This window comes from Neophocaena asiaeorientalis, unplaced genomic scaffold (genome assembly GCF_003031525.2).
Source record: "Neophocaena asiaeorientalis asiaeorientalis breed wild unplaced genomic scaffold, Neophocaena_asiaeorientalis_V1.1 scaffold648, whole genome shotgun sequence".
Classification (NCBI taxonomy): domain Eukaryota; kingdom Metazoa; phylum Chordata; class Mammalia; order Artiodactyla; family Phocoenidae; genus Neophocaena; species Neophocaena asiaeorientalis.
The window spans coordinates 5,244,615-5,314,882 of record NW_020172781.1 but is presented as its reverse complement, the minus strand read 5'-3'; the positions used below and the strand labels follow the sequence as shown (position 1 = coordinate 5,314,882).

The following is a 70,268-nucleotide window of genomic DNA, read 5'->3' as shown; positions in this document are numbered from 1 at the left end:
TTTGGCAGCTGCATCTCCAGACAATGAACTGTTCTTAAAGAGAATGGAGACACCTTTGTTGGAGAAACTATGGAGAACCTTAAGGAAGCAAAGAATAAAAACTCTGAAAGAAGCCAGTCACAAAAGACCACATATTGTGTGATTCCGTTTCTAGGAAATGTCCAGAATAGAGAAATTTATACAGACAGAAAATAGATCACCAGGGGCTGAGGGAGGATGGTGTGGGGAAATGGGGGTGACTGATAAAAGGGATGGGGTTTCTTTGATGGGGGGCGATAAAAACTTCTAAAATTGATTGTGGGGATGGTTTTACAACCCTAAGTATACTAAAAACTATGGAATTGTACACCTTTATATGGGTGAATTGTCTGCTCTGCGAATTATATCTCAGAAAAGCTTTTTTTTTTTCCTTTTTTAAGTTGCTTTGGCTCTAAACTTATACATCCAATTCCTCCAAACCCTCCACCATCTCCCTGATTAGAGCTGCACTTATTTCACAATAATTTTTAAAGAACATTTCCTCAATACCTGAATGAGACCCTTTGATGTCCCTCCAAAGCCCTCCTAGGAATTCTTATCTATTTGAAGGAGAGGACTGCATTATTAAAATCTTGGCTTTCTTGCCTACCAAGGCACCCATATCAGTTTCCATGTCTCCACGTTACTATGGCAACAGGAAGTTTTCAGGAGAGCTTTAGGGGTGTGTCCAAAGGGACGGTGATCTGCACCCAGGCGGTCTGCAGCCTTCTACCCAGCATCCCCCAGGTGCTGACTGCCTCGCTGACAGATGCTGCAGGAAGGGCAGCCTGGCATCAGTGAAGTAGGGAAATCTGAGGATGCAGGCAGTGGCACCTCAGGGTCCACACTCCATGCTGGCCTAGTGCACCCTGAGTCACCGTCACCAAGCGGGAAGAGGAGAGGGTGTTGGTCACATCTTTTAGAAGCTGTGATCTAAAGCAGCATCTTGAGTACCGGAGCCAGTCTCCATGTCAACACAACCATATTTTTAGGCAGGGGTAGGCAGCAACTCTGGCCAATGAGAGTAACATGGCCGGAAAGCTTTCATTCAACAACAGCTGGGGGAAAGGCAGTTGGTAACTGGGAGCCCACTGTTCTCACAGGTGGAGAAGGTCACACATGCAGAAGCCCAGGGGACCTGAAGTCCAGGCTGTCGGGTTGTTGGGCAGACCTCTTGGGACTGAGTAGGGGCAGGGGCAGTGGGAGTAGGGTAGGCAGCCTCCAAGATGACCCCCAGTGATCTTCCCCTCTTGGTGAACCTTAGGTAGTCCCCTCCCACATCGCACCAAGCTTGGTCTGTGTTGTGACCCAGAGAGCTAGGCAGAAGTGACAGTGTGTGACTTCCAGAGCTAGGTCATAAAAGACATCATGTTCTTCAACCCCAAACTTTGGGAGGACATGGCCACCATATTGTAAGGAGGCTCAAGCAGCCCTGTGGAGCAACATACACGGAGAGGAACTAGAGCCCCTGGCCACCGGCCAGCACCAACTTCCCAGCCCCATGAGTGAGCCACCTTGGAAGTAGATTCTCAGCCCAGTTAAGGCTTCAGTTGACTGCAGACCCAGAGTGGACATTGTGACTGCAATCTCAAGAGACACCCTGAGTCAGAACTATCCAGCAGAGCTGCTCGCAGATTCTTGATACACAAACTATGTAAAAAATAATAAATGTTCATCGTTGTCTTAAGCTGCTAAGTTTGGGGATTGTTTGTTACACAGCAATGGATAACATACAGAATGGATCCAGATGCCCCTAGGATAGCCAGAAATTGAGAAGAAAAGATGGCTTTTTAAGATATTTCCCTCCTGGCTCCTCATTCCCTTTCCAAAAGTACTTTTACATAAGAAAGGGATGTACTGGGACTTTCCTGGTCATCCAGTGGTAAAGAATCCGCCTTCCAACGCAGGGGACACGGGTTCCATCCCTGATCAGGGAACTAAGATCCCACACGCCCCTAGGCCACCAAGCCTGCACACCATAACTACTGAGCTCGCGCGCCTCAAATAGAGCCTGCATGCCGCACACTACAGAGCCCACTCGCCCTGGAACCTGCACGCCACAACTACAGAGCCCACATGCCCTGGAGCCTGCGTGCCACAACTAGAGAAGAGAAAACCCACAGGCCACAACTAGAGAGAAGCCCATGCACCACAATGAAAGATCCCGCATGCCTCAGTGAAGATCCCACGTGCCACAACTAAGACCTGACGCAGGCAAAAAAAAAAAGGTGATCTACTGGTGGATAAGGAATCTAGAGTTTTGGATTTGTGTCCTGGCTCAGTCCTTCCCCTCTATCAGCCTCAGTTTGCCCACCCGTAAAATTGAGGAGCTAAAGTGTAACTTGTCAGCTCTGCAATTGTAGGATCTCAAAGTGGTTAAAATCTGAGTTCTGAGTCAGGACGACTGGTTGTGAACCTTGGCTCTGCCACATGCTTGCTGTGTGACTTCAGGCTAATTCCCTAACTTCTCTGAGCCTCAGTTTCACCTTCTATAAAGTGGGTTTAAGGATATCTACTTCATGGCATCGTTACAAAAATCCAATAAAATAATAACATATAAACTACTTAGCACATGGTAAGTGCTTAATGAATCGTAGTTATCACTACCAATAATGAGATAGTGTGACAGCTACAATTATTTCCACTTATAGTTAAGATTCAGAGAATTTGAGTGGTTGCTTCTGGGTGGGGGTGAGGGCAGCAGGGTACAGGGATTGATAGACTTGAGGGAACTTTGGAGGTTCCCGTACTCTTCTGTATCTCCTAAGGAGTTTACATTACATAAGCATCTACATTTGTCAGAATCATCAACGGCAGACCTAAGATTTGTACATTTTATTGTATTTTTTTGTTAAGTAAACAAATCTTGAGCTCTAGATAATAATAAAAATGCTGAAGTATTAGGGGAATTTTGGAGGACTTTCTTGGTCTGGAGCAGGCCAAGGTAGGGGGTGTATTTTTAAAAGTTCCCCAGATGGGGACTTCCCTGGTGGCGCAGTGGTTAAGAATCCGCCTGCCAATGCAGGGGACACGGGTTCGAGCCCTGGTCCAGGAAGATCCCACATGCCGCGGAGCAACTAAGCCCATGTGCCACAACTACTGAGCCTGTGCTCTAGAGCCTGTGAGCCACAACTGCTGAAGCCCGTGCGCCTAGAGCCCGTGCTCCGCAGTAAGAGGAGCCACCGCACCGCAACAAAGAGTAGCCCCCACTCACCGCGACCAGAGAAAGCCCGCGTGCAGCAACGAAGACCCAACACAGCCAAAAATAAAAATAAATTTATTAAAAGAAAAAAGTTCCCCAGGTGATTCTTTGAGAAACTCTGCACGAGAGAAACTTCCACACATGTGCCCCAAAAATCATACAAGAATTTCACTACAGTGCTGTTTGTAATAGGGAAAGATTAGACGCAATCCAAATGCCCATCAACAGGTAAATGGGAAATTGCTATATATTATTTAGGAATACATACATATGAATAAAAGCAAGAGGCCATGCATGGGTATAATAAGCTTTAATTCAAGCTAGTGGTTACCCCTGGGAGGGGAATGCCATGGGGCTTTGATGGGGGAGGGGATGCCATGGGGCTTTGCAGGGTGCATTGCTAGTATGATATGGTATTTCTTAAACTGGGTGGCAGGCACACAGGTACTCGTATTATCCGTGCCTTCTGGGTGTCTGAAATATTTCTTAATTTAAAAATAGATGTGCAGAGAAAAATGTCTTGCATATTGGTGCATGGGGTTTTTTTGTTCTTGTTTTTTTGGGCCAGGCCGCGCAGCTTCTGTGATCTCAGTTCTCCGGCCAGGGATTGAAGCCACACCACAGCAGTGAAAGCCCGGAATCCTAACCACTAGGCGACCAGAGGACTCCCTGTGCACGGGTATATTTTTTTCTTGTTGTTTTTTTTTTAATACTTTTTTTTATTATTAATTTATTTATTTTTGGCTGTGTTGGGTCTTCGTTTCTGTGCGAGGGCTTTCTCTAGTTGCGGTGAGCGGGGGCCACTCTTCATCGCGGTGCGCGGGCATCTCACTATCGCGGTCTCTCGTTGCGGAGCACAGGCTCCAGATGCGCTTACCGGGGCACAAACCCGTGTCCCCTGCATCGGCAGGCGGACTCTCAACCACTGCGCCACCAGGGAATCCCTTGTTGTTGTTTCTTTGTGCCTTCTATTACATCTATGATAATCCCATCTTGCTTTTCAGAAATAAAGTCATTGGTTAGTTAAAAAGAAAAACAGGTTTTAATTTTTTGGAAGTAAGATATATATATGGCTTCCCCAAATGACTCGCTCTGAGAACACCACTTCTTTGCATGTCTGAGATCCATTCGATGGTGAAAATCAATTCAACACCGAATGACACGAGAAACATCCTAAATCCAGAGCATGAGCCATCAGCCCAGGGACACCTCCACGGGGTCTCCCAGGCTTTTTTGATGCCTCAGAAACTGGGCCTGACCTTATGCTGAGTATGTATAAGAAGAAGAATTGATCAGTAGTCAGGGAGGAGGGCTGCTGGGGCCTCTTCTTTGACAGCAGCATTAGGTTGGAAGAAGGGGAAAAAAATTCAGGCAAAGGAATAAGAGGAACCTGCAAGTGAGGAGAGAGAACCAGTGTAGGTGTATTTTCTTTTAAATGAAGGTGGGTCATTTGGAATTCGACTCTGCCAGGAGGAAGCACTTGACTGCTGTTTCTTAAAGACGCAGAAGGGGTTTTGTTTGGTTTGGTTTGGTTTTGCATAATGGACACATTTCCCAGGCGGCCACTTTCCAGGTTCTTTGTCAAGTGTCAAGGTAAGCTTTCAGAAAACTCCTCCATGGACCACGGGGAGGCAATTTCCACCCAATACAGAATGCTTAGGATGGAGAAAGCCCACTTTTCAGTATTGCTTCAGGGACCATATTTTGTGCACAGCTGAATGTAGACAAAATAGAGAAAGAAAAATTGAGTGGATCTCCTGACAGGGGGATTGAATGGAGGAAGTGATTACAGGTGAGGTGCTGCCCCCTGATGTCCACAGACAGTAGTGCAGCCATTTGCTGAGATGCTCTTTTGTGGTATTTCTTCCTGTGTTCCCTACCACCATCTCCTGCAAGTTTGAAAAGCCTGCAACAGGGATTACAATCTGGCAGCCCACTTTAGCCAGTGGGCAGACAGGCCAACTGTTTAAAAAATAAAGACATTTTGCTTTAAAATCTAGGCCTGACACTTCTTTGGAAAAACTGGAAAATCTGTCAACTTTTGGGCTGCACCCCAGCATGGTAAACGTAGGCTAGAGCTGAGAAGCTGCTGCCCACTTTGGACAAGTGTTCTCACATTCTCCACACTCCCCACCTCTCCCTAGTGTCTCACTTCCAGGCAGTATTTCTCATTATCAGCTCTCATATAGCTTCTAGGTTTGCTACCATGGTCTAAGCTCATTCAAGAGTTTACACTTGGCGTTCCAAGGAATGGAGAGAGGATGGTGCCTTTAAAAGCAGGTGATTACATCACCTTATGACTGGGAGGGGACGGAGGTCTACAAGCTCCATGACAGCCCACTCGGCGATGGTAAGTGCCCTGCTCAAGGTTATCCAGCCAGTAAGTAGAGGACCCTGCATTTGAACACACACGTCTGTCTGACCCCAGAGCCTCACTGCTTTCCACTCCATCAGCTGTCCCCCATAATTAGCTGGCAGAGAAGGCCCTCCTCTGGGGAAGGTGTTTACAAGGACATCACTGCTTGTGCCATCCCAAGTGAAATTCGGGGCATTCCAAGATAACAATGTTCATGGCCTTTGTTCAAAAGATAGAAACAAGAAGCCCCAGAAATAACCACCCTCCTGATTGTGTATCTTAAAAACTCCATGGTTTGTCCCGCTTTGGTTATCTCTTGTTCAAGCCAACAAAATTCCTCAGCATCTGCTAAGTGCTGTGCTCCATGCCAAGGGCTGGGAGTTGGGGGAAGTGGAGGCCAGTTAGCACATATAAACAGGGAGCCCAGAGGGCAAGGGCCAGAGCTGTTGGGTCCCTCACCTTGCAGTGTGCCCCCTTCGTGACAGCAACCTCTGGCCTGGGCCTGGACACTTCCCTTTGAGCTCTGGGTCAGTGGCTTCCCTAAACTGGAATCAGATTGAGACCCAGAAAAGGACAATGGGGTCTCTCCCCAGTGGTTGGAGTAACCTAGCTGCTTTGACAGTTTCTTCTGCAGATAACAAAGCAGCGATGACTTGGTGTCTTTTCTGGAAATAATTGCAAGAGCAGATACTTAGCAAGTGTTTGTGCCGGATGTCCTCACACAAAACCCTATGAGGAGGTGCTGTCAACACACTACCCCCGTCTTACAGAAAAGCAAAGGGGAGATGAGCGAGGTCAAGTCACCTGCTGAATGTAACTCAGCAAGTAGCGGAGCTGGGATTTGAACCCAGGACTATGTGGCTCCATCGGTGACACCCACAACCACTGCCCAGTACTGGCTCCCCAGGGGGACTGTGTATCACGGAGGAAGGAGGTCAAATCTTGAAGTGTCAGGCCTCCTGCAAATCCCAAACTTGAGAGCAAAAGCGAGGAAGCCTGTTTGTCCCCATTTTGCAGATGGAGGAACTGAGGCTTGGAGTCACTTGCCGAAGGTCACACAGAGCAGAGGTGACAGAGTCTGAATTTGAGCCCAGGTCTCCCTGACTCCAGAATCTGTACTGCTAACATCTTAATGCTTAGCATTTCTGGGCATGTCCTGAATGTTTAATTTCAATATTTGTGAATTAAGATAAGGTTTTTCAGCTCTCTGCTTCCAGGAAAAAAACGCTGTCTCTCTAGGAAGCAAGAGAAACAGCCAGGCTCTTCTCGAGAGGATGCAAAGTAAAAAGTCAGGAGCAAAAGAAAGAAGGTGAGAGACGGGGGAAGAGGGCAGCCCTGGTAGCACAGAGAGGAGGCTGGGAACGCCAGGCTGTGAAGTCAGACTACAGGCTGGACAGGTGTAAACCATCAGCACCCTCATTTGACACCAAGGGAAACTGAGGCCCAGGGGAGCAGCCCCAGGTGAAGCTGTGGGTTAAATCCACTCCACATGCCTCCACTAATGGAGATCGTTGGAAGACTTGTGTGTCCTCCAAGCAGCACGGAGCCTAAATAATATGTTTGCCGGAGTTGTTTTCTAGGAACTTGGAGTCAGCTGTGTGTAGTTCGAGCTGAGCCGGTTAAGACTGGATGGGACCACCCACCCTTCAACTGGGATGGGTGAGGGCCCCTTTGAACTTGCCGAGGCCTGTAGCTTAGTTACAACTGCATAGAATTATCACAGCTATTTCCGATCACTTTTCCCCACGCTCCCGACACCTGGAGCCGCCCTGCTGCTTTGCTATTCATCCCATAAACACCCTGAGCCCCTTGCTTTGGAGGAGGCAGATTTGAGATTTGTTCTCTCACCTCCTTTCTTGACTGCCTCGCAAGAAATTGTCAAACCCAAGCTCGTGTGCCCAGTGCACGGTGAGGCCAGCCAAGCCAGAATGTCGGAGGCTGGAGCAGAGGGAGGTTTACTGCAGAGCCGAGCAAGGAGGATGGGCGGCTCATGCTGAAAACATCCCAACTCCTGTTGGTTTTCAGGGAAGAGTTTTTAAAGGAAACCTTTGGGGGGAGGCCTGCAGGGTGCACGACTTTCTTCTGATGGGTGCACAGCGAGGTGGTCGAGGGACCCTGTGCTCAGTGTGAAGCCCCATCCTCTGCCGGGGTGGGGGGCTTAGTTCCTGTAGAACTCAGAGGTATGTATCAGGTTGTTATGTGTATCCCTTGAGGAGGAACTAGGACTCTGTTTATCGCACTATCGTTTCTTGACTGAGCCTCCCTTGTTTCTGCATTCCCTTCTTCCTCTAATTAGGGAACGTCTAGGAGGCTGAAACCTTTTTCCTACACGTAAGAAATGAGGGACACGGAAAGGCTTCTGTACCCAGGAGCGCTCTCTCTTTGCTGCACATCTCGGCATCTCAGCGTTTTGGCTTTTGTGTGTCAGGCAAGAACCTGGTTTGGGAGCAGATTTGGGGGACCATCCAGGAGGTAAGTCCAAACACACCTATTACCTGTGACTCGTCAGCCCCTCACTGGTACTGGGAGCCTGTGGACGAGTCCCAGCAGCTCCCAGTCTGATCGTGTCAGGGACCCTCCCCTGGATCTCCCCAGCGAGGTGCCACTGACCTTTGGTGCTTATTTTTGTTTTGCAACAAAGAGATGGTTTGGGGGCTTTGGAGTCTGGAAGACATCTTTGGGGTGATTAATCTCGTTAAAGAAACACACCTGTGCATGGATTGTCTTTGCAGTGATCACCCAGTCATGGGTTGGAGGCCCACCTGGTAGGATTATTGGAGCCGACATAAAAGACTCACAGCTACCAGGTACTCCATACCTGGGTGAAAGGCCTGGGGCTCTGGGTTTTGGTCTTGTTTGTTCTGGCCTGGTCTTATCTATGTCCGTCCGTCTGATTGCCCTGTTAAAGGGGGGCTATTGGGGACTGAGCTTCTTGGTGCCTGTAGCAAGGACCCTTAGAAAGATTTTGTTGCTGTAACCACCTGGAAGCAAAGCCCCTCCAAAATGAGAAATGTTAACTCAAGTCCCCTGTGCAGCCCTCTAGCTGCATTCTCCCAAATTGGGAGACTTTGAGTAACGAATCCATGGAAAAGAAAAAAAATGGTTTGTTTTGTTTGTTTAGTAACATTGCACGGCCACGATATCCTTTAGACTCTGGAGCAAAATGGTCTGAAAAAGAATCCTTAAATTACAACTCTACAACTAGATTTAGTTTGTAAATGGGAAGAAGAACGGGATGAGATGCATTATATACGGTCTCTGATGTTGTATCAGGATAAACCTATGCAGAGGAGATACAGGGTTATGGTCCAACAGGAAGGGGAGACAGAAACCGAGAAACCTCTTCTGCTTGATTCAAATGCACTTGCTGTGAAGTCAGTCAGACACTGACTGCTCCTCTATCCCCAGACGATGGTGTTCCTGCTTTTTCATTGCCAGAGTCTGAGCCACAGCCTCAGGCTCGAGTTCTGCCCCCTGGTCTCCGAGAGTCAACAGATAGGAATGGTCTCCCCCTCCCATACCTGCCAGGGAGCTACCCCAACTCGGGTGGGGCAATATCCCTTAAGCTAAGTCCCTACTGGGGGTGTGAATGCTGAGACTGGGTAGCCTATGAGATGGATATGGGTCCACTATCCCTTTTCAACTTCAGATTTATTTAATTGGGAGAACGATATGCCAGCTTACAGAGACGACCCAAAGAGAATGGAAGATCTTCTTTCACCGATCTTTGCAACCCCCAACCCCACCTGGGCAGATGTTCAAAATTCCCTGTGGTTAGGTCCAGTGGTTAGGGCGCTCCACGCTCCCACTGCAGAGGGCACAGGTTCCATCCCTGGTCGGGGAACTAGGACCCCACGTGCCGCGCAGCATGCCCCCCCGCTCAAGACAAAAGGTTCAGGCAAAGTTTATGAAGTACCCTCCTCACTTCAGAAGGACATAGGATGGTGCTGGATAAAGCCACGGGAGAGGCAGATCAGCTGCACACAGAAATCCCTGGTAACCCAGTACGAGCCATGGCAAGTGTACCAACAGCAGACCGCAGTTGGGAGGTGAATGCTGGGGATGGGCTAGAACTTGAACGTCATGGAGACTGCATTCTTGGAGGGTTGCCAAGCCAAAGAAGCCTCAGTGTAGTACAGGAGGTAAAAATGAAACCGAATGAGGATCTTCCAGAATTTCTAGACTGGATCTTTAAAGCCTACAGGCAATATACAGGTATAGACCCTGAGGCTCCACCGAATTTAAAGATGGCTAATATAACTCTTATTGGTCAGAGCACCCCTGATATACAGAGAAAATGACAAAAGGTGGAAGGGGCTTTAGGGATGCCTATGTCTCATCTTGTTTAAATTGCCTTCAGAATTTTTTACGGCAGGGACCAGGTTCAGGAGAAAAGGGAACGACGGAGAATAAAACTGGCCACTCCACTGGTGACTGCCTTGACACAGGGAAGAGCTGGGCCAAATGGATGACCCCCCCACCCAGGACTCAGCAAAAGGTAAGAGGCCCCAAGCTCCCACTTGAATGGTGCATCCGATAGTGGGACCCCACCAGCGTGCATATTGTAAACAGGAGGGACCCTGGAAAAGCGTCCCATCCTCAATAAGACTTAAAGGTAAACAGTTGGTGTGCCAGGTGATCAAGAATGACAGAGGTTGATTGACATATATACACTAATATGTATAAAATGGATAACTAATAAGAACCTGCTGTATAAAAAAATAAAATTCAAAAAAAAAAAAAATAGAATGACAGAGGTTCTTCTAAATCCCGTCAAGTCCATCAGTATCTCGCATGTGGAGCCCTGGATGACTGTGCCTGTGTGGGGAATCAGCCTTTGGATTTTCCGATTGATACGGGGACCACTTACTTTGTCTTAAACACCTGGCCTTCCAAACTTTCTTCTGAGACTGTTAGTGAGTGGGGTGTTGGGAGAAACCTTGAAAAAGCCCTTTCTCCAGTCACTAGACTGTCAGATGGGGAAAACCCATCTGAAGCACGGCTTTCTACGCATGCCTGAATGCCCCATCCCCTTCTGGGACAAGACTCACTAAATACCAGGGTTACCTTTGCATCTGGGCAAACAGACATTAACGTACCCCCTGAGCAGGCTCGCCCACTGCAGACTCTAGTGTTCCAACCCCAAAAGACAGCCTGTGACCATTCTGGAAGAGATACTGCAGAAGGGGAGCCAGGAGGTGAGAGGGGATGGGGGTCCTGGGAAGAGAGCAAAGACTGCTACGCCTAAGACATTCACCCAGTGATCCCTAACCCATACACCCTGCTCACTACTTTGTCTGGAGGCTTTTGTTGGTTTCCCATATTGGAGTCTGAGGATGGCTTTTCTTTTTTCTTTTTGCATACCCTTGAGCTCTGACCTCCAAGAGTTGTTTGCTTGCAGATGGGAAGGTCTAGATACAAGAGTTAAAAAAACAGTTACTCCTGGACACTACTTCCTGGGGGGCGGGGGGATGGTTTAAAAATTCCCCCACGACGTTTGGAGAAATCCTGGCAAAAGATTTGAGGGAGCTTCCGCTAAAGAAGGGATCCCTGCTCCAGTGTTGTGGGCGATCTTTTGATTACCAGTAAGACAAACACCTAGGAGCAGAATACAGTGTTGATTTTGAACTTCTTGATTGAAAGAGGCTATCATGGGTCCAAAAAAAAAGGCAGAGTTCTCAGCCCTCTGTTAAATACTTGGGTTCTGAACTCTCACAAGGATAGAGAGACTTGCTCCCCGATAGAATGGAAACTCTAGACCCCCGGGATTCCTGGGGGTGGACGGGTTCTGCCCCATGTGGATCCCCAACTTTGGACTCATAGCAGAACCCCTTTTAGGAAGCTCTTAGGGGAGACGAGGAACCTCTAGACTGGAATCTTGGAAGAATAAACATCTGGAAAACCAGCTCCATCCTCACTGGACTAGACCTTATGAGGAACATGATGGGGAAACAGAAACCATGCTTTTGCTGCAGAAGAAAAACTGCAACCAAGATCATCCAAACCTTGGCTGGTTCCAGACCCCCAACAGTGACTTCTCCAAGGGGGCAAGTGAACCCCTTCGTGGATCTTAAGTTTCTTTTCCAGAAAGAAGCTGCAAGAAAGAAATCAAGGTGAGTGGGATTGCTGCAGTGGTGGCTTTGGTAATTCTCAGAAGGCAACTTACATAACTTGTTAGATTACCAGAATGATTGTTCTCTTTTGTTATGCCTTCTCTTGGCTTCTAACCTCCCAGGCTTGGAAGGACAATTCAGTGATTACCTACTTTTGCCAGAGTTTGAGAAGTGCTAATCCCTTTAGCTGCAGGACTTGTCATCCAAAACCTTTTTTCTGTATTGGATCATTCTGTATTGGATCCCTTGACTGTGCCTGTCATTAATTTTTTGACTCTCCCTATCTTCACTGTGTCTTCAGATGTAACATATCAGATTAGGCTAATAGAATTTCCTGTCCCCCTTTTTTTCTTGACTAAGCTGAAATTTGGTCCTCTCCTCATGTCCTTGGATTTTTAAAGCCCTGGTGTCTACCCCTGGCAAGGTTCTACTTTGTCAGGATATTGTAGAAACTGTACTTAATTTTCCCAGGCTATGTCCCTTCCATATTTAATATCTAAGAATGTCAGATGTCTGACATTCTGTGTGCCCCCCTCAGGGTACATCTTCGTCTGTGGTTTCAGTTACCAATCTTGGGCCTATAAGTGCCTTGACAGCTGGTGTGTAGGTAGTAATTGTTTATTAAAATCAAAATGTTAACTTGAATCCAGGAATAAGAGAATATTTTCGAGTGAGTACCAAGCAGTTTGATTCCACAAGCTGCACCTCTTATCAGCAGGAAGTAGCCAGAATGGTTTTTGCCTTTATTCCTCAAGATTAAGGAATGATCAAAAATAGGGGGAACTGCAACCGTGAGTTAAATCCATTTCACCTGTTTCCACTAAGGTTGTTTAAAGACTTGCCTGTCCTCCAAGCAGCCCATAGCTAAACAATAAGGTATTTGCCCAAGTTGTTTTCTAGGAACTTGGAGTCAGCTGTGTCTCGTTCAGCTGAGCTGGTTGAGACTGGATAGGACTACCCACCATTCACCTGGGCGTGGGCGGGGGTCCATCCACCATTCACCTGGGCGTGGGCGGGGGTCTGTCGGTGACCTTTTGAACGTGCAGAGGCCTGTAGCTTATGCCTGTGCAGGGTAATTATAACACCTTTTTCCAATCACCTGCCCCCTGCTCCCCATGCCTCCCCCCTGCAGCTTTATTCTTCATCTCATAAATACCCGGAGCCCCTTGCCTTCAAGGAGAGGCAGATCAGAGATTTGTTCTCCTGTCTCCTTGCTTGGCTGTCTTGCGAATCAATCCTCTTCGTTGCAAACCTCAGTTTCTCAGCATTTTGGCTTGCTGTGCATCGGACAAGAGGAGCTTACTTTGGTGTCAGGCCTTCTGCAAATCCCAAACTTGAGGGCAAAAGTGAGGTAGGCTGTTTGCCCCCATTTTACAGGTGGGGAAACTGCGACTCGCTCAAGGGAACACACAGCCAAGGTGACAAAGTCTGAATTTAAGCCCAGGTTTCCCTGACTACAGAATCTGTACTGCTAATATATATATATTTTAACTCATGTACTGTAGCATTTCTGGGCACGTCCTGGATGTTTAATGTCAATATTTGTGAATTAGGGCTTCCCTGGTGGCGCAGTGGTTGAGAGTCCGCCTGCCGATGCAGGGGACACGGGTTCGTGCCCCGGTCTGGGAAGATCCCACATGCCGCGGAGCGGCTGGGCCCGTGAGCCATGGCCGCTGAGCCTGCGCGTCTGGAGCCTGTGCTCCACAACGGGAGAGGCCACAACAGTGAGAGGCCCAGGTACCGCAAAAAAAAAAAAAAAAAAAAATGTGAATTAAAATGGAGCTTTCAGTTCTCTGCTTCAAGGAGAAAACTTCTGTCGACTGAAAAACAAAACATACAACCTGAAAGTTGAATTGTTCAGGGACATTACTGACGACCACAGAGTCCTCTCAACTCTGAAGAACTGTTCCAAAGAGGTAAGGGAGGAGCCAGGATATGAGTTTTTGCGGGGGGTTGGGGGGGGTTGGGGGTGCTGTTGAACACTCAGAAGATTGCTGCTAATCACAAAAAGCATCTCAAGTGAATGAGTTTAGTGCCTTTCTATAAGAAGATGGAAGAATGTAGGCTCATTGAAATTGTTCCTTTGATATGCATCTTAATTATGTAGGGCCAGTATCCTGTTTCTTTCTATCTTGAGTTCCACCTAGGGCGCACAAACTCTCTGGGCAGCTGCAACGTAGGATGGCTTGAGGGATGGCCATAATCCATTGTCTACCAGAATGGCGGGCAGAGTTCTTTGCTTGCTGAAATGGCAGGCAACATTCTTTGCCCACACCGGGAAGCAAGAGAACCAGCCAGGCTCTTCTCAAGAGGATGTAAATTTAAAAGTCAGGAGGAAAAGAAGGTGAGAGACGGGGGAAGAGGGCAACCCTGGTAGCACAGAGAGGAGGCTGAGAACGCGGGGTGTTAAGTCAGACTAACAGGGTGGACAGCTGTAAACCGTCAGCATTCTCACTTTACACCTATGGAAACTGAGGCCCAGGGGACGGCGAGGGGGGCCCGCGGAAGGAAGAAACTTAAGGGAAAGACAATTGGAACTTCGAGTTTTCAGACCATACCCAGAGCGCCCCAAAATCGCATAGGCGGGGGTTTTCCGCACCTGGGGCTCCCGCTTGTCGCTCACGCCCCGCCTCTCCTATTGCTTATTGGTCCTTTCGGGCACGAGACCAATACAGGAGTCAGCCAATGGGAGTGGCCCACGGCGCGTCTTTCCCGGGAAAGCGGAGGCAGAGCGGGAACCCGGAAATGCGAGGCGCAGACAAATTGAGGAAGCCAATACGCTGCGAAGAGGATGGCGGGCCGGCCAATGGAGAGTCGCCGAGGGCGGGGCCACGGGCTGACGGCAAAGGTCTCCGGAGCCGGCGGCCTGTCGAGACTGCGAGTGCTGAGAAGGCGACAGCAGAGCAGGGCCGGGTAGTGGCGCGAGGTGAGGAGGGGGTGAACCGGGAAGGGGGCAGCGGGGCAGCGAGCCCTGGGTGGGGGATTCGGAAAGGGGCGGCTTCTCAGAATGACCTTAGTCCAGTGTCCTCGCCTTTTGGAGCCTGTTTCCCCCTTCCTAGCTAGGGAGGGCTGAGAGATTCGTGCCCCCAGAACGCACGTCCTTCTCGGAGAACTCCAGCCCCGGCGAGGAGCCCGCGCCGACCACCTGGACGAAGCAGTGACCCACACCCTCTTCCGTACCTCCCCATTAGAGCTCATACCACGCCTTTTCAGATGTTCTGTATCAACCAGCCAGGCTCCCCCAGAAACCTTATCAGTCAGTTCTGGGTCTTGGTCCAGTACCAGGAGCAGCTGGGATCGGGTGCTTGGGCCCTGGTTATGATAAAAGAGGTGAAGACCTGGGTACTCTGGACCCAGGTGCACTGGGAATTCGTTCCCGAATGCCGCTGTTTATTCCCTGCAGGTTGTCTGGGAATTGACTTGCTCTCTGTGTATCAGTTTCTCTCGTCTGTAAAGTGGAGCCTAGGGGCAGCTTTCCTCCGTGAGGTGGTGAGGGGTAAGTGAGATAAGGCGTTGCTAGCACTCAGCTCAATGCCCAGCACACCGTAGTTGCTTAATAAATGCCTATTGTTAGTATGATGGTGTTTGCAGACCCGATCCCTCCACTCCCACTGCCAGCCCCACGCACCTGCTCATTGTCACAGAAGGCAAGTGGTCACCCCCTCTGGCCCACAACCTGAGTTCCTCTTGAGATGCTCAGACTGCCCAAACTCTAGGCGGGATGTCCCCAGAGCGGGGAACAGAATTGTGGCTAATACCAGGGTGAGGGCAGGAAGAGCTGACTGCCCAGGTGGCAATAAATCAGGCCTTCAAACAGTTGTACTTACCAAAGAATGAGCCTCAGAACTACCTTAGCTGTTCTGGAGATGTGTGTTATGTGTCTAGGGCACCCAGTGTTTGGAGTCAGAGGCCACAGATTTATGCTTAAGTGGGGAGGCTTTTGAGCCATAACCCAAGGCCATTACTTGCTCACTGGGTGACTCTGGACAAGGGCCTTCACCTCTCTGAGCCGGTCTCCGCTGGAGAATGGGGCAGCCTCAGTTCCTGTTGAAGATTGCAGGAGGGTACGTGTGAGGTCCTTAGGGTTTAGCACAGGGTCTGGCACGCAGTAGGTGTTTAATAGCAGTTGGGTGGCAGCACTGTTTTTCAGTCACACCGCCCTGAAGGCGGCACCTTAATCCTTGCCTCACCCCCACCCCCTGGTCACAGTGAATTAAGAACCGTGGGGTCTCCAAGCCTCCCCTGAGGCCAGAAATGTGTCATCAAGGTATCGGTTCCCCTGCTTCACCTCCTACAACTCCTGGTTCCTTGCAGATCCTGCTCTCTCCCAGGCCACTGTGGACATGTGCAAGGGGCCCACCCCTGGGTCCAGATGACACTCATGTCGATGGCTTCAGTGATGGCGGTGACTGAACCGAAATGGGTCTCAGTCTGGGGCCGCTTCCTGTGGGTGATACTGCTGAGCATGGTGCTGGGCTCCCTGATGGCCCTGCTGCTGCCGCTGGGGGCCATGGAGGAGCAGTGTCTGGCTGTGCTCAAAGGCTTCTACCTGCTCAGGAGCAAGTTGGACAGGGCCCAGCCTGCTGTCACCAAGTGCACCAGCCCATCCACGGAGCTCAGTGTCACCTCCAGGGATGCAGCACCGCTGGTGGTCAAGACCAAGGCCTCTCCAGGTAAGACTGGCCATCTCGCCTCGATGCTCATTAATCCCATAGGTATTTAGAGGACCAGCTATGTCGTGTGTGCGGGGTACGGGGTCAGCCCTGAGCTCCTAGCCAGACAAGGTGATAGGTGGCTGAGATACATGTGGTGATACGGAAGCAGAGGGAGCCATAGGAGCACACAGGAAGGCTCCCTGGAGGAGGGGATGCCTGAGGAGAGACCCAGAGGAAAAAGGTTTGAGGGGAGAGTGTTCCAGGCAGAGACCACAAGGTAGGAGAGCCCTGGGCACTTGAGGAACTAAAAGAAGTCTAGGAGGTGTGGCTGGCACTGGGGGTGGGAGGGCCAGCAGAAAAGGGCCAGAGGTACCGCAGGGTCCAGTTGAAAACCAGGGCCTAAAGGGGCAGGGGTGGAGGCAGGGGGAAGAAGGGACCTGCAGTCACCAGAACGGCTGCGAGCTGGAGCAGAGGTAGGGGAGGGCCGCCTGACAGGAGCTGCGGCCGTAGGAAAACACAGCCACTCAACGACGGCAGGTCAGAGGAGGGGGCCGAGGAGCCCGGCTGCTGCCCCCACGGTAGAGAATGGCTCTGGGGCTGAGTGGACAGCGACCAGCACAGGGCCCCACTGGGCTGTAGGGAACAAAACTGTCTGCACATACAGATATGGGAAGGGCATGTACAACATGGCTGGATAGAGCCCCCTGAGGCCATGGAGGAGACCAGCTGTCAGGGGTGACACCGCCCCTGAACGTCCTCTGCCCCTCCCTGACCCACACCTCTTTGACTCTTTTCTAGCCAGCAAGTTAGAAGCCAAAGCAGCTTTGAACCAAGCCCTGGAAATGAAACGCCAGGGCAAGCGGGAGAAAGCCCACAAGCTCTTCCTGCACGCCCTCAACATGGACCCGGGCTTCGTGGACGCGCTCAATGAGTTCGGCATCTTCTCAGAAGAGGAGAGGGACATCATCCAGGCTGACTACCTGTACACCAGAGCACTGACCATCGCGCCCCACCACAAGAAGGCGCTGGTCAACCGCGACCGCACGCTGCCGCTGGTGGAGGAGATTGACCAGCGGTACTTCAGCATCATCGACAGCAAAGTGAAGAAGGTCATGTCCATCCCCAAGGGCAACTCGGCACTGCGCCGGGTCATGGAGGAGACGTACTACCACCACATCTACCACACAGTGGCCATCGAAGGCAACACTCTCACCCTCTCAGAGATCAGGCACATCCTGGAGACCCGCTATGCCGTGCCGGGGAAGAGCCTGGAGGAGCAGAATGAGGTCATCGGCATGCACGCGGCCATGAAGTACGTCAACACGACGCTGCTCTCCCGCATCGGCTCTGTCAGCATCAGCGACGTGCTGGAGATCCACCGGCGGGTGCTGGGGTACGTGGATCCCGTGGAAGCTGGCCGTTTTCGCACGACCCAGGTCCTGGTGGGCCACCACGTCCCGCCCCACCCTCAGGAGGTGGAGAAGCAGATGCAGGAGTTGATACAGTGGCTCAACTCGGAGGACGCCATGAACCTGCACCCGGTGGAGTTTGCGGCCCTGGCCCACTATAAACTCGTCTACATCCACCCCTTCATCGACGGCAACGGCAGGACCTCGCGCCTGCTCATGAACCTCATCCTCATGCAGGCGGGCTACCCGCCCATCACCATCCGCAAGGAGCAGAGGTCCGAGTACTACCACGTGCTGGAGGTGGCCAACGAAGGCGACGTGAGGCCGTTCATCCGCTTCATTGCCAAGTGCACGGAGACAACCCTGGACACCCTGCTCTTTGCCACCACAGAGTACCCTGTGGCACTGCCAGAGGCCAGACCCAACCACTCTAGGTTCAAGGAGACGCTGCCTGTGAAGCCCTAACGCTCTAAATCCTCCCTTGGTGGCAAAGGATGTCCCGGGGGGGAATAAATCCAAGAAACTCAGCGATTCTAGAAACCTAGTCATCTCCCAGAGTAAAAGGAGATGGGTAAGAAACTTAAAATTCTTTATCTCCAAATGCTTCTTTAAAGAAGAAAACTAAGTTATTAAGCCTTGTCCCTAAGATAACATAACTGAGCCCAGTTATTTATTTCCCTCAGAGCTGGTTAAATGTGTGCTGTCTGTGCTGGTGGCCCCGATCCTTGGTGTGGCCCCAGCAGGCTTTGGGGGCATCAGTGCTCCTTGTGTGACCAGAATACAGGTTCTGGAGCAGAATCTGCACTGAGGTGGGGGAGCTGTGGGGAGCTGTGGGATGAGGTCCGGAGCAGTAACCCCTTGCAGCCCTTTTTGGAACTGGCCGCGAGGGTCTGTGACTACCTGAGAGAAGTCCGCACGGCTGAGGAGAACCCGGTCGCAGCTGTGGGAAGTGACTGAAAGCTTCCTTCGTACAGGCATTGGCTCCCCTACCAAGAGGTTAGTGTTGTGACTAGTCCTTACCGGTAGAGCAAATTTCTGAGATACGAAATGAACGTTTACAGTATATCTAGTTAGATACCTCGCTTATTTCAAGGAAGGTTCTTTGAGCCATAGTTTGCAAACTCCGGTACCAGAGGCTGTTATTTTGCCACGTTGGCCGTTTCTCTAATTAAGAACAGGGGCGTGGCTATCCTGGGTGCTTTGTATTGATGTCTCTCACATTGCAGCAATTCAGACCAGATGTTTCAGTCTGGGTTTGTCACCTAACAATTAAATCCTGCTGCAAATCTGAAGACAGTCAGTCCCCAACAAGCATTTGTGAGGAGTCAGAGCGCCAGTTCACAGGAGCCGAGAAACACTTGACCACAGCCAGGATGCGTCCCTTTAATCCACTCACCTGCCCCACAGCCACTGTCCCCTCAGGGAAGCAGAGCAGATTGCCTTGGAGTGGCCTTATGTTCCTAGCAACTTGTTAGAAGGTAAAGTGTTACATGTAACTAAAGCCAAGTTTCCAAGTTGGCTGCTGCTGTTTAGTCTGAATTTCTGAAAGATTAGTAAAGTGAAATGATGCATGAAATGGCCCCAAGTAATAGTTATTCAAACCTTGATAAAAAGTATTTTTGTATTTGTATGCTGCCATAAGGTATTTCTTAAACCTTCACTCTTCTAATCGTCTTGCTCTTTATAAGCACACCAAGGAAGCCTGACAGAAGTGCTTGCTTTGTACCAGAGGGAGAATTTGCACTTCAGCTATGTGAAGGGTATTCTTTTAACAACAAATTACTAATAAAGTATTTTGTTACAGAAATGCCTGAAACTTTGCTACCTTATTCAAGAGATGTTCCCACACATCTATCCTAAGGGGGCAGGAGGGATTCTTTCAGAACTTTAGCCCTATTCCTTATATTGTTCTGGGAGAAAAACAGATCCAAGATGGTAATTATTTCAACAAGACACCGAGACAGAACTGGTTGGTTATGTTGACAGGGATGTATCGCTGATCTTGCACTAAGACACGAGTAGCTGAAATGGTTTTTCATGTATCTATTTACCATCAGTTTTTCCCCCCCAGGACTACATAAACCCACTCCTATGTTCCTGAAAATCTATTTCTAGAACAGTCAACACCCTGCACCTAAATCGGGTCCTGCTCGAGTCTGAAAGGTCCACCTCTGTAACAAGCCCCTGTGGACATCTGAGAGGGTGAGGTCAGAGGATTGGCAAGAGCGAGAGAACAAAACCGTTTACCACCACATGACCTGGATTGCTAAGGAAAGGTCCATGGCCCCTTGGTCCCCGACTGACCCACATCCTCTCACCCACAGAACGGGCCTCTTGCAGGGAAGTGGATGGCCGGCCAGCCCAGAGAACACAGATTCTTCTGACTGCTCACAGCCGCTGCTTGAATTCAGAAACACCTAACGTTCTGTGCAGAAGATAAAGACGAGGTAGAGAGAACCTATCAATCAACAACATGAAATTGGAGCTTTGCCTGGATGGTTGATAACGTTAAGGTATCACTGCTAATGTTTCTAGAAATGATAAAAACCAAGGCCTTTAAGTCCTTAGAGATACGTGCTACAGTATTATTAGGTGAATATCCCTCCAGAACACGGAATACATGAGGGGCAGGAGGTGGAGATGAAGACGGGCTATGAGCTGAGCAATGCTGAAGCTCGATGACAGACACACGGGGCTTAGTTTACTACTTACCTGGTTCAATTGTTAAGTTAAAAAATATAGGACAGCCTGGATGATGCATAAAACCTTTAGAAACAGATAAATGAGCTGATTTTCATGACATAGGAAAGAATTCCGATTTTTTCCCCCAGAGTGCCTTTTATAAAGTCAGTTTCCCTACTGAACTGCCAATGTCACTTTCAAAGCAATAAATACTGGATAAAAGATGTGGGTAAAAAAGCTTGAGAGCTGTTAAGCGCCAAACTGCTGTAAACTGAAGTTTAAAACCGAAGATATCACAGCAGAAACGGTTTAAATCAAAGTGCCAAGCGGATTTGACTTACAAAAGTTCTATTTACACACCCATTAGGTAAAGCAAGGTACACTCATTTCAAAATACATATTTGAATGCACATCTGAGTACCTTTCGACAAGAAGTTTTTAAGAGAACTTCAGTTTAATAAACAAAGCTAAATGGGGAGAATTTAAGTTTGCACTTGACAATGCTATTTAAACAAAACCAAAGGGCTGAAACTCAGTATTTAGACAAAGAACACAGTTCACTAGTCACTAGGCAAAGAAAAACGTCCATAGCAGATGGCGCACAGAATTCCTATACAAATGTCACAAGTATTTTGCTTTTAGGAAACAAAACAGTGGGTCGACGTGTCATTTACAAATATGTAATATAAAAACGCACAGCCCCCGTGAACAAAAGCCCATCAGATGTTTTATATGATGCCCCTTGCCCCCACCCCTTTACTAAAATAGGCCATTCTGGTGAATTACTAACACCTGCCATTTTGTCTTTTAAAAATTAAAAGAGCGACGGGCACCTGTGCTGTGCAGGGTGTAAGAGAAGTGTCTTATAAAAAGGGGACTGGGGGGGGGGGGGGGTGTCTCAAAACGGTGTGTTCGCATTTCACTTCTGTTTCTCTCTCTTTAAGACACATCTTAGGAAACTGCACCCTGCGCCCAACCTGTGGAGTGACCATTTTCATCCTCTCGCCCTCAATATGAGGGAGCACTTAAAGCCTCTTTTTTCCTTGGACACCCTTTTCCCGTCCTACCTAAACCAGAGCAAGCGTGTGGTCACAGGCGCTGCACTGGGTCCTGCACAGCCAGGGCACAGCTGGGCACCGGGCGTCTTCCCGGCCAGCATCAAGTAAGGCATTTCCCTTCTCGCACAGTCCCACTCACTTTCTCAGAAGCAACTTGGCAAAGTCGGCATTGGACATCTTGGGTACCTCGGTGGCCGCCGGCGGTGGGGCAGGGCCGTTTTCAGCCTGGGCTGCGGTGGCGCTTGGGCGTTGCAGGGCGCGGGGCAGCAGAGAGAGCTGGGTCCTCCCCTTCCCCCGCCTGGAAGAGCAAACAATGCACGGACCTTCTGAGGCGACAATTGATGAAAATAAGCCAGGACGGTCTTAGATCACCGCAAGGTAAAAGGTGAAAAACAAAAAACAAGAAGGGTAATAAGACAAGCCCTGTTCTCCCTGACTTCGGCTATTAGGTAAAAATCACTTTAACCAACTTTGCCTTTTCCACAATTTTGGCCAGGGCCACGTCTGTGTAATACCGTCACACATAGGGTGGATAAAAATGGCTGTAAACTTGCAGACCTCACCAAATAACCTCGCACCCTGTTGCCTCATCCCTGTCGGGTGAGAACAGAGCTTCTATCTGGATTACAGGTGGAGATATAGATTAGCACGGCAAGCACATGGCTGTCAGGTATGGAACCTACACATATGGATTCACCTGCCAAAGGGGACTTTAACGTAATCACCGTCTTAATAAAAATAAATAAATCAATCACCAGTAAACCGGCGAACACGAGAGAGGGTCCCACCTCCAGACTGGCCCTCAGCGTGGACTTGCTGCAGACACCCTGCCCTGGGAACGAGCGTGAGCGCCCCAGGGACGCCAGGCCCTAACCTCCCGTCTGAACTCACTGTGCTGAGGGGAAACTCGGTCACCGTGGTGCAGGCCAGGACGAAGTCTGCACCAACGAGCACACAACACTTACGCTCCGTAGATCTGCCGCGGCACCATGGCGACCCCCGGGGCTTTTCTTGCCTCTGGCTTCTCCGGAGCCTTCCTCTGAGGCGGGTTGCTGATAGCCACTTTGATGACGTTCTCTTTGATAGTCATGCCGTCCATCTTCAGGACAGCCTGAGATGCCTGGGATTCGTTTTCGTACTCCACATAGGCCAGGCCCTGAAAGTTTGCAAAAGCCCGGCCAGGTGAGTGCTGCAGGGCACAACCTCCTCCCTGAGGTCCACCGCCGGTTCAGGGCGGGCCCCCGACCCTTGGGTTCCCTCCCCGCCACCGCCATCCTTTGTCTATAGGTCTCACAGCCCTAGTCTCCCTCCCTATTTCTGCAACTGACTAACTTCAGATAACTTTTTAAGTTCAGTGCATCTTGTGCTTGCTCCAGCCAAAAAAAGAAAGAGAGAGAGGGACCAGCATAAATCTAGCAAATGGATGAGGGCTCCTGGACACAGGTGAGCCCTGATGTCCCTGTGCCTGGGGACGACCTTATTCATATTCTTCAACTCTCTCGATTAACCTGGATAAACGGGACGGGGGTTGAGAGGTCAACCAAACTCTTCTTAAACAACTACTCAAAACATCGTCAAGGATTTCACAAGAGATTGAGGGGATCGGAGAAGGGGAGGACGTGCTAAGGGGGAAGCCAGTGCAGGGACCTGGGGAGATGGTCAGAGGCCTAGTGAAAAGAGGGGTCTGGGCAGGAGGGAGGAGACTGCAGGGGGGGCACCTCACCCCAAGGCCCCGCAGCCTGGGAGCTGCACTGGAGCCGCTGCTAGTTCGTGGTCGTTTTTCTTCAAACACCCTTCTTTTAGGTACAGTGAGCCACATACAGGCTCATCTGACTCCAAATGGAAAGAGCCCAGCGCACCTATCCTGTTAACTTCTCGTCTGCTTCCTAGTAGACAGATCAGAACCCACTCTAGAACCAAGTAACCTCTGAACAAAGGCTCGCCCAGACTCCGGGAGGCGACTGCCGTCTGCTCAGACGCTGACCTTGGGTTTGCCGGCCCGGTTGGTGACCAGCCGGATGTCCTTCACAGTGCCGTGGACCTTGCAGATCTCTTCTAGTTCCTCTTTCGTGCAAGAGAATGGCAGGCCCGAGACGAACAGCTTGTGCTTCTCCAGGGCAGTGCTGTACCTGAACACCTACAGGGAGGAGTGGGGAGAGGAAATGATGACCCAAGGCCCAACCCAGCTCCCCCCAGTCCACAGGCCTGGCCCAGCCAGAGCCGGCTCCGGGTGCTGGGAACTGTTAACTCGCCCTGGGCAAGTCACTCAACTTCTCGAAGCTTCCACTTCCTCCTCTGTAAAATGGCAAGTGAAGCCACTTTTCCCAGAGCCTGGGTGACGACCCAGTGAGGTAACATACAAAACAACTGGCACAGTCCCGTCACTCCTAACCATCCAGCGGCAAGCGGCCATCACACAGTTCCTAACTGTACTGTCCTCTGTCAAGTAATGCCGGTTCGAAGTGACCCAGCCCCGAGTTGAGACCTCAGTGAACCAGAACAGAACTGACCCGGTTAACGCAGAAGTTTCGTTCTTAACAAATGTTCCACGTGTATTCTAAATATGAGTTGCTGCAGGAAAAGAGCGCTTACCCCGTCCTACCGCAACCCTACGTAAAGGCGTGCTTTATTCCACAAACCTACCTTGAAGTCTGGGTTTTTGCTCTTGTCCACACAGGGGGAGACAAACATTGGCCGCCCCTCAACGGTCTGCCGATCCAGCTCCAGGGCCCGCAGGGCCACCGCCTCCTCTTTAAACTCGACGTAGCAGTAGCCCCGGAAGTCGCCGCGGTTGCTGAAGATGGGGCGGACCTCGACCACATCCCCGCAGGCCTCGAAGAGCGGCCGGAGCGTGGCGGCAGGCTCCCGCAGGCCATAGGGCAGGTTGCTGACGAAGACGGTGACGCCGTCCTTGCTGCTGTCGTGCAGCACCCTGGGCACATCCCTCCTTCGGGCGGCCGCCCGCTGCTCCTTCTGCTCAGAGGGAGGCTCTGCGGCCGCAGGGGCGCTGCTCCCAGAGAGGCCCGGGTCGGCTTCTGGGCCCAGCTCAGCTTCCCCAGCGGGAGGAACGCTGTTCTCCACCCTCCTGCGCTTGGAAGGCTGCTCTACAATAGGTCGGGAGAAAAGCAGTGACTATTAGTTAACTAACCCCTTCCTGTCAGTGCAAGCGGAGCGGCTGGCAGGGAAAGGGGTCTTCCCCCTATACGACCCGCCCCCCACCACCCTCAGCCAGGTCTCTCTTGACCCGCCCGACTCATCCCACTCCCTTCCGGGCCCCAGTTACATTCGTGTGAGGGGATGAACTCAGGTGCAAGTGATAACTTAAGTCCTCATCGGCCACGCTTAATCATATGAGAGGTCAGTGGGTCTCCAAGTTGGGCTGGCAAATCCCAAGGACCCCCATCCTAGACAGCCCAGGGCAGCGAAGGGAGGATAGAGCCTGGGGACCGCGGGTAAACAAGCACCTCCGGTGACACTGAAGTATGTGCTCCCCGGGGCACCCCTGGAAGCAGTACAAAGTGGTGCTACAGTTCCTACCCACGTTCACGATTGTCTTCTGTCCTTCAACAGAACTTAACATTATACTCCAACCCACTCTTCCCACTGCCTCCAGGGGGACAATACTGAAACCCAACTGGTGAGGGTCCCCTGCTTCCAGACCTTCCCATCAGTTTCCCACTGCCTTCCCGATGGAGCCTGACCGTGGCACGCTGCATTCCAGGGCACCCTGACTGGGCCTGCTGGCCTGCCTGCTGCCCCAGCCTCACCCACCCCAGCACCCAGCCCTCTGCCATGCATCAGGGCCCAAAGGCAGACACTTGCTGCTCGGAGAAAATGCCAGGCTGTTTTGTGCCCTGTGCTCTGCTGACCCTGGCTGGCTGGCCCCTTCCCTTCTTTCTCACACTCCTCCCCCAGATGCCAAGGTGCAGCGTCACTTCCCCACAAAGTCTTTCCTGCAGGGCCCCTAGTGTTTTCCCTGGCCTCCACCATGATTCACACCTACATCTCCCCAAGTCCCTATTACACGTCACTGCGGCCACAGGTCCCGTTTGCCTTCCCCCGCTAAACCAGAAGCCCTAAAGCGCAGTGAGCTACCCACGATCATTTCTGAAGGCCCCAAAGAGACTCGGGGAGAAATTCTTGGTCAACTGAACAATGACTCCATTACTATTTCCCTCTGGTTGACAACTCTGAACTAGAAAAATGTTTAGTGTCCTTTAGTGTCTCTAGAGACAATTCTTTACCTTGCCTGGTTTTGCTGAAACAAATCTGACCCACACCTGCCCACGCCTGAAATGGCAGGGGTGACAGAAACACTGGCTGGAAAATCCTACCTGTCAAAACCTGATGGGGACAAGTAAGGCTGGTGTCACTGCAGGGCCCGGCTGCGGCGGCAGTGCAGGGCGCCAGGGCCTGAGGATAAGGCAGTGTCCATGCTCGGGGAGTGACGGGACAGGGTGGGGGTGTGGGAGCCCATGGAGGGAGAGGAGGCACCACTCAGGAAGAGGGCAGTGGTGTCAGCAACAGGGTAGGGAGCGAAGCCCAGGGAGTATGGGCAGGGGGTGTGTCTACACGGGGTGGCGCCTGGCACAGGGCCTTGGAATCAAGCTGGGGAAGACGGCACCCACGTAGAGGGGCAGGCAGGGACAGGGAGGGTGGTGGGCACCTTGCAAGCAACTTATTCTCAAATGCAAGAAGGTTCTCCGTGCTGCTCTGCGCCCTGTCTGGAGCTCCGGGATGTCCCAGGTGACGTCCGACCAGGCCTCACCTTCCTCATCGTCGCCCCACTCTTTTTCATCATCCTCATCAGCTTTGCTCTTGTCCGAGCCTCTGGTCTTCTTCTTCTTTTTCAACGCTTTCTTCTCGGCCCGGGCCCTCTTCCGTTGTTCAACCTTTTCTTCCTCTTGCTGGGCGAGGGCTGCTTCCTTCTCCGCAGCCTGGAGATTTGGGATAGGACGCGTCACTGTACGTGGCGATTACATGAAGTCTACTGGCTCGTGATGGAAGAGGTGGGAGCGCAGGGAGGATGGCCACCACCCGGGAGAAGGGAGGCGACCAGGAAGAGGACAAGGAGGAGGGCTGCTCCCAACCTCCCCAGCTGCGCCCCAGCCTCTTCAGGCTTCTTGGGAGCCGCATCTCAAGTCTACCGTATGTCTCACAACATCCCCATGAATGACTCACCAAAAGAAAGGAAAAAAAATCTATGAAACTGAGGCCCTGATTTATTTGGGGGTGTTCATGCTCCAATCGCTAGGCTAAGTATGTCAGGCTCCTCTTTTAGCTTCTTCGTCTATTCCAATAACCTTTAGGGCCAAAATTCCTGTTTTGGTTTGTATCTATCGTTGGGGCTAAAGTTTTAAGCCGATCTAAAAAGACAGGCTTAAATGTTGATTCAAACATTTCATAGTTAATACTCTGAGTAAAAGACATTTCTCAGGACGACCCCAAAAGTTCTGACAAGGAATATTCATACCAAACACAGTCAAAATAGTTTTCAGAGGTTCAAAGACTTGAAATAAAGAGCATCGTTACCTTAATTCTCTGCTCATTAACGCGAGCCAGTCGAGTTTCGGTTTTCTGAACGGCTATATCCCAATCTTCTAAAGTACCTTGAGAGGAAGAGAAGCAAACTTTCACTTCTTCAGATTTTGAAGGATATAATAATAATATAAAATTTTCTTACTGTCCCGCACCTCCAGAAGAAAGCTCTTCCATCAAACAGTAACAACTGGAGAATCGGCTCCCCATTTTAAGAAGATTTCATTTGTATAGGTTTCAAGTTTCAGAATTCAAATAGTCCTTCCAGGTGTGTTTAGAACATCCGTTCTCTTTTAGAAAAGAGACTTGAAAACCAGAATAGGTTCTATTATGGGCTCTCTGTGGCAAAGATTATGAAAACATTCTAACGCAAAAGGTACAAGACACCTGTACTAAGACCGAAAGATTTTAAGAGCTCCTCAAATGAGAAATGCTGGGGTGTTTTCTTACTGTTGTTGCTGTTTGGGTGTCTATCTCCAGTTCTGAGGGGTTCATACCCCGAAATCCAGACTAACGCCCATGGAAACTGAACACTGAGGCTCTGAAATTCACGAGAGGCACACGTGACCAGGAAGCGCATTTCGCCACATGCCTCTCGGCGCTGTGCTGGAGCACAGTCTCTCCTGATTCCCAGGGAACCCTTGGCAACGCCTGCAGGTGGTTCTGGTGGTCAGGACTGGGGGCAAGAAAAGCGCTACTGGTACCTAGTGGGTAGAGGGAGGCCAGGGATGCCGCACACAACAGCCCCCACCAAAGAGAGCCTTGAGAGGCCTGCGCTAGAGCATCGTCACGGGCCCCCTGGCACGTGGAGTCTGAGGAGGGCTACAGGACTCCCCCCTCTCACTGGCGAACACCGTGTGACGGTCGCATCAGAGAGGCCCCTTGAGGGGCTGAAGCCGTAAACACAGTCTGTCCTTAAGCCTACAGACCTGAAACCAAATGGCAAAAGGGACAGACCCCAAGCCAGAGGCAGCGCGCTGAGGTCCCCACCTTCTGTCCTCTCCATGGTGAGCAACACCTCACAGACGTGTTCTGGGTAGTCACTGGTGCACTGGACGGCCCGGTGCAGAGCCTTCCTGCAGTGCTGAGTGTCACCGTGGGCCCTAAGGCGGAAAACACACAGTTGGGGCCACCAGCACACAAAGCGGAAGGCGCAGAGGGAGGGCTGTCTTCACACAGCTAACATCACGGCATCAAAGCCCACGCTTCTGAGATGCCATGCTCTTTGTGCTACTGATACTTTTAATGCTTTCTCCTTTTCCCAGAGAGCCCCTCTAGTCAAAAATGAAGGCTTTCTTCTAAGCCACTCTTTCCCTTAGCAAGTCAGTGCTAGTGGAAAACGCACTGGGGACAGTGGTCCTCAGCCAGGCGTTCTGCCTTTATTGCATTCACATGCGCAACGCATGGGGCAATCCAAGAGTTGTGGGTGACTTGATAAAGTCCCTAGAGAAATTCTAGGACACGGTCCCACTCGAGGGGAGAGACACTGACAGAAGGGACTGTCAGATTTCACGCCTAGAGTCAGATCTTCCTACACTGACATGGAAATATATACTGCTCATCAGGACAGTATATCTAAAACAACATTCTGTTCATCCCAGCAGTTATGAGATACTATGTTCTCATTTCTGTTTTAAATTTTTTTATAAATATACATAAACATTGTAAATACATATTAGGACACTCAGAAAAAATTTAGAGCAGCAGTTCAGACCCCTGAGGGTCCCTAAGACCCTTTCAGGAGGTCTGCAGAGTCAAAACTACTTTCATAATAATACCGAAACATGTATTGGACTGTTCCCACTGTGTTGACATTTGCACTGAGAGTGCAAAAGCTACAGTGGCTCTTAGCACAAATCAAGACAGTGCGCACCTTGTTAATATTCTGTGTGACAAATGGGATGCACACATCAAAGCACCTCTTTGTACCCAAGTACAATGGTTGTAGCAAAGAAATAATGGGCTACTGTTTGAGTTGCAAGCTGGACTAGTTACTTTTTTTCATGGAACATCATTTTCACTTGAGAGAACAGCTGAGTGACAAAAACTATGGTGATTCAGACCTGGGTATTTGCTAGACATTTTCAAAAATTAACGAAGTGAGGCTATAAGTTCAAGGAAAACCACTTAAGAGTTTTTGTTGACGGTGATAAGACTGGAGCTTTCAAGTGAAAATTAGAGCTTTGGAAAATCTGTAGAGCTTTGGAAAATCTGTCACCATCAGTCTGACAGCTTCCTACTTGTAAGGCTTTTCTACAAAGATCAGTGCAGATATAACAAATGGGATAATGAAACGCATCAATATTTGGAAGAGCTGCAGGACTTAATGAGTCAGCATTTTCCACACACACACCGCATGTCACAGAATCATGCATAAAAGGTCTGCTCAGTGCAAAACAGACCAATGGATATTAATGCAACAGAGTGAAAAATTCATTGATATGGCTTCAGATTCCAGAATGCAAATGACTATGACTTGTTAATAAATTTTGCTGTAGTGTGAAAGAAGAATATCTCCAATTATCTGAAAAATACCCCCTTCTCTTTCCTAACCTCTTATTTCTGTGAGGCCAAATTTCCTTCATCTTCAATGAAAACGTCACAACAGAGGGGACGCAGAAGCAGACGTGAGAATCGAGCTGTCTGCTACTGAGCCAGACTAAAGATATTTACAAAAGTATAAAACCAGCCCACGTTCTCACTGCATTATTTTGGAGTTTAGAAAGCAGTCCTTTCTCATAAAAATGTTAAATGTAATGAATTTATTGTGAATTTTAAATGAATATTTTTTAATTTCTCGGTTTTATTTTCTAACATGGTAAAAACATTAATAAATATACCTCACATAAACAAAAGCTTTTGAGGGGGTCCTCAAATTTTAGGAGTGTAAAGGGGGTCCTGAGACCAAAACATTTGAGAACCGCTGATCTAGAGGAATATTCAAGAAGTTTTAACAGTGATCTTCTCTGGGGAAGGATTTTAAGACTTTCACTTTCTATCTCACATTTTTTTAAATGTTCAATTTTAACTTGAGCACATACTATTTTTTTTTTTTCTTTTTTTTTTTTTTGCGGTACACGAGCCTCTCACTGCTGTGGCCTCTCCCGCTGCGGAGCACAGGCTCCAGACGCGCAGGCTCAGCGGCCATGGCTCACGGGCCCAGCCGCTCCGCGGCATGTGGGATCTTCCCGTACCGGGGCACAAACCCGTGTCCCCTGCATCGGCAGGCGGACTCTCAACCACTGCGCCACCAGGGAAGCCCACATACTATTTTTTAAATCAGGGATAAAAACACAAAATGTTCAGAACAGAAAAAAGATGTATTTATAGACATGCAATGTCCAAGATATACTGAATTTAAAAGCTGGTCATATTCTTTATACCTTCTCCATGTTATAAACATTTAAAATAATTTTAGAGGTTTAGAAAATGTATACTATAACTGCATCATCATTTCTTAAAAATTTAAGCATAGGAAAGTCTCAAAGAACATACCCAAACCATTAACTAATGGTGGTTGTATGTGGGCCTGTCACTGCAAAAAAACCTGGGTTTTTTCCTCTCTGTTTTTTAGTATTTCCTACTTTTATAGACAAAGCAAATACAAAAAATAAACAGCTCCCCCGAAAGTCAAATAAAAACATTCATGTCCAAAAATCAAAACAAACCAAAATAAATTGAAAGTAATGAATTATACTCCAATAAAGATGTTAAAAAAAAAAAAAAAAGTAATGCATGGCTCTAAGAGCCCAGGCACAGAATATTATCTTTGGTTCTCTGTAGCCCTGCCCCATAAACCCCCGCCACCAAGGAGAGACAGGACGATAAAGAGAAGCAGTGTACTGCAAGCAGGCCCAGGCTGCATAGGCAGGGGGCATGCGGGTCACACCTGACAAGCACCGCCCCCAATCCCGGCCGGTTACCTTTCCAGGTTGTAATACTCAAGCCACATGTTGGCATACTTGGCGTTCCCTTTGGTCATGATGCTGTCCCAGAGCTCCCGGGCTTTCTGCATGTTACTGCACAGTCGAGCCTGCACGCATTAGCAGACTGAGTTAGGAGAGGACTCAGACCTTATGATGGTGACACTTGTTACAAAATACTTCAGACGCACATGGCTAAAAACCTCCCACCCCAAAACTCACTCCAAAACTATCAGCGCTACTTAACTCCCTGGACATTCATGGGCCACCCCCCACGATCACAGCCCAGCCCAAGCATGTCAGCCTTTTTGCAGCAACAAGCCTCAGGCTGCCTGCCCATGTTCACCTCGAGAACCACACCTGGGAGCCCACAGGCACTCACGACAGTACTGGCCAGGCGTTTTCTATTTTTAACAAGCTTAACTGTAAGTGTTTTATTTGAAGGGCAAGGCAGAGAAAGAAAGATGGATCGAGGAGCAGATGCCGGCTCTTAACTTCTGAGCCGCAGTTGCTGCACCGTTAACGTGGTCTCAACACAACCATCCCACCCACCAACTACCTGATACCTGACTCTCCCCCAGAGGACAAAACGTTAGAATTTTACAATCCTACGAGCTGATTATGGGCAGGGTTCACGTCTTACTCACCTTGGGGTCCTTGGTTCAGCAATAACATTATATCCTCTGATTATTTGTGAAACTGTCTGTCTTCCACACTAGCTTAAAGCCTTACTAGCACAGGGACAGGGTTTATCTCATCCCCCAGCACACAGTGAAAGGCCTGGCAAGCGGCTCACGCTGGGAACGTGCTCACCAATGGGGCACAGCGCGGGAAGGGAACACACAAGTGAGCGCCTGGCATTCAGACAGCTGCTGCACAACTTTGAGCTGGGAGCTAGGAGTCTCCCTAAGATAGAAACAAATGTGTGTCGAGCAAGGAAATAAACGTGAATCCTTACAGGGCCTAGACCGTCACCTGGGATCCTGACTCAGCTTCGGTCACACTATCGGACAAAGGTCCCTCAAAGGGGGATGAAACTGACAATGTGTCAGAAACATTTACCTCAATCCGAGCCCAGTTCTGCATGATCAGGCAGCTTGGATCTCCACTCTCACTGAAACCTTGAAGGACAGAAGTAGACGAAATCAGAAAGTAATTTGAGAGGCAAAGTGCCTCTGACTAAAAAGGTACACGGAGCAGAAGAGGCAGCACGAGCGGCCGCGGCGGGAGGCCCACTTACGCTCCTCCACCTCCTGCTTCAGGTACTCCAAGGCGCGGGCGAACGCAGACCGCAGCTCCTCCAGCTCTTTACTGGAGTCTGTGAGAAAGTGCAGAGAGGTTCGGCTCGAGGAAGCCACATGCCACGTCTGGTTTGTTCTTTTCAATCCTACACTGAAGCTCCCTGGCATCATGCTGGGGACACGGAAATAAAGCTGCCAGGCCCTGCCCTCATCATACAGTGGGGGAGGCAGATACAGGAAGACAGCACATCACAGACAGTACGAGGACACAGGTGGCAAGGGCGCCATGTGCGGGACCACAGCAGAGGGGGTCTCCCCGAGCCGGCAGAATGGCTAAAAGCCCCCTGCGTGAGGAAGCAAGCACCAATTAGGGGTGGGGGGCGTGTGGTTCTGGTTGCTTTTTTTTTTTTTTTCTTTTTTGAAGGAGGAGGAGAGAGGAAGGCAGGGGATGCCATGGACGTTCAATGATTTAAAAGGAACACAGCAGTCCCATGTAAAGAACTATTTAGGACACACAGAAGGGAGAGAAGGGAGAAATGAGACTAAAGAAGTTGGCAGGAGCCAGTGTAAACCATAAGGACCATTACTCTCTCCCTTTACAATAAACAGCATGATTCGTTACAAACTGAAATAGCTAAAATTTCTGAGGAAAAAAAAAGTTACCAGTATCACTTGCCCCACCATGAGATATCTGGGCAACTGGGACATCCTACCAAAACACATGTTAAGGAAAAACTCAGTTCTGATAGGAAACACATAAACTTCAATACCTTGTTTAAAATCGACCCTTCTCCTCAGGTAATCAAGGTACGCCTGCCAAATCTCCACATAATCAGTGGCCTGAATGAAGCCAGCACTCAGAGCTTTCTCGAAGGTCACTGGAGTCGAAGAAAAAGCCAGGATTTGTTGCCAATTCAAAAAGAAGTTATCAAGATGATTAAAAAAACTGCTACTGACTATAAAATTCCATATGGCTTAAACAGTAATAATGGGATGCAACAAAAATGAAATGAGCTAGAGAGAAATGTTCAAAAGAAAGGCAACTACAGTGGTGTACAAACTGTGTTCTAGAAAGGGCACATCCCACAAGGTGCCCTGCATTAAAGTGCTCCAGGTCAAGTAAGTTGGTGAAAAGACCATGACTCCCTGGAAAATCACAATGAATATTAAGACATTAAAAAGTTCTAATAAGTCAAAAAATACAACTACTTCATATCTCCCATTTAGAGCCCTTCTTGTCACTAATACCCAATATCCCAAAGTAACCGCCTGGGGAACGCTGATTTAATAACTTTTGTCACAGCTCAATGTTTCTGACTCGGGACAAAAAGCTTAGAAGTCTTCCCACAAAAACATCCGCACCCGAAATCACTCGATGATCAACTCCATGTCTTTCCATGGCCAAGAGGTACCGACTCCACAGGGCAACTGTCCACGGGCAGTTTCTAACAGCGCGACTGTGTACAGATAAAACCAAATCCTTTACTTTCAGCTGCCGATCCTATGATAAAGAATGCCAGGGTCAGGAGAGAAAATTTTATCGTTAAGACTTCACCATCCATGAGACATTCCCAGCACAACCGGCAAAAGACATTTCCTTAATATGACTGGTTTCTTCAACAAAAAAATCACAAGGGGTTTTGCGGGAAAAGAGGAGAGAGGTGGAGAGGGGAACCTACAGATCAAAGAGCTTTAAGAGACATCAGCCAATCCTAATGTATGGATCTTGTTTAGATCCCGATTCAAATCTGTTATACATACACACTGAAATATCTACCATCAAAACGTGATTTCTGGATTTGCTTCAAAATAACATGGAAGGGAGGAAAATAGGTAAGGAACCTAGTAAGATTGTAGATGAAACTAGACTAGTGCCATTAATTAAGTGTTGAAGCTGGGTGATGGTTAACTGCAGTTTCATTTTACTAATCTGTCTACATTTATGTATTTACGTTTTTCCACGATAAGTTAAAAGAAAAATTAATATGTTATAAAGTCCGCAATAGTAAGGCTATGCAAAAATTTTTTTACAGTTATCAGTTTAAAATAACTTAAAACACCAGGAGACTTCCTTAGTGAGTCAAGCAGAGAGAAGCGGCATGCAGCTAACTACTGGCACTCTTTCTGATTTTCTTTAAATGGAACCTAAATTGGTAAAAAATAAAGTGAGATTAGAACAGGTAGGTTATCTTACTAGGTACTGACTGTAACGAATCCATAAGTCTGGGACAAGGCAGTTCTCGACCAGAGCGCGCTCAAAGATCAACTGAATGCGGGCGGGGTCTCCAATTTTCATCTCAAAATCGATGTATGCTTGATATTCAGCCAGCCTGGGTGCTTCTGCTTGCAACTGGGGCAAAGGAGAATGGCAATGAAATTGGAATGAGCTATGTGACACTGTCAGAAAGCACACACAGCTCCGTAGTAAATTTTGGTGAGAACGGCCACACCAAGATAAGAATCACCAATCCCCACTCTCAGAACCTCTGCATATCAGGTCTATAAATTGATGAGCAGAAAGTGAATCCAAAGTGCCTCTTCATGGCAATAGTTACAAAGGCTCCGTAAACCCTTTTTAAACTCCATCCCCAGACCACAGGGAATTTAAATCTCCCATCAATCAGGAACTGAATGAAAGAGAAACATCTTTGCCAACAACCACTGCTAACCATCCTTTCAAAACAGGTATCACTTTCTGGGCCTACTGAGTGGGGTAAATGCAACCATACCAGAGTTACTTGGTGCCCTGTGCTATTTCAGGTTCGTCACTCCAAATACCAGCTCCTGCCAGAGTACAGGTATATGCAGGAGATGGAGGAGGCTATGCTCAATGTTTACTGATCCAAAGGCATACAATTAAAATTCTTTTTAAACAAAATCCTCTTATTCAACTTGTTTTCTCCTCAGCCACACTCTGCTAAAGGTCAAAACAAAATTCAACTGCCTGAGGATTTCATGAATGAAGCTTTGTGAAATGCAACTAAATACCAATCATTTACATGTGAAAAAGGGAGAGGGAGCACATGCAGACCAGAGAGAGAGCACGCATGCTCTGAACCTAGAAAGATGATATTGGAGAGACTCAGTTTCTACTAATAATGACAAAATCAGTTACCCAGACACACTGTGCCACTGAAAATACTAGATTAAATATTTTTAAAAAAAGCTTCTTGCAAATCAACAACAAACTGGCCAAGAAACAAGAAATACTGCAAACAAAATCTAAGTGAAAGTGGTTAAGCTAAGGGAAGGTTAAGCTTTTGCCAGTTTTAAGAGATAATATTAAGAATTTGATCTTGGGACCTCCCTGGTGGCACAGTGGTTAAGAATCCGCCTGCCAATACAGGGGACACGGGTTCGAGCCCTGGTCCGGGAAGATCCCACATGCCGTGGAGCAACTAATCCCATGCACCGCAACTACTGAGCCTGAGCTCTAGAGCCCGCAAGCCACAACTACTGAAGCCTGCACACCTAGAGCCCGTGCTCCGCAACAAGAGAAGCCACCACAATGAGAAGCCCACGCACTGCAAGGAAGAGTAGCCCCCGCTCGCCACAACTAGAGAAAGGCCATGCGCAGCAACAAAGACCCAACACAGCCAAAAATAAAATAAATAAATAAATAAAGTAAAAGAATTTGATCTTTACAACGATCGTAGGTAGCAGCTATCATTTCTGTAACCATCTTACATTCGAGGCAACTGAGTCACAAGGAGGCTAAGTACTAGCCCAGAGATAAAATTCAGACTTGAGGCAGCCCATCTCTCAGAGCCTGTGTTCTCACTCACCAGGCCGTGAAAGATACCAGAAACAGAGCCAAGAAGCCCAACAAACCTCAAGCAGGATAAATACAAAATAATCCACATCTGGACCCACTGCAGTGAAACTGCCAGACAGCAAACCAAACCAATGAGACCTTAAAAGTGGCCACAGAACAAACAAGGCTTTCCTTCCAAGAAGCAAGAGTCAGACAGCTGACTCAGCAGCACAACAGAAGCCGGAAGAGAAAAAGATATATTTAACTGCCGAGAGAAGAGAACTGCCAGCCTAGAATTCTATATCCTGAGAAATTAACTCTCAAGGAGAGCAAAGTAAGGACCTTTTGAAACAAACAAAAACTGAGAAAATCTGTTACAAGCAAATATCCGGTGCAGGAGATGCTAAAGGGCAGACTTTAAGCAAAAGAAAAGTGATTGCAGGTGAAAGAGCTACGACGTGAGAAGAGCGAGCAAAGAAAATGGGAAATGCATGCATAAATGTAAACAAACTGGAACTGCAAAATGCAGCATTAATAACGATGCCTGTGGGTCAACTAAAAGACAAGAAATACAAGAAAACAAAGCATAAGTCTGAGGGGTGGTAAATGAAGTTAAAAGTATTCTAAGACCAAGAAAGGGGAATAAATGCCATTTACAAATAATATTGTGTGTGTATTGTCAACACATAAAATCTCCCCAAATCTATAAATTATTAATAAGGATTGAGCAAGTTTGATTAAAAAATTAATATTAAAAAAATTGCATTTTATATACCAGGAACAAACAACTAGAAAAGAAAATCTTTAAAAAGATACCATTTATAATAGCATCAAAAAAACACTTAGAAATACATCTAAAAATGTGTTCAAGACACTGGATAAATTTATAAAACTTTATAGACAAGACTTAAATAGCAGAGGTCTATACCATGTTCACAGATTGGAAGATTCAATATTTAAAAGATATAACTTCTTCCCCAAATTGATCTACAGATTCAATGCAATTCCAATCAAAAATTCAAGGGAATTCCCTGGCGGTCGAGTGGTTAGAACTCCATGCTCTCACTGCCAAGGGCCTGAGTTCGATCCCTGGTCAGGGAACTAAGATCCTGCACGTGGTGCAGTGTAGGAAAAAAAAAAAAAAATCAAGTTTTTTTTTTGTTTGTTTGTTTGTTTAATAGAACTTGACAAGCTGATTCTCTATTAATGGAAGTACTAAGAGCTAAAGAACGCCAGGACCCTCTTGAAGGAGAACAACATGGATGGGACTCATGCTACCAAAGATCGAAACTTAATTATAAAACTATCGTCATTATGGCAGTGTAATATAAACCAGTGGGGCAGAACAGAGAGCCCAGAAATAGACCCACACAAAAATGGAAAGCTAATCCATGACAGATGTGGGGCAGCATATGAGTGAGGGTGGATGGAATTATCAAAGTCAGCACTGGAACAATTGTTTCTCCATATGGAAAAACGGAATTGGACCCTGCCTCAGACCATACCCGAAGATCCATTCCAGAAGAAAACCTAAAGATGAACGACAAAATATAAACTTTCAGAAGAAAAACAGAACGAAGTATATTAGTGACCTCGAAGTATGGAGAGATTTATTAAGCACAAACCCTAAGGGAAAGAATGACAAATTCAATTAGATTAAAATTAAGAATTGGTCTTCAGGGCTTCCCTGGTGGCACAGTGGTTGAGAGTCCGTCCGCCTGCCGATGCAGGGGACACGGGTTCGTGCCCCGGCCCGGGAGGATCCCACATGCCGCGTAGCGGCTGGGCCCGTGAGCCATGGCCACTGAGACTGCGCGTCCAGAGCCTGTGCTCCGCAGCGGGAGAGGCCACAACAGTGAGAGGCCCGCGTACCGCAAAAAAAAAAAAAAAAGGAAAAGACAAGCCACAAACTTGGGAGGAAAAAACTGTAATACATACAACCAAAAGTATGGATTAAGACCCAGGACTCCTACAAATCAATTAGAAAAAAGACAAACCAAAAAAAAAATGAGTCAAAGTCTTTAACAGGTACTTCAAAAAAAATTTTTTTTAAGGAAATCTGAATGGCCAATAGGTGTGAAAAGATGCTCAACGTCATTAGTTATGAGGGAAGTGCAAATTAAAACTATGATTTCAGATCCATCAGATTGCCTAAAATTTAAGTATGTCAATACCCCAGGTTGGCAGAACAATGAGAACTCTCAGATACTGCAGGCGGGAGTAGCAACTGATAGCCTGGAAAACAGTTCAGCATCACCCTAGGACCCAGCAATTCCATTCTGACGTAATAGAATGAAACTCTTTTTCATGTGTACCAAGAGATACGTCCAAGAACGGTCAGAGCAGAACTACTCCTCCTAGCAAAACACTGGAAACAACCCAACCACCTAAGAACACAGATAAATAAATTGTTTATACACAGACAACTTCACAGCACTGTAAACAAATGGACTAAAACTATACTTATCAACATGAGTAAAACCCAAAAAACATGTTGAAAGAAAATATACAGCATGATTCCATTATATAGAAGTTCAAAAACAAGCAAAATTAAACCATATATTAAGGATACGTTCATAGGTTGTAAAACTATAAAGAAAAGCAAGGGAATGATTATCACAAAAGTCAGGAAAGTGATTACCTCTCGGGAGAGGGAAGAGGAGGCAATCGGAGAGGGGCACATAGGAGACTTCTAAGGTACTGGCAATGCTCTATTTCTTAACCTGGGTGGTGGGTACATGGATGTTCACTTTATTAAGATGTAAACTGAATGTACACATTTATACACTCTATATTTCACAATAAAACAAATGTTAAAGATACTGTTTTACTTGCAACTATCAATTAGGGAAAAGTTTGTAGAGAGACGTTTACTGTAAAAGAGACCAACACTTACCAGTGTTTCTTCATAGGGTTTATATTTCTCCAACTGCTGTAGTGCTTTGTTATAGTTCTGAATTACTGACTCTGGTATAGGGTCTTCTGACCATTCTTCATACTCTGCGAACGTTGCCTCCATATCTATTGAGAGATGGATTCAGCCCATGGGTCTTGCCATTGGGTTTTATCAACTCAAACACAGAGTAAACCCTGAGACTCAGGTGCCACTGGCCCCTCCCACATCTGTGGCCACAGGGCTCTTACTGATGGAATCCTGAGCTCTTCTGCTGAGCCCTGACTTGGTCTTAGACTCTGTCTCAAAGCACCATCCTGGGCAGCCCTACCACCTAGTTAATCAATCAGAGTAAATGAAACTAATAGCAACGCTCTAACCACACTTACCTACTGCTCCCTATGTTCTAACACTTCACATCCATTACCTCATTCGATCCTCACCACTCTACAAGGGAGGTTCTACCATGATTCCCACTTTGCAGTTCAGGAAACATAAGCAGAGGGTTACATCAACTGGCCACAGTTAACAGGAGAACAAGGCTTTGAACCCAGGCAGTCTGACTCAAGTTCATGCTCTGCTCACCAAGCTGTACTGCCTCACACTGGTATGTGAGATTAAACATAGAAGCCAGCTCAGCTCTAGCCTTTTCTGCTTGTCACCCAAAGATTCGACTGGAGAGCCACTTCATAATTTGTCAAATCCAATCCAAATAAACCAGGAAGTAAAAAGAAATAACACCTGGGCTCAAGTAAAGTTGGCCAGAGGGGGCTTCCCTGGGGGCGCAGTGGTTGAGAGTCCGCCTGCCGATGCAGGGGACACGGGTTCGTGCCCCGGTCTGGGAAGATCCCACATGCCGCAGAGCGGCTGGGCCCGTGAGCCATGGCCGCTGAGCCTGCGCGTCCAGAGCCTGTGCTCCGCAATGGGAGAGGCCACAGCAGTGAGAGGCCCGCGTACCGCAAAGAAAAAAAAAAAAAAAGTTGGCCAGAGGTTCTGAGGGTGTGCAACGCATAACCACACCTGGGGAACAAACAAGATGGCAGCACCCAATTCTTCCCATGCTCGGAAGTCCTCCCGGCGCTGCTCATGTTCAAGCTCAAAGGCTTGGCTTACCAAAATACGTTCACACAAAAGGAGACTCCTTCCCAAGTCCCAAGAAATTCAGACAGGAACACTTCCAATCGGCTGCGCTCCTGGGCCACCAGCTCACCTCCACAGGAAGAGGATATCAGCCCACCTACAAGCCCCACACTGTTATGGAGGTTACTTCTGAAGAGAAAATGCTCATAATGGAGCTCTTACTCAATAAAGTTCCCCCAGAAAACACAGGGAGTCAGTTTCCCTATTCCTTTCAGAGACCCTCTCTCTGCCTCCCTGACAATGTCTTAATACAGGAAACTAGGGGTCAGGAAGTCTGCTTCTAGTCCTGCCCCTGACCCTCGTAACCCACTTGAGCATGAACAATTCAAGATATGTTTTTCCCCAGGGCCCTGTCCACAGTGATACTGTCCAATGAGAATACGAACACCAGCCACGTTCGCCTCACGAGATGCTGGGAAAGGCCTAATCACGTGACATGCTCCAAAGCATTCTAAGAACGACGAAGGACTGGCTGTGGATGGGTCACTTTCTCTTACCGTAGAGTGGGATCGCCAGCTGTCGCCGGAAGAGACTGTGGACTTTCTCCAGCTGTGAATCAAAGGTTTGTTCCCGGTCAAAAGGGGAAAGGAAGCCAGCTATGGGCTAAAGAAGCAAATTCGTAGTAAATGACAAACTCTGGTTCTTCCTACTTCAAAAAATATTTCAGCACATCTTTAGTTCACACTAAAAAAATTCATAGGACCTCTCATACACGAGGTATTGTGCCAAATGCTGCACGAGGCTCAAAAATGAATGTTTTCCCTAGCAAGTGTTTATGAGGGGAGAGCAAGAAGGAATCCAAGAACGCGAGGGAAGAGATATGGGAACATATGTATACGTATAACTGATTCACTTTGTTATACAGCAGAAACTAGCACACCACTGTAAAGAAATTATACCCCAATAAAGATGTTAAAAAAAAAAAAAAGGAAAAGAAATGTACCCAAACGACTACAACAAGATACAGCATAAGCATCACAAAAGCGAAGCGTCACAAGCATCCAAGGATGGCGGCTCGCTTCAAGCTGGTTTCCAGGGCTGAGTTTGTCATTATGAAGGGAGGGAATCAAGGGAAGGCTCCTGGAGGAGCTGGCACCAGGGATGCTCCTACAGGCTCTCCGGAGCTGGCGAGAGAGGAGAACAGACTCCCAGATGAAGGGAGGTCAAGAGTACAAGTACAGTGGCCGGAAAGTGCATGAACACCGAGGGGGAGCGTGGGAGCAGACTCCATGTGGGGTCACGACTGACACTCGAGACAGCCGCACATGTCAGCCAGAGGCTCAGTCCCAACGCCTTAGTCCAGGGAAGGGGAGAGCACCACCGCACATTTCTCAACAGGGACACAATCAAGACGGGACTGGGCTACTTGAACCACAGTGATCTAACTTAAGGACAGGGCTCCACAGTGTACCAGCAACTTTGTGGTCACACACAGAGTGGAAAAGAGACACTAGGGAGGGGGCTGTAAAATTCTATAAATCATAGTCTAGTCTAAAAAACGCAATTATGATGGGATCAAATCTCTCAGTTACTATGGGACATGATGTATATATACATATATATGTACACATACATATGTATACACACACACATATAAAATCTTTTTTTTGGAATGACTTCGTTATCCTTGTACTCTCACCTGAAACCAGTAACTAAAACAGGAGTATGTTTAAATATCAGGAAAAAATTGTAGGGTCATCTGTTTTTTAGTCAAAGAAGACATTCTTGCTACTCCACAAAGACTCGTGATTTTATTTACTGCCCACCCACTAAGTGACAGGCAAAGACCGTTTTGTTAACTATGCTTCTCCAAGACCACTTACGAGGACAGCCCTGGGTGGCCAAGGCAAGCACTGGTCACTCACCCGGGCAGCTTCCACGATGGCACTTTCAAACTCCCGATAAGCCTCCCAGATGGCGAGTCCCTTGGTCATGTGTAACCCGACGGACGAGAGGGCCCTTTCAAACACAGAGCGGACTTTCTCAAGGCCACCTTTCTGACCAATCCCGCCGACTGAGTACTGGCCGTACTCTAGCCAAATGTTAGGACCTAAAAATGAGAAGTGTTCTATTAGTTCAGGATACGAAATGCCCAAACATCGAAACTTTTGTTCTGATGAACAGAAGAAATAAGCCCACCAAAAAAGTACGCATTCATGGAGAAAGGGAAGAGCATCACCAACAAGTATCCCAGGTTCCCTGTACCAACACTGCAGCCCAAAAAGAAAGTCTATCTTAATGGCCCTACTAGGTATAACCATTGAGATCTGACTCCATAAACAGTACATGCCAAGTGGTAATATGTAATACGACTGATTATAGAGCTCATTTGTTAAAATTGAAGAAATCCAGTAAAGATTTAAATGAAAATAGTTACAAATCTGAGTGACTTTTCAGAAAGACTGCAAAGCCTAGAATTTTTCAACTTTTAAATCTTGATTCATTTTTAAACCTTCTGATCAAAGTGAAAAACAAAATTAAAAGCACCAATCCTGTTACTAGAGATTTTAAATCTCTAAAACACAACAAAAAAGACCTGGCTACCTTGTTTCTTTCACTTTTTAAACTTTCTATATACCCACTCCTGCAGCATTAAGACCAATGAATTAAACTCTTTATGAATGCATCGATTCTTACTGTACGTGTTGTGCCTATCAAGTCACTTTTCAGAGATCTGAAAATAATTTTTGATGCTCATACACTAACCTTGTAAAATAAAAATACTAAAAAGATAAAGCCAACATGAGAATTACTGTGTGTTTTCCTTAGGCTTGCTTTCTCAATGAAATAAGTCATTTCTAAAAACTTAGCTAAGGTTTGTGAGCTACTCTGTTTTTGCTCACCAGTACAGAGCTGCCATATGGGCTGCAAAATGAAAATGGAAATGAACTAGCTCTTGGAGCTGAAGCCCTTAGTGAGGGTTAGTCTAGTTTACAGAGGGTCTATGCTTCTCACTAGGCGAAATGCCCACAGAGGGAGTGAGGAAAATCAGATAGGAAAAAGGATATTTAATTAAAAATGGGAAACATTTTAAAATAATTTTTAAGAACACTCTGTCCATAGCATTGTGTGATACAGTCCTCGATGTATGTAGAGAAAATATTTAGAGACTTATACTATCAAACGGGATTTTTTTTTTCTTTTTTTTGCGATATGTGGGCCTCTCGCTGCTGTGGCCTCTCCCGTTGCGGAGCACAGGCTCCCGACATGCAGGCTCCGCGGCAATGTGGGATCCTCCTGGACCGGGGCACGAACCCGCGTCCCCTGCATCGGCAGGTGGACTCTCAACCACTGCGCCACCAGGGAAGCCCCCATCAAACGGGATTTTAAGGGAGGGAAGGCATCCACACTTCACTTTCACTGGTAAAATGTCAAGACCAGCAGACAAGGGATCTCCATGGTAATGGAAGATTCTGCATCTCGATGCAGTGGTGGGATAAAATATCACATTGTGTGTATACAATGTGTGTATACACACACATTGTACCAAGGTCCATTTCCCGGTGTTGAGTTTGTACTATATTCATAAGATATTGGGGGAAACCGGATTAAGCAAGTACATAGGACTTCTCTGTACTATCTTTGCAATTTCCTATAAATCTATAAAAATGTCAAAATTAAATGTTTAAGTTTTTTAGTACTGGAAAAAAAAAAAATGCCTTCTGTCCAAAGCTTCTAAAAATCCAATCAATGTGTAAAAGGTAACCTTTAGTCATCTGGAAATACCAGGTAAGTTCTCCCTGCCAGATAAATGGTGGGGGTGAGTATATTCACCTCCTTCCTTCAAATATTTCTTCTACTTGTATTTTAAAACCTAAAGCCTCAATTGAAAACCACAAACAATGATAATAATAAATGAACTCCAATCTTTCCAATCGCTGGACGAATGCTCTTTACTGGGTAGCAACACCTCACAGTACAATCCACGGAGGCAGAGAGTGATGCTAGATGAGCCCACCTGACACCCTCAGAAGAGCCCGCAGGGAACTTACAGATGTAATCCTTCACCGCTTTCTCGAAGAGGTCGTACACATGTTCTCTGTCCAGGCCATCCAGGGCCATGCTGATCTCGTCATGCAGCCACTCCAGCCAGAGCTCTACAAGACACCAGGGTCCCCTGCGTTACCGCCCCCAGCACCAAAGGGCGGGCTGAAAGCAGGGACTGCACCGTGAGGCATCAGCACGAGTGCGGTTCATCCACCTTATACAACCTGGCCCAGTTCACAGAAAATTCAATTCTTAAAACCTGCACCAAGCACATAGAAGGCTTATGCTTCCAAAGAAGATCGATCACTAAAGTCATAATATCCCTAGAGTGGCTGGGCATTTTATATTTTGAGAAGCACTGATGTATTTTCTCATTCAATCTTTGTCAAACACCTATGAGGTAGGTGACAGGGACATTAATAACAATGGCATCTATCTAAGCATTTGCAACATGCCAAGCATGTGCTAATAAATGTTGCGCACAGAATGCCTCTTCCAATCGATGTACTACAAGGCAGAAACTACTGTTATCCCCATTTTACTGCTGGTAAGACTGAGTCTTAATAAATTTGTTTATTCATTTATTTATTTTTGGTTGCACTGGGTCTTCGTGCTGAGTGCAGGCCCTCTCTGGTGGCGGTGAGCGGGGGCCACGCTTTGCCGCAGCGCACAGCCCCTCACTGTGGTGGCCTCTCCCATTGCGGAGCACAGGCTCTAGGCACGCAGGCTTCAGTAGCTGTGGCTCGCGGGCTCTAGAGCGCCGGCTCAGCAGCTGTGGCGCACGGGCTTAGTTGCTCCGTGGCATGTGGGATCCTCCCGGACCAGGGCTTGAACCTGCATCCCCTGCGCTGGCAGGCGGACTCCTAACCACTGCGCCACCAGGGAATTCCAAAACTGAGTCTTAGAATGTTTATATAATTTGTTTAAGGTCACACAGCTAGAAAGACATATAGCCAGGCAATCTGATTTCAGCTTCTATGCTCTGCAGTTATGCTTTGTGGGAGGGAGAAGGGGACAGAACTGGATCTAGGACCTGTGTTTTCCAACTTCTCCCTAAAAGATCAATTATGTATATTCACGGAGATTTAACTACAAAGATGCTCAGTATAATTATGTTTCAAATAAGCAGAAGTAACCTAAATGCCCAACTACTGTGGAACAAATAAGGTATGAAACATTTAAATTAAAAATTATTTATGAAAGTTTAGTTATAATACATTTACAGTTATGTTTCTGAGAATGGATTAAATACACAAATACTAGAACAGGAAACAGAAAGGAAACGGGGGAAAAGTTTAATTACATAGAAATATTTTATGATAAAGTTAGGATAAAGAAATTAGGATTCAAAACATGAGTCAGTATCGCATGACCACAAGTTATGTTTAGCAAAAACTAGAAGAGGATAAACTAAAAATTGCTGACTTTGGATGATGGGTTTTCTTCTTTCCACTATATTTATATGTTCCAAATTTTCTATAAGGAGCATGTCCCACTTTCAGCACTGAAAAAAAAGGACACTCTTCAATTCTCTGTGTTTATAAAAGCAGCCCAACTGTGGAAGCCTTACCTTCGGTCAAAGGAAAGATCTCGCTCATCTTCTGGCGGGCCATCCTCACTTTGGTAAGCTCCCCTTCCAACCGAAGCAGCCGGATCAGGTCCACGTGGCAGTTGTAATCATAGACGTTGATAGACAGCTAGAAGAAAAAGGAACAGAAGTTGAAATTTAGAATGCCATCATCAAAATAACTCAGCTTTGGGCTTCCCTGGTGGCACAGTGGTTGAGAGTCCGCCTGCCGATGCAGGGGACACGGGTTTGTGCCCCGGTCCGGGAGGATCCCACATGCCTCGGAGCGGCTGGGCCTGTGAGCCATGGCCGCTGAGCCTGCGTGTCCGGAGCCTGTGCTCCGCAATGGGAGAGGCCACAGCAGTGAGAGGCCCGCATACTGCCAAAAAAAAAAACACTCAGCTTTTTTCACCATTGGTGACGACACATGTCTGCCACAAGCACAAAATATGTGCAATGTGGGAGAGCCACGAAAAGAGCAAGGCAACGTTTACCTTCAGGAAGAGGGAGAAAAATCCACAAGAAAGAGCTTTTTATAATAAACTTAACACTCTCAATTCCTGTCAGAACACTTGTGGGTTCTCTCTGAAATACAGAAAACATTCTAATGAAGCAAATAAATAAACAAAAAGTATGACCTGAGGCAAGTTATTAACTCTTCTAAGCCTCCATTCCCTCATCTGTAAAATGGGATACACCACTAGGTTCTAGCTCGTAAGGTTCTTGAGAGGTTTTTTTTTTTAATAGATCTTTATTGGAGTATAATTGCTTCACAATACTGTTAGTTTCTGTTGTACAACAAAGTGAATCAGCCGTAGGCATACACGTGTCCCCATATCCCCTCCCTCCTACCCTTGTTATCCCACTGAAAGGTAATTTAGTATCACGCTGTAACACGTGCCAGGTACATCAGTAAGAGCTCTTTTCTTTTACTAAACAAACAAACAAATGAAAATCCCTACCAGGAGAAACAAGAATGGCAACAGACTGATGAAGCTGAGTGATAGGTACAAAAACGTTTATATTTCAAGTTAAAAGTTCATAAATTAAGATAATTGCTTCCAAAGCTATCATACATCTGAGGCAAAGGAAAACTAAAAGAACTTGTCACTAGCAGACTTACTCTTAAAGAATAGCTAAAGGAATTTCTTCAAACAGAAAGCAAATGATAAGAGAAATCCTGGAGCATCAGGAAGGAAGAAAGAGCAGAAATATGGCTAAATACAATAGATGATCCTTCTCTTCATGAGTCTTCTAAATCGTATGATAATGGAAATAAAAATTTTAAGGCTATCTGATACCCAAAACAATGACATTTCAAAGGAGGAATGGTAAAGGGACCTAAATAGGAAGATTTCCACACTTCACTCAGGGGTAAAACATAGATACCATGTAAGTCAGATATACTGAAATACCCAAAGCAACCACTGAGAAACTATATAAAGCAATACTCTAAAAATCACTATAAATAAATCAAGCTGGGATACTAAAGAATGTTCAAATAACCCATACGAAGGCAAGAAAAGAGAAACAGGAGAACAAGCAACACAGGAAACAAACAGAAAATTTTTAAATGTCAGGCTTTAGACCTAGCATATCAATAATTACCTTCAAAGTATATGATCTAAACATACTAATTAAAAGACAGAATGGCAGAGTGGATAAAAACACAACTCACCTCTATGCTGATTACAAGAAACTCACTTCAAACTCAAGGATGTAGGTAGGTTCAAAGTAAAAGGATGGGGAAAGATACAGCATCAAACATTAAACAAAAAGAAGCAAAAAGTGACTATACCAATATCACATCAAGTAGACTTTACAGCAAAGAAAAGTATCAGAGATAAAATGGGACATTACATAATGATAAAAGGATCAGCCCACCTGGAAGACAAAACAATCCTAAAAGTGCATGCACCAAACAACAGAACCTCAAAATAGATGAAGCAAAAACTGATAGAGCTAAAAGAAGAAACAGACACAACCACAATTATATTGGGGATTTCAACATCCCCCAACTTCAGCAACTAAAAGAATTACCAAACAGATAATCAGCAAGAATATAAAAGAACTCAACAACACCATTAACCAACATGATCTAATTGCTATATATAGAACACTCTACCCAACAATAACAGAATAACACATTTTTCTCAAGTGCCCAAGGAACATTCACTGAGACCACATCCTGGGCCATAAAACAAACCTCAACAAATTTTTAAAAACTTAAATCATACAGAGTATGTTTTCCGATAACAACAATCAATTACTGTAGGAATATCTCTAAATGCTTGAAAATTAAGAAATACACTTCTAAATAATCTATGGGTCAAAGAGGAAATCTCAAAGAAAATTTAAAATACACAGAACTCAATGAAAATGCAAACACAGCAAATTAAAATAAGTGGACTGCAGCTAGCACAGAGTGCACAGGAAAACTTACAGAACTAAATTCAATGTACAAAAAGAATGATACACCATGACTAAGTGGGAGTTATTCCAGGTATGCAAGGCTAGCTCAGTCTTTGAAAAGCAATCACTGTAGTCCACTATATATCAAACTAAGAACAAAAATCATGGTATCAATTGATACAGAAAATGCATTTGACAAAATCCAACAACCATTCACGATAAAAACACTCAGGGGCTTCCCTGGTGGCGCAGTGGTTGAGAGTCCGCCTGCCGATGCAGGGGACACAGGTTCGTGCCCCAGTCCGGGAAGATCCCACATGCCGCAGAGCAGCTGGGCCCGTGAGCCATGGCCTCTGAGCCTGCGCGTCCGGAGCCTGTGCTGGCCCGGGTACCAAAAAAAAAAAAAAAAAAAAAAACACTCAGAAAGTTAGGACTTTATCAAAATTAAAACTTTTTGCTCTGTAAAAGACTCTGTTAAAAGAGGATGCAAAGACAAGCTACAGACTGGAAAAAAAATTTACAAACCACATATCTGACAAAGGACTAATAATATCTAAAAGATATAACTCCAAACTCAACAGTAAGAAACAAACAATCCAAATAAAATAAAAAGTAGGCAAAAGACATGAACCAACATGTACTGGGTTGGCCAAAAAGGTCTCTTGGGTTTTTCCGTAAGATGTTACAGAAAAACTCGAATGAACTTTTTGGCCAACGCAATATATCCAGAGGACACAGATGGCAAGTGAGTGCACATGAATAACGGTCAGGGAAATACAAACTAACACCACAATGAGCTATCCTTACACACCTATCAGAACGGCCAAAAGGAAAAACTGACACCAACAAATGCCAGAGAAGATGCAAAAAAACTGGATCACTCATACATTGCTGATGAGAATATAAAATGGGTACAGCAACCCAGGAAACTGTTTTCGGCAGTTTCCCATAGAATTCAACACACAAGTACCATATCAACCAGCAACTGCACCCTTGGGTGTTTTTCCAGAGAAATAAAACCTATGTTCACACAAACATCTGTACAGGAATGTGCGTAACAGCTGTATTCCTAACAGCTAAATCTGGAAAGAACCCAGAAGTCCTTCAATGGGTGAATGGGTAAGCGAACCATGGAACACGCACGCCACAGAATACTACTCAGCCATAAAAAGGAACAAATAAACACACAACTCAGATGAATCCTGAAGGAATTATGCTGAGTGAAAAAAGGTCATCCCCAAAGGTTACATACTATATGATTCCATTTACATAACATTACTGAAATGATAAAACTGTAGAAATGGAGATCAGATTAGCGGGTGCTAGAGGTCAGGAACTGTGGCTCTATCAGGGCAGCAGGAGAGATCCTGAGGTGACAGAGCCAATTTGTGTGCTGACTTTATCAACGTCAATACGGGGGTTGTGAGACTGTACTATAGTTTTACAAAAGGTCACCAGTGGGGGAAACTGGGTAAAGGGTACACAGGATCTCTCTGTATTATTTCCTGCAACTGGAGGGAAACCTACAATTACCTCAAAATGAAAAGTTTAATTTTTTAAAAAAGCTTTCAGGGACTTCCCTGGTGGTGCAGTGGTTAAGAATCCGCCTGCCAATGCAGGGGACACAGGTTCGAGCCTTGGTCTGGGAAGATCCCACATGCCGCGGAGCAACCAAGCCCATGCGCCACAACTACTGAGCCTGAGCTCTAGGGCCCATGAGCCACAACTACTGAAGCCCATGCGCCAGGAGCCCATGCTCCGCAACAAGAGAAGCCACCACAATGAGAAGCCCATGTGCCACAAGGAAGAGTAGCCCCCTCTTGCCACAACTAGCGAGAGCCTCCGCGCAGCAACGAAAACCCAACACAGCCAAAAATAAATCTTTTAAAAAAAAAAAAAAAGCTTTCAAACAAGTTGGGGTATGGGGTTACATTAAGTCTATACACCATGACTAGACTAGTATCTACTCTTCCAACGTCTGCCACATTTCAGCAATAAATATTTCCCTCTCCAGAGATGACAGATGACCTATAATTCATTCGACTAACACTGCCATTTGACAATATACTCTTTCAACCAAGCCCATGCGCCACAACTACTGAGCCTGAGCTCTAGGGCCCATGAGCCACAACTACTGAAGCCCATGCGCCAGGAGCCCATGCTCCGCAACAAGAGAAGCCACCACAATGAGAAGCCCGTGTGCCGCAAGGAAGAGTAGCCCCTTCTTGCCACAACTAGCGAGAGCCTCCGCGCAGCAACGAAAACCCAACACAGCCAAAAATAAATCTTTTAAAAAAAAAAAAAAAAGCTTTCAAACAAGTTGGGGTATGGGGTTACATTAAGTCTATACACCATGACTAGACTAGTATCTACTCTTCCAACGTCTGCCACATTTCAGCAATAAATATTTCCCTCTCCAGAGATGACAGATGACCTATAATTCATTCGACTAACATTGCCATTTGACAATACACTCTTAGTAATCTAGACCCTAGTTATTGCATTAAACCGCACACAGGAGGAGCTGTCTCAGCAGGTAGCAAGTCTCAGCAGTAATGAGTTAGACCACGGAATTGACATGGGACAGACAAACTGACCAACAGAACACTAGAAAGCGCCCAGAAACAGACCCACGCAACCAGAAAGTATATCACAGAGGGACACTGGGTGTATCCACTAAAATGAATTCATGACCCATGACCATGGCCCCAGTTTGAAAAATACTGACTTAGAGAAACTCTTACACGGTTTGAGACTAGCACAGTTTAACAGTAACAATGTTCCTTGTAGCTTGTTTGTAATAGGAAAAAAAAAACTGTAAGCAATTCAATGCCAGAACAACCAATAAGCTGTGGGCTACTCACACCCTGGTGTACTGAACACACAGCAGTCAAAATGGATAACCTGCAACTGCAAGAACACGGCTGAATCTTAGAAACACACTGCTGAGTGGAAAGCAGTCCCAGACGATTACACATTGCATGATACACTTTTTTAAAAGCTCAAAAACAAACAAAAGTGGACAATATATGCTTAGGAATGCTTACTTAGAGGATAAAACTATACATGTTTTAAATGAGAAGGAAGCACTCAAGATTCAAAATAGCAGTTACCTGGGTTTGAGGGGATGGGGTCAAGGCAGGGCACTGGCACCGGGGAGAAGCCGCTGGGACAGGCAGCAGTACTGATGAAGTCCCCACTCTTAGAGCAAGGGGCATAGCAAGGGTGCTCATCTCATTACCATCCTTTACAACTTACAGATGTGAACTGCTTTGTACGGATCAAATTACACACAAGTAGGTAATAAAGAAGAATCAATATCAGGTAAGCCCATGACCTATAATTAAAAAAAATCTTTTAGCAATGTTCTCCTGCTCATGATTTATAAAACTTGACAGGCTGAACCCACCCCATGAGTACGTGACAGGCTGTACAAGGACAGGACGAGGTCAGGACACAAGTGCTCTAACGTCCACGGGTTCTGTCTCCCCGTCTGTACCGGAAGGCACCTGTGCATCTCAAGTGGCCTGCCATGATGCACTGACGTCTCAAAACTGGCTGTCAAGTGTGTCACGCAAGTAACCACAGTGAAAGGACTGAAGATCACGGAAGATGTACTCTCCTCACGAAGGAGCAGACGCAGTTCTCCCTGTCACCCCATCACTCGCAACTCACCTGGGTCTGAATGTGTTTTCTGAGCGTGAAGGGGGGTGGGCAAGTCCTGCCTAGCCAGCCTGAGTAATGTCTACGCAAGCGGCCCTCCCGTGAACACCAGAGGGAGGTCAGAAGAGAAACGTACAAAACTCAATGAAGTAAAGGAACTGTCTCTAGGATGGTTTTTGATCTACATTTCTGATTTTTAGGCCCAAATAATGAAGATACTATATATGGAGATGCGCTCTGAGAGCACGTACATTAAATGCACACTGACATGCATTTAAGAGACCTTCCAGAGTGTTCAACCAGCACTGACAAATGAGCACATGTGCCGGTCTAGTCTGGTCTCAGAACACTGTTAACGACAAAGGATGCTTTAAAGAAAGAGAAGGCTTAGCCAACGTGCAAGTGCTCTGCAAATTAAATTTCCTAACTCCCTAACAGCACAACCTGGCCCTGGACTGGGGGCGGAGAGGTGACAGAGAGGCCTGGTGGAGAGGACACTTAGCTGCAATCACAGGAAAGGGTGGGGGGGGAAGGAGAAGGGAGCAGGTCCCATCACTGCATCTACTACTGTGTGTCAAACTGTGCCTGGAGCTTTACACACCTCTTGTCACTTTAGCTCCACAACAGCCCTGTGAGGGAGGCACTACTACAACCCTCCCTTTACCAATTGGCACAGCAGGCTCAGAGCGCTGACATGACCTGTAAGACACCATGAGGTGCCACTTTTAGTTTCAGGCCAAAAACACAAATGGTGGGAAATCTCCGCTTTTGTTACATGGACAGATACTACTAACTGCGAGCTTTCATAAACACACTCAGGGCGAGAACTGGAATTTGCAAATACGCCAAGGCCGAGGGTTTCACAGCCCTCTCTGGAAGTTACCGGCCATCATGCTCCACCAGGAGAGTCGTTACAGCAGGAACTAGAGGCTGTGGGATTAGGAGGAGGTGGGAGGGAGTTTTGGAAAAATTGGAAAAGTCCATTTCTAGACCCTCCGGAAAAGAGGATAAAGCCAGAGGCTCTTCGATTCACCATCACCTGCCAGATCCCATCCTGTGTGGTCACCTTTGGTGGCCTGAGGCAGGGCTGGCAACTGCACAATACCAGTAGGCCGGTGGCCTCTGCCCTGACCCACCCTCCTCTCTAGTAAGCTGGGTACCCTCACCTCATCAAGGACTTAATCGCTCTGCTTCCAAGCCTCCCCTTCCCCTAAAAAGGTAATCCTCTTTCCCCTACCGAGTAAGCTAATAGCTCATTGAAAGGCCCAAGGCCAGAAGAACAGATTTCCACCAGGACAGGGACACAGTCCGCCTGGCACCTCGTATTACACTGCTGAATGAATAAAAGACTGAATGGACTTCGGCGTGCTTATTTATAAAAAGCAGAAATGGTAACCACCTGCCTACCCCCAGCTGGTTCAGATGCAATGACAAGTGGGACAGTATACCAAAAGATAATATAACTGTTTCACAACTTAACAAAAACATCACCTCGAGGGAGGACGTTATAAGGAATTTCACACCCAGCAAAGTGAGAAACCCAGGCTAACAACCTCACATCACTAAGTAATTTCATAGCCAGTGTGGCATTCAGTCCACAGACAACCCTGAAAAATTCAAAACCCCTTACGAGTGACTAAGCAAATCATTTCATCATTCCTTCTGTGCCTCAGTTTCCTCATCTGTAAAATGAGAATGTGCTCCATCTGTTTGCCCCTCCAAATCCACTCCACCCTCTCTCTTCCCCGTCCTGTGACCCACTGTGTGGACCACACTGATGAGGTCTCTTGCTTCCAGCAGACAGCACCAGCAGACTGTTTGGAGAGAGGCAGAGCAGTAGGTCAGGGTACTTCTTCCCCACCCCAATCCCTGATGGGAAACTGGGGCCGCACCCCTGGAACAAACGTCTCACCTCCTCTCAGGTGCTGTCTCCACACAACTACTTGGAAAACCAGTCCCTCCCATCACCTCTTCAGGCCTAAAGGTGGACACCTAAAGGTCCTGCTACTACTAGCCCTGGGGTACCGAACCTTTACTCCTGATTTCCCTGCCCTAGACACAGCAGTCCCTTTACTGACCTTTTCTCAAACTTTCTTAATCTGAATGTGCCACCTACTTCTTGCTGGAATCCTAGATTACACAAGAGATACCACCACCTGTATCTCATAAGGTTACAGGTTAGAAATCACGTAGCTACTAGTGCCAGGCCCCGGGCTTTAATTACCATTATAACAAACCTATGTGCGGAAATCGTTTCTCCCAATTTACAAATGAGGAAGCCGAGGCTGATAGAGATTAAGAAATTCGCCCAAGCGCACGCAAGGGTGGAAGAGCCAGAACTGGGGCCTTAGGCTCCAGACGCTATCACCGTCACCGTCAATACTTTCCCGACCACGCCATAGTTCATCAGCGTCGTCATTCCTACAGGCAAATAACTCTCTTTTAGAAATAAAATGTTATTTCTCGTGCTGGACAGCTGAACGGTGTAGCTAAAAGCGGGAGTTCTGGAGTCGTTTCAAAGTTCAAAGCCTGTCTCGCCATTTGCAGGAATTGTAATCTTGAGCAAGAGAATTCCCTCCACCAAGAGCCTCAGTTTCCTCCCATAAAACGGTAACTACACTACTTCCTTCAGCCGGTTCTTGCGAGGGTTCAATGGGATAACGGTTGCAAATCACCTGGCAAGCAGTAAGCGTTCGAAGGACGGGAGACGCGCTGATGAATTGCGCTTCGGCGGCCTTGGCGGCTTTATTACCGCCGAGGACAAGGGAGGCGGGCCTGGGCCTGGGAACCTGAGGGAAGGAGCCCGCCGCCCACCCCCGCGCTCACCTGCTCCTCCAGCCGCTCGATCTCCAGCTGGTTCTTCTCCTCTTCGTCGTACTCCCACTCGTACTCCCCCGGGGAGCTCTCGGCCGAGGAAGCCATGGCGTACTCCTCATCTCCATCGCTCTCACTCACGCCTTCCTCCTGCTGGTCCCACTCCGGCCCTACGGTCTTGTACGTCGCGGCGGCCACGGCCCGCGATAACACCTTCCTCCTCGTCCTAGCCTCCTTAGCTTCAGCCTCCTCCCCCTCGGCCTTGGGCCCGGCCTTGGGCTCAGCCTCCGCTTCCGAAGCCGATGCTGCGGCCGCCGTCGCCATCTTGCGCTTCCAGTGACTCCCGGGTCCTCACTCTGCCGCCGAAGACCCACTGAAGTAGAAGCTGCCCGCGGCGCGCGCCTGATCAAAACCGCGCTCTCCTGCCACCTAGAGAGAAACTGTGAGCCACGGATGACGGCGAAACCTCGAAATACACGAAACTCATGCTATTTTATATACTTTTAATAGTTCTTGTTGGAGGAAAAAGAACTCACTAACAGGGCATGTGTTTCGCCACAACTTCAGACAGAAGTTGGGTCCTTAGACAGGAAGTGGAAGCCATAGAGGAAGTCATGGAGTGAGCGTGATGATTGACATTAAGGGTTTGCCGCCATCTTGAGAAGGTCAAAATGATTCTTGGAGTTAATGCCTTACCGCCTATTCTGACCTGGCGCGTGGTTCAGTCCCCCCAGTAACTGAGCCTCAAATGCAGAGAAAAGTCTAAGTCCTCGGGGAAGGATCGATTGCACCATTCATGAGAAAAACTCACTTCCCAAAGAGATTCCTCTCCTTTATGTAATGCCTGGTGCCTAGCAGTTAAATACACGTGCGTTTTGTGGTTTTATAGGATCATATTCTGCAAACCAATATTAATAAACTACATTAGTAAACATTTACTTAGAATCTCTTCATTGCCATGCCTTGTCATATAAATTGTGACAGTTTGCTTTTTTATATAGAAAGAAATAGAGTCAAACATACACACTTTTTAAAATCAGGGCAAAGTATTCGTTTAGCTAAGCTTTCCACTTTGACGTAGGAAAGCTAAGCTTTCCACTTTGATGTGTCTATTTATTGCCTTTCTCCCTCATTAGCAAGCTTAATTATGTCAGAAGTTATATGTTTTTCTTTCCGTTGGATTCCCAAAGCACCCTGACAAAAAGTAGATACTCAACACATATTTGCTCAATGGATGAAAGAACTGTCCTTGAATTAGTACAAAAGGCAAGATCGAGGTTTAGAAGGACGCTGTCATTCACCTAGGATCACACAGCCAGTTAGGAGCAGAAACGGGATTCCAACTCAGGATTGTTCAAGTTTGAATCCCAATTGAGTCTAACTCTCCGGGCAACCTAGGACAAGCTACTACACCGCTCTGATCCTCAGCTTCCTAAGCTGCAAAACAGGGCTAAGAAAGGTGGACTGGTTGATCCTCTGCGCATTCCGGCGGTGGACTTTGTGAACGCAAACTTGGGTCCCGAACTCCAGCCCGAAGGCCCTCAGATCCAGAACCCATCACGGAGGACAAACCCTCCTGCGACTCCAGACCTTTGGGCTCCGCGTCCAACCCGGGCTCCGCGCCCCGCCCGCCCCGGAGGGGCGTGGTCAAGGCGGGACCAAAGCGCGTACACGTGCACGGAGCGGGAGGGCTCAGGCGCGAAGTCGCCGGGACGTTAGAGTCAGCGCGCTCCAAGCTAGGAACAGACTCGCGCACGCGCCTCGGTCTCGCACTCGGCCTGCGCAGGCGCAAGCCCGCAAGATGGCGGCGGCTGGAGCCGGACGTATGAGGCGGGCGACTTCGGCACTGCTACTCCGGGCCCCGCGTCTGCCGGTCCGGGAGCTGTCAGCTCCGGCTCGGCTCTATCACAAGAAGGTAGGAGCGGGCGGGACCGGGCGGGGGCGGGAGTGCGAGGACAACCGACAGTGCGGGCATCCTAGCGGAGGCCCGGCCTAGGAAAGACTCTGCGGGGCCTGGGAACTGCGGGGCCCGAGAGGCCCCACTGCGACCCAGGGTACGGGCCGCCCCGGGCCCCAAAAGAGAGGCCGTCCCTCGCGCGAATCCGCCTGGACTAACTTTCCCTTCCTGTGCAGGGGCACTAACCGCGCCTGAAATAAAAATGACAGCTCCTGCTCATCTAATGGCCACTGCCCGTGGGCCCGGCCTCTGGCCGCGATCTCGTGCATCCAGCCTTTAAACCCCCAACAGCCCAGGAAGCAGGGTTCTGCAATGACTTGCCAGCCCGACACACAGCGGCGCGGGGTCCGGCTTCAGCCAAGGCTACCGCCCTGGCCAGGTGACCTTGGGCAAGTCAGTGCCCTGCGCTGAACCTGTTTCCCCACTTGTCAAATGGGGTCTTATCAGCCCCCCGTACTCGAGACCATGCCTGCGGAGTCCTCGGCAGGGTGTCTGGCACAGGGAGGCCACTTAGGGTGATGTTACTGTTGCAGGAGCTCAGAGCCTCCGAGTGGAGATGGACATGTAACGAACAGTCATAACGTTTTAATTTTTGTTTTCTGTTCGGAGTGGTGGTGAGCTGTGAGTAGAGATAGGTGCATAGTTTGCAGCCTTTAACTTCCGGGGGTGGGAAGTCCCTAAACATGAGACTCTCTCACTCGGGAACCGGTTGACTAAAGAATGCGGTGAATCAACCCGGGGCAGAAAGTCCAGATTGGACATTATCTTGTAGGTCCTTGGGCTTGGAGTCAAAATCCGTGGTTGGATAGCTGGGGTGGAGGTGGGGGAGGGGACTGGAAAGATCGGGATACTTACTGCTAACTAGTAAACAAGCCTCAAGGTTTTTAAAGCCTTCCGTGTGCCAGTTTGAATAGATGTTTATTCTGTTCAGGCTTCCGCGCGTTTCCCCACGGACTTCACTCCTCCCCGCCCCAGGGATGTGTGTTGTTGACACAAGCCTTTCTACCACCAGGGTGCGCTGCTGCACCAGAGAGATTTCAGGGCCCTGAAATACAGTAATGAGATATTTATTATTTATTTTCGCACACAAAGGGACGTATTCCATAGCCTTGTTCCTCCTGTAACAGTCTCCTTGAGGCTTCTGGGAAACCCTTCCATTTCTGGACCATACTTACTTTTAGGATTTTCGAATAGTAATCATTACCCTTTGAGAACAGATTTTCTTTGGAAATTACAAAAATGCTGTTTGAGCCCAACTCTGGTGACTTGGGTGGTTAAAGGTCAAGTAATTATTTGTGGTTCAAAACCCTGCGGAATTAAGACAGGATTTTGCTGATTTTTTGCCACTCTCTGGAATCTCTGAATTCATTCCCAGGTGAAATTTGGTATTTAGTGATGGCCTGCCAGGTTCAGCTTGCTGACTTCAAGGACTTTGCCATCAAAGTCGGGGAGACCAACAGCAAAAAAGAGTGACTGTGATTTCTGTTCACCCTCTCGTTTCAGGTTGTTGATCATTATGAAAATCCCCGAAACGTGGGGTCCCTTGATAAGACATCTAAAAATGTCGGAACCGGACTGGTGGGAGCGCCAGCGTGTGGTGATGTCATGAAATTACAGGTACCCCTGGTTCCCATCTTTACTGGTGGTAACGGTGACCCCTTTGCTCGTACAGTGCTCCGTAGTTGACAGCATTTACGTGTACAGCATTGCATCTGGTCCCCATCTCAATTCCTGTGAGATGGGACAAGTCAGTGTTATAAATGACTCGAGCAGGGGCTGAATGCTAGTCACACTAGTAAACTACGCTGACCCTTTCTGACACAGTGAACTGATCTCACCTTTGTGCTCACTGTACCAGCCTAAATTCCAGTTTAGCTAAGTGAAATCTTTTGTGAATTTTACCAATCAAAGGAAAACCACAACTGTTCAGTTAGCAATCCCCAAAGAGACAGGAAACGCAATAAATCAAACCTCCCCCACGTTGGAGATGACATGCAGGTAGTGCCCGGCGCTCTGGGTGAACCATAGCTTTCTCCACATCTCCTTCGTCACCGTGGTGGGCAGCTCGCCAGACAGCTTCATGACTATCTTGGAAAACAGAAACAAGGCAGGAGTGAACTACTACATGCAGTCTGGCGCCAAAGGAAAAAGCATTATCCAGAGACCTTTACTGCAGACTCTCCCGGTGTTTAAAGACGCACATTGACCCAGCAGCTGGGAGGAGAACCTCATAGCCAAAAATCAGGCTAGGGTTGGGGGCGGCAGGAGGCATATTTTTTGGTTGATCTTTACTAGCTAGGCCTGTATAATCCTGTATAGTTCCTGCTTTTATCTTCTCATCACTGAGCTCTTTGGAATAGAGGAAACTCAGTAATTAGTGCCCAAACTTTTAAGTGCGGAAAGCAGGACCAAAGCTGTCAGGGAGGGAGCGCCCCGTGGGCCTCCATGAGCACCAGGTTCTATGGGGCACACCAGAACCTCTGCTAACTCCTGCCTCTTTTCTAGATTCAAGTGGATGAAAAGGGGAAGATCGTGGACGCCAGGTTTAAAACATTTGGCTGTGGTTCTGCGATTGCCTCCAGCTCGCTAGCCACCGAATGGGTAAAGGGGAAGACGGTAGGTTCCTGCAAACTAGAATTAAGTCACATTCTCCACAAACCTGGCTCTCAGTTAAGGGAAGGGTCTAGTGAGTGTAAACAAACAAACCAAAAACCTAAGTTTTTTTTTTCTAAATATGCTAAGAATTTTCTTTTTCATTTTGCTTACAGAGGTTTTTATTAAATTCTTCTCCACGTTGGGAATTACGGATAATTTTAAGTGTTTTTTAGTTTGGGGTTTTTTGTTGTTGATCATTTTTATTTGGGGGTTTTGGTGGTGTTTTGTTTTTAACTAAATCGAAAAAAGATCCTCACTTCCCCCTCTAACACAATAGAAGTGAAAACAAATCTTTGGCTTTCTCCAGGGTCACCGCTGTTATCATTTCTTAGAAGTCTAAGTCTGCTCTGGGGGCAGTTCTGTTGTGGTTTGTTTTGTTTGTTTCCTCCCATTGTGCTTCAGGAGGGAGTGCAGGTGGCTTACAAGGATTCATGAAATAACAAACTAGCCTTTCTAAAATCCTGTTGCCATTAAAACCTCTCAGAAAAACCAAACTGCAGGTGCTCACCTTTGCAGCCCCAAGGGCCCAGGTTCTGGGAGCTGAGTCACAGAGGTGTGTGCCAGGCCTCTGGGAGCTGAGTCACAGAGGTGTGTGCCGCCGGCTCCCCGTGGCTCAGGGCCTCCTGGCCGGCAAGTTCCTCAGGGCCGGGGAAGCAGAGACCTAACCTGTTCTGGCCGGAGGTGGCTGTGAAGTGATTTGTCCAGAACTATCCTCAGGGAAAGAGGAAATGAGACAGGGCACCTGTGCTCCCAGGGCCTGGTCCCGTGAATGTGATCAGAAAGTGGGGACAGGGCCTTTCTCAGACCCTGAGAGACTCCCATCTGAGTTTCCAGCAACAGAAGTTGAAGCATAATTCAGTGGAGTTAGTGGACTTGGGAGATTGGGGGGCAGGGGGGGAAATCGCTTTCCTTAAGGCAGCGGGGCTCCGTTCCATGTAGGCCTGCCTCCTGTTATGCCCCTGGGCTCTCGACAAACCCCAGGCATCCTTTTTAGTCTGCCTAGAGGAGAAAGGTTCTCCTTGGGGCAGGGGATGAGCCCCAAGAGCTGTCCTTCCAGAAGCTGTCTGTGCCATTGGCCTGGGTGCTGCCAGCCTGGGTGCCACCCCTCCCGCCTCCCTGACGCCATCTAGCACTTAGGGTTGACGGGATTTATTCTGAACATTTAGTATAAGGACACCAGAGAAGCTGAGAGTCACAAAACCAGCGTAGAACATCACTGCCTTTTAAAAAAGGCTCAAGTTGCTGGCCTCAAGCAGATCCCTCAGAGACTCCTCCCAGGGTCCACTCCTGGCTCGTGGCAGCATCTCTGCGGGCCTGGCTCACCCCAGCTGAGCAATGCAGGTGCGTATACTTCGTACTTGAGGAGCCCAGCTGCAGCCTGGACGTGGAAGTGGGAGTCCTCTGTCTGGGGTTATTAAATGGAAAGCGTCCCCCACCACCACCCTGTCGTGGGGGCCTCTTTGGCCCTTTTTATTTTCTGTTCCACCAGACAGAGCATCACTAAAACTTCCCGTCTGTCCCATCTGCCTCTCAGGTGGAGGAAGCCTTGACCATCAAAAACACGGACATTGCCAAGGAGCTGTGCCTCCCGCCTGTGAAACTGCACTGCTCCAGTAAGTGTCCCCTCCAGGATGCCGATGGGCTCGGACAGTTAGGGCAGTTTTGTAATGGCATCCACTTGATTTGTGACAGGGGAACGGCGAGTCCTTTTGGGTCGAGGAGTCCACCTTTACAGCCTCCGAGGGTTACAGCTCATGGAGTCCGTTCTCACAGTCTCCAGAGGGTTAGAGCCCAGGGTCTCACTGCGGCCTCCAGGGGAGTCCTGCGGGGGTGGTGTGGCCTCACTTCTAACCCTCAGGAACGTCCTCCAGTCCCCAGAGGTGTCATTACCTCTCCCCACACAGAGGAGGAAACGAGGGCTCAGGGTAAAGCCCCCCAGTCGCACAGCTCCTCAGTGGGAGGGCCAGAGTCTAAACCCCAGTCTTTGATTCCAGAATCTGTGCTGTTCACCCGGCTGTGGTGAAGTTGGGACCAGTAAAGGAGAAAATGCCGCTTTCTCCGTAATCCTGTTTGTTGTGCATTTCCTCACTTCCTTTCCAGATGCCGTCACTGTCGGGGTCTGCATCTGTGCTTATGCAATGACTAAGCCCAGTTGTGCAGTCTCCCCTCTGCACTCTCCCTAAGAGAAAGCCCAGATGCCTAAAGGCTTATACTTGGCTTTCCATTTCAGTCTAAAGCTTTTCAACTCTCAGCCTTCTAGGGGAAGGAGGTTATGGGAAACAGTAGCCTAAACTTATTGATGGAGATTTACTGACCAAATTAGTTAAAAATCAGCAGAGGGCCAGGCCTCCTGCCAGGGTAGGACTCACAAGAGAAGAAGTGAGTGCCGCGGCAGGGATGGAGGTCTGCTGAGACCCGAGTTCTTTCCACTTGCGCTGGAATTTCAAATACCTGTAAATAAAGGCCATAGCTTGTAAACATTTTCACATGGTTTCAGAGGAACCCCCCGCCTTTTCATTAGGCCTTCTTGGGTACTGAAACCTTTAGCCAACGCTCTCTGCTGTCATTCCAGCTCTCTCAATGTTTATTTTCCCCAAAGCCTCCCTTTTAATATCGACTCCAAAATAAAAGTTTCCCCACTTGGGATCACTAGAGAGTGCCGGCAAATGCCATCCCAGGCACAAACTGCCACGACCTAAGTAATGCCATCCAGCGCCACCAGCGTCCACCGCATGTATCCTGACTTCCCTGAGAGCAGCTGAGAACTGACGTCTGTGTGTCCCTCCTGTGCGTCAGACACTTCATGTATAAAGCCCTCACCCTATCCCAGCAAGGAAACATGATCGCCCAAGAGGCTAAGGAGCTATCCTAGAACCTCGGGTATTTGCCGCACAGTCTGTCCCCAGAGCCGCCCCGCAGGAGGGATCCGGCTCAGGAAACAGCCATCGGCCTGCAGGCCTGCTCCTCGCCCAGCACCCTGGTGAGGTGACTCTGTTAAGCCTGTCCCAGCACCACTACCTCAGCTCTTAAAGATTCTCTTCCTAAGACTGTTCCTGCAGATTCTAGAAACTTAGGCTCTCTTTCGTTCTCTTACTTCCAGTGCTGGCTGAAGATGCCATCAAGGCCGCCCTGGCTGATTTCAAACTGAAACAAGAACCCAAGAAAGGAGAGGCGGAAAAGAAATGAGCTCCCGGCGAAGCTTCTCGCAGGTCACATGGGCTGCTTACCACCCCCCCCGCCCCCTGCCCCCACGCCGTGCAGTCACATAGGTGTTCAGAAGCCCTCACACTACAATAAAAGCACTATGAGATCCGCACAGCATTTGCTGTTCACGTTGTAGCTCTAATGCAAGCAAAATACACAGTCTCGTTGTTCTGAATCCTGTGGTTTCCTGCAGCTCACTTTCATCGCCTTAATCTCGTGTATGTCTATTTCGAATTACGCATATGGCCCCCAAACTGAAATCGGTAGGTTTGGGCAGTCGTGAAGTGCACAAACACCTAATTTTACCTGAATCTACTTTGGGGAAGGTTACCAGTAGAATGCCTTGGTAGGACCAAATACTGTACATAAAACAGATTTGCATATATATAATAAATAAAGGAATATAAAGCAGTGTTTGCCTCTGGTAAGCCTTGTCTCTTGGGTCCCTCACTCACCTCACAGGGCTGCCCTCAGCCCCTGGGGGTTTGTTCACAGATGCTGGACAGTGATGACTCGTGCACCTTTCCCAGCAAACTGGGCAGTAAAGAACACGCATGGAGATTTTAACAAAGCCAGATGTCGATAATGTTTTCTGAAACAAGGCGGAAGATGAAAGGAGATGGCCATCACTTTTCATTCTTTACAATATAACAGGCTGACAACTCAAAGTCAGTCCAGAAGATTCTGTCTGTAATTTCACTAGTTTGTGAAATCCTGAAATCTGAGCAACAATGGCTTGGACGCTACCCTAAAGCTGTGGACCAAATCCACAGAGGCCTGAGGGATGAGATTTAGATGCCGACTCCTAGGCCCGGGGTTCTGCTGTAGGTCTCGTCAAGTAGTTCCAATACCCGACTCTTGAGAACCTCCTGGGTGGTTCTGTGTGGAGGAGGGTGAGCCAAGCCCCTGGGAAGAACCTTCTTTTGTCCACACCTGCACAGCTGTGACAAATAGTTCACTGGGAACCGTCTACGTGTACAGTGACCTCAGGTTTAAAAACATACGTCCCTGACTCAGGGACAAGTAACAGCTGTTCTAACCACTGTTCCTCCTACCCATCTGGCCCCAGGGTGGACAGGCAGGGGGTGCCATGCTGAGGCGCCCACAGTCACGCACCAGCTAAAAGCCCCACTAAAGGCCCAATTTTCTAGTGAAACATGATCTCAAAATGCCAGCTAAGACTCAAATCTCCAACTTCAAAAGTAAGATGCTTTTGTTTTTCCTGATGTTCAGGCATAGGCTGGCTGCCTCTTCTCTTAAATATACCTTCTTTGTTTAAAAAAAAAAGCAAAAAAAAAAAACAACTCTGGGTTCTGGGGAAGGACACTGAACTTCAAAGGCCCTTCCCCCACCCCACCCCCCAGCCTGCGGGGAAGCCCACAGAGCAGGGCCTTCATCAGAATCTCAAATTAGAGCTGCTGGGTGGAGCCATGTCACATTGTCCCATGTGGCATGTTCTACTGTTTAATTCACAGTCCCTCTAAGGCTGCGCTTCTCTCTTTATTATATGTGACCGCCCTGCAATTCCCCACCGCTGTTCTTTGTGACTTTTTTAAATGAGACATTTTTGTCCCGGTTACATCCTCTGAGAGCTGAGGCTAAATTCTACACATCAGAAGCTGCTTGTAAACAGCCACGGCAATATTACCAGAATAGCCCAAACCTCAAAATATGTGGACGTGCAGCTAAAAGAAATGAATATTTTCTTTGAAGTTCCATTAAGAACACAGCTAGTTTCAACCACGCGAGGGCACCGTGTCCCCTTCCTTGGGTGAGCTCAGGTCCAGAGATCTTGGCATCCTGTGGACCTCAGCACCTCCACATAAACGCTTCCAAGGGGGACCCCGCCGTGTAACTTACAGCAGGCTCACACACCCGTGCTCTGAGCCAGACTCTTATATTTGTAATCCCGTCCATTCTCAGGGTGGCCCCCTGGGGTGGGCGTTATTTCAAACAAGGAAACTGGCTCAGGAGGTCAGCAACTCCCAAGCCACGAGGTTGGGCTTGGGCTGGGTGACCCCAAAGGCCATGCTTCTGCCTCATTTCCTTCTGGCAGAACTCAACACCGTCCGAGGCTCACCTGTGCCTTGAGCATTGGCGGGAAGGTGAATGCCCACGCAGGGTGAGCCCTGATCCATTCATTTGGCCAACTCACCTCCACGCGCCACGGCCCTGGCTGCGCCTCAGTCATCCAGGAGCCCAGTTTAACTCCAACGCCTGATTAAATCTGATGCTGTGTGGGTGGGGCTTGGGCACTGGCATTTTTTCAAAGCTCACCAGGAGTTTCCAGGGTGCAGCCTTGAGTGAGAACCACTGTGAAGTACTCTGCAAAGCAGTTTGCTGAAATGATTTCCGTGGGGACTCAAGGTCCTGGGAGAGGGTGTCACTTCCCATCTCCAACCTCCCTCTCTGCCCCTCCCACCCCACACATCTGCCTTAGTCTGGGCCTCCATCGTCTCTCTCCTAGCCTCCGCATTGGCCTCCCTGCCTCCAGCCTCACTGCTGGGATCCATTCCCCACTCTGACCCTGTCCCTCCTCTTTTTGAAACCTGTCCATGGCTGCCCGCTGTCCTTCCGACAAATTCCAAACCTCCTACCACATCGATCACTTAGCTCCAGCCACACTGAACCTTCCCTTCAGGCCCTATGCTGCACCCCCCGCCCGAATGCCCTCGCCAGGCATCTTCCCTTAACCTCCACTCAGCCTAGGAGCCTCATCTCAGATCCCACCTCCCCTGGGAAGTCTCCCCTGATTCTCCCAGGCTGAGCTAGGTGCCCTCTCTGTTCCTACAGTCTCTTGTCCTTCCCTGAGCCCGTAAATATCATGGATGGGTTTTGTACTTTACTCTTTTCTTATCTTTCTATATCATTACTCAGAGACTCTTTTTTTTTAATAATTTTTTTTCAATTTTAAACATAATATACTATTTTCAAAAATTCAAACAGCCTGAAAGGGAACAGGATGATATATAAGTTTCCTTGCCACCCCTACTAATTCCCCAATCTCCCTCCTCAGAGGCAATCTCTGGTACTTGTTTCTTAGGTGTCCTTCTGGAAATTTTCTAGGCATATCCAACCATACAAGTGTTTAAATAGACCCTGTTTTTTACACTAATGGTAGCAGACTACATATACTTCTATATCTTTCTGTTTTCCTCTTAGCTGTATTTCTCCATATCAGTTCCTGTAGACCTGCCTCATTCTTATTAATAGCTACCCAGCATTCCATGTATGATGGTTCATAATTTAGTCTTCTACTGATGACAGCAATTCAATTATGGGACCCAGCTTCTGGTACAGCTCTTGACTTACTAGGGGCTCCATGAATGCTTACTGAGTGGATGGATGATGGATGGATGCATGGATGGGTGGAGGGTATGTGAGTGGATGGATGGGTGGGTAGATGGATGGGTGAGTGGGTGGGAGGATGGCTGGATGGAGAAACAGAGGCTCAGAGAGGTGAAACGGCTTGCCTCAGATGACACAGCAAGGAAGTGGTAGGTTAGAGCTCCAGCTGACGTCCTCTGCCCACCTCCCACCCCCACCATGGCTATGACCACATCTCTAATGTAACCTTTCCTAGATGTTATTCCTGGATTCTGGCCACTTGGGACCACACCAAAATGCACTTTCACAGCTTCCCATTAAGAACTGTCCTGTCAAAACTAGCTGTCTCTATCATGGCATCTTCTTAAAAGGCCAAGCAAATGAGGGGTGACTTTTGATGACTAAGGCCCCTTGAACTTGAGACAAGAGAGGAGACTCTATGTCCATCCTCGTAATGGGACAGAAGACTTTCGGGTCCCACTGAGTCTTGGTAGAGTTAGGGGGACCCTGCAGATGAGCCCCAGCCCCAGCCGGAAGATGGATGTGAAGCACATCTCTCATTGGTGGCTTTGGGGCCTGTCCACTTGTTTCCTCCATCCCTCAAGATGGTATCAGCCAACCTCCCCAGAGAAGACCGTCTCTGCCCAGCAGCAGGGTACAGCAGAGTGAGGTGGGCGCGCTGGTGTCAGAGCCGGTGGGTTCAAACGCCGCCTACCCCGTGTGACCTTGAACAAGAGACTTCAACCACCCCAAATCTCCGTGTATTCACCTGCAAAATGGGACGATAATAGTACCTACCTGGTCTGGTTGACATGACCATTAGATGAGATGAAGCATGTAAAGCATGTGGCATATAAAAAAGAGTGCAGGGCTTCCCTGGTGGTGCAGTGGTTAATCCACCTGCCAATGCAGGGGACACGGGTTCGAGCCCCGGTCCGGGAAGATCCCACATGCCGCGGAGCAACTAAGCCCGTGTGCCACAACTACTGAGCCTGCGCTCTAGAGCCCGCGAGCCACAACTACTGAGCCCATGTGCCACAACTACTGAAGCCCAGGCGCCTAGAGCCTGTGCTCCGCAGCAAGAGAAGCCACTACAATGAGAAGCCCGCGCACCGCAACAAAGACCCAACGCAGCCACAAACAAAATAAATAAACAAATTTTAAAAAAAGAAGAGTTCATAGACGTTACTGTGATTGTCATGATTACGCATGACTCTTCAGCCCCAGCTACATACCAGACACAGTTGCTGCGTGTTTTATATAGATTAGCTCATTTATTTTGCACAAAAGTCCTAAAATTCTGTGATTATCCCATTTTACAGATGAAGAAACTAAAAGGTAGAGGGATGTGTCCAAGATCACAGAGCCAGGAAGTGGCTGCAGCAGGATTCCAGCCCAAGCTCTCAGCTTGCGACTGGTCTCTTCTCTCTACTGCTGTTACCATTATTATTATTAGCATCGGTCTTATTATTCCTCATAGCAACTGTCACTACTACTGCTACTGTTACTGGTTTTAAAATACTATAGGGAATTCCCTGGCGCTTCGGTGGTTAGGACTCGGTACTTTCACTGCCGGGGCCCAGGTTCAATCCCTGGTCCGGAACTGAGGTTCCGCAAGTCACGCAGCATGACAAAATAAAGTTAAATTAAAAATTAAATGGAATTAACACAATACAATAAAATAAATGTAAAGTAAAATACTATGACTTCCAGGCTTCCAATCTATGATGTCTTTGCCTTGAGACGCACCCTCCCAGCAAGGCCTCCAAAAGTACAGAAAGTCGTCGTCTGGCTGTCCCTGTGCAGGGGACACACAGAAGTGACTTCTGTCCCACGTGGCTTGATGGGCAAGCTCACTCCACAGTGCTTGGTCAGACACAGGGCACAGCCTCAAATACCACCAGCACCCTCCCCGCCCAGCTATCTTTGGAAATGTCGTGTTAGACACTCCAGCCCCTGGCCTCACCTCAGAGAAGCCCAGATCCCGGAATAACTCCAGAAGGCCCAGGCCCCCCAGGTGAGGACAACCCTTAATGCCCCAGAGCTGCTGGTGCAAAAGAGGTTCCAGGGGCCTCCATCTTGCCCCCCGGGGCCTCAGGCTGATGGATCAGAGGGAGCCCCAGTGGGGAAATCAGGCTGGACCCCCCCAAACACCTCCCATCACACACGGCCCCTTTGAACCGAACCACGGGATATGAAGGTACAACCTTGGATGGGGACCTAGGGACATGGGTTCTAATCCCAGCTCTGCCATGAGCTCTCTATGGGACTGTAGGCAGGTACATAACCTCTTTGAGTCTTGATTTCCCTTCCTGAAAAATCAGCAGGATACTAGCTCCTAAGTCAGAGGTCTGTTGTAAGGATTAAAAGAATGATCCCATGTAAAGTAAAAAAAAAGCACAGTGCCAGGCATGTAATAAGCACTCAATAAATGCTAGCTATCATCCCATCATCATCGTCCCTGTCATCACCACCATCACCCCCATCATCAACACCACCCCCATCATCCTCACCATAACCAGCCTCGATACTGTCACAGTCGTCACTGTCATCATCGTCACCACCACCATCGCCATCGCAATTGGCAACATCGTCATCACCAACATCAGCGGCAGCGACACTGTCACCATCGTGGTCACTGCCACCATCATTGTCACCAACGTCACTGCTATGGACTACATTGCACCCCCCTCTCCCCCAAATTCATATATTGAAGCTCAAACCTCACTGTGACTATATTTGGAGGTAGGGTCTTTAGGAGGTAATTAAGGTTAAATGAGGTCATAAGGGTGAGACCTTAAAAGCAGAGGTCTCTCCACACACGCTCAGAGGCCATGTGAGGACAAAGCGGCCATCTACTGGCCAGGAAGAGAGCTCTCACCAGAAACTGAGCCCTGTCAGAACCTCGACCTTGGACTTTCCAGCCTCTAGAACTGTGAGAAAAGAAATTCCTACTGTTTAAGCCGCGCCATCTGTGGTATCTTGTTATGGCAGCCCGAGCGGGCTGATTCATCCACCATCACCATCATCATCACCATCGTCGTCAGTATCGACACTATCACCAACGTCACCAACACCATCGTCATCACGGTCGTGATCATCAGTATCAACTTTATAAACACCATCATCACCTTCACTGTTACAGGTCAGATGCCCCAGAAAGTTGACTCTTAGATGGAGTTAACGTGCAGGGTGTTTATCCAGGAGTGTTCCTGGGATCAACACCTGTGGAAGCCTGGTTTGGAAAGCAGGAGTGGGCAGAGGGAGAAGGTGGGCAGCAGGGCAGCCCCACCAAAAGTCTCCGCTGACCCTGTGGGGAGCTCTAAATCTGATGGCCCCTCGGAGTTGTCCAGGCCCCTACCACTTACTATCTCTGAATTTTATCACAATATTGGGTTTGAGACTTCATCTTCTCCCTCTTTCTTCCAAAGGAGATTTGCATCTTACAGGAAGACGAGCGAAAAGCCAGGCTTAGTGTAAATCATTAATGGTGGAATCCCAGGCATCTGCTGGGCTTACCATCTGGCGGCAAAGGAGCTTTAGGGGAGTTTCTCACACTGTCTCATTTGCCCTTCAGCCCTGGATTCTCACTCACTTTCCCACCACAGCAGGCCCCTGGGGACCACCTCCCTTCAAGTGGGTGCTCGTCCCTTCCAACCCCGAAGGCTCGGGCCAGCGTGGCCCTGATTCCTGGCAAGTCTTCTGGGGCGGCCGCCGGGATCTGAGTCTCCTCTCGACCTTTCCCACTCTTTTTCCTAAGAAGCTGAACCAAAGGACAAGCTGCTCGTGCAGGCCAGTCCTTTTCTGGCTGAGCAGAGGGCCTCAAGGGACAGAGCCTGGGTCCGCGAGGCCTGCGCAGAGCGGCTATGGGCAAGTGTGGGCCTCTCCCATTTGTCCCCCTCCGACGGTCAGCCTGGGAGGGGCCGTTGCAGGGTGAAATGAGACCATATAGGCGAAGTGCCCAGGACAGCCGGGCACACAGTAGGTGCTTATTAAATGCTCATTAATCCACAAGACAGGCCCTTAGCAGGCACCACAGGGCAGGAGAAGGAATCACGAGGGGGATCTCGCCCCCTGATTAATATCAGGCAACAGCTTCCCATCAAGCCTCTCTCCGGCCTCCAAGGCCCTGCCTGTCCCCGCTTTTGCCTCCCTCAGCCCACTGGCCTCCCTGCTGTCCCTCAAACTCACCAAACTCATTCCCACCGCAGGGCCTTTGCACTGGCTGGTCCCGCTGCCTGCAGCCCTCTTCCCAGAGCTTCTCAGGGCTGCCGCCTGCATCCAGGTCTCACTTCAAATGCCACCTCCCCAGACAGGCCTCCCCCATCCACCCTGGCATGACACCGTTCATAGCCATCCCAGAGCGTATCGCTCTGGATTTCTCTTCCTCAGGGAAAGCATGCCTGAGGATTCATGAAATCTCGGATGCCTAGAACGGTAACCGCATACAATACAGGAGTTGGTGCCAAAGCCTTATTCTGGCCACAGTCCCTGGAAAAAGCTAGGAGGCAAGACGCCCGTTCCTTACTCGCTGGGCAAACCTTTCTCCCTCTCTGTATCTGCGGTTCCTCTGTCTGCAAAACCAGGGGGCTGAACCCAATGCCTCCATACTCCCTTCCAGCTCAAACAAAAAGATTCCACATCCTTGGATAACTTCTCATTTTAGCCCATAACGAGCTCACGCCAGAACATGATTCATC

General features: G+C 48.1%; 3 protein-coding genes across 6 annotated transcripts; 2 read left to right on the top strand and 1 right to left on the bottom strand.

Annotated features, from left to right (window-relative positions):
* Positions 1–14,529: 14,529 nt before the first annotated feature.
* Positions 14,530–20,658, top strand: FICD (FIC domain protein adenylyltransferase). Of its 3 annotated transcripts, XR_003002773.1 has the most exons (5): positions 14,530–14,615; positions 15,093–15,185; positions 16,004–16,362; positions 17,143–18,749; positions 20,078–20,658. XR_003002773.1 is itself a non-coding variant. In XM_024741442.1 (4 exons), the coding sequence occupies exons 3-4, from the start codon at positions 16,062–16,064 to the stop codon at positions 18,216–18,218; spliced, it is 1,377 nt and encodes a 458-aa protein (XP_024597210.1). In that variant the 5' UTR covers positions 14,530–14,615; positions 15,093–15,185; positions 16,004–16,061; the 3' UTR covers positions 18,219–19,554. The 3 variants fall into 3 exon arrangements, 2 of the variants coding, with proteins under 2 accessions (XP_024597210.1, XP_024597211.1); XM_024741442.1 differs by lacking the exon at positions 20,078–20,658 and having other exon boundaries at positions 17,143–19,554; XM_024741443.1 differs by lacking the exons at positions 15,093–15,185; positions 20,078–20,658 and having other exon boundaries at positions 14,533–14,615; positions 17,143–19,554.
* A 212-nt stretch (positions 20,659–20,870) lies between these two features.
* On the bottom strand, positions 20,871–54,766 carry SART3 (spliceosome associated factor 3, U4/U6 recycling protein). Of its 2 annotated transcripts, none has more exons than XM_024741441.1 (19): positions 54,438–54,766; positions 45,540–45,666; positions 43,975–44,079; positions 41,848–42,032; positions 40,480–40,531; positions 38,846–38,970; positions 34,390–34,545; positions 33,558–33,696; positions 32,966–33,073; positions 32,195–32,272; positions 32,017–32,075; positions 30,955–31,064; positions 28,022–28,134; positions 27,026–27,102; positions 26,262–26,430; positions 24,137–24,597; positions 23,478–23,630; positions 22,459–22,649; positions 20,871–21,791 (listed from the first exon to the last, which is right to left on the bottom strand). In XM_024741441.1, the coding sequence occupies exons 1-19, from the start codon at positions 54,747–54,749 to the stop codon at positions 21,629–21,631; spliced, it is 2,883 nt and encodes a 960-aa protein (XP_024597209.1). In that variant the 5' UTR covers positions 54,750–54,766; the 3' UTR covers positions 20,871–21,628. The 2 variants fall into 2 exon arrangements, with proteins under 2 accessions (XP_024597209.1, XP_024597208.1); XM_024741440.1 differs by having other exon boundaries at positions 21,314–21,791; positions 40,480–40,585.
* A 1,316-nt stretch (positions 54,767–56,082) lies between these two features.
* ISCU (iron-sulfur cluster assembly enzyme) lies at positions 56,083–62,653 on the top strand. The gene is made up of 5 exons (XM_024741566.1): positions 56,083–56,340; positions 57,886–57,999; positions 58,888–58,998; positions 60,572–60,650; positions 62,138–62,653. The coding sequence occupies exons 1-5, from the start codon at positions 56,227–56,229 to the stop codon at positions 62,221–62,223; spliced, it is 504 nt and encodes a 167-aa protein (XP_024597334.1). The 5' UTR covers positions 56,083–56,226; the 3' UTR covers positions 62,224–62,653.
* The last annotated feature ends 7,615 nt before the right edge of the window (positions 62,654–70,268 follow it).

Coding starts and splice junctions, on each gene's coding strand:
- FICD (XM_024741442.1), top strand. CDS start 16,062: ATGACACTCATGTCGATGGCTTCAGTGATGGCGGTGACTGAACCGAAA. Junction 16,363..17,142: donor CAAGACCAAGGCCTCTCCAG/GTAAGACTGGCC, acceptor ACTCTTTTCTAG/CCAGCAAGTTAGAAGCCAAA.
- SART3 (XM_024741440.1), bottom strand. CDS start 54,749: ATGGCGACGGCGGCCGCAGCATCGGCTTCGGAAGCGGAGGCTGAGCCC. Junction 45,667..54,437: donor TCGAGCGGCTGGAGGAGCAG/GTGAGCGCGGGG, acceptor TTTTTCTTCTAG/CTGTCTATCAACGTCTATGA. Junction 23,631..24,136: donor GCAAAAACCCAGACTTCAAG/GTAGGTTTGTGG, acceptor TCCTCCCTGTAG/GTGTTCAGGTACAGCACTGC.
- ISCU (XM_024741566.1), top strand. CDS start 56,227: ATGGCGGCGGCTGGAGCCGGACGTATGAGGCGGGCGACTTCGGCACTG. Junction 56,341..57,885: donor CTCGGCTCTATCACAAGAAG/GTAGGAGCGGGC, acceptor CTCTCGTTTCAG/GTTGTTGATCATTATGAAAA. Junction 60,651..62,137: donor TGTGAAACTGCACTGCTCCA/GTAAGTGTCCCC, acceptor TCTTACTTCCAG/TGCTGGCTGAAGATGCCATC.